A 72,089-nucleotide genomic window follows, 5' to 3' on the forward strand; every position below is an offset into this window, starting at 1 on the left:
AGGGGCGGGGCTTCTATCAATTATGACGTCATTAATTTCTTAGTGGTTGTTTTTCTGATCAATCAAGAATCTTATCAGGGGGTCGGTGTGGACCTGGCAGGCTAAGAGAGGAAATTAGGAGGATGCTCTTGGCGACAAAACTCACAGCTATCTAATTAGAGTAACTGACTGTTTTCTTTAACATAGATACGTATATTGAAAGGTATTCACCTTTACACATAGATGCATACACTCACCTTGCATAACTGCTTATCCATTACAGTTTCCTAGGTGAGCCCGTCAAAGGAGGATATTAATTCTTGGTAATTTTAGTCTGACGGAGTTAGCGGCAGTTTTAATTCACGAAGTTCCTGTATGAAGAGTTTAGCGAGCGGGACACTTTGACGGCTAGGGGGTGTAACTTTGCTGTCATCGCTGTCACAGATGAGGGTCCCGGCCGCGTTTCGGGGCTGTCCATGAATAATGTATGTTTTTTTTAAAGCGTTCCTCTAATTAGCTGGCGAAAATAAATAGTGCCTTCGTGCAAACAAAGTGCCGGCGAGACGCGTCTCTCCGCATTGTTATCGTGCGAAATTGAGTCCTTCGGGCTGCAGCTTTTCATTTCCCGATAAGATTAACCGCGGAGTTGCAAACAGTGACGATTTGCATTAATAAAAGAGAAGGATCCCCAAAAACAGATTGTATCAATGTTACAGAGTGTTGCAGGTGTATTCACGGCTGCTTTTCATGCCTTTTCATATCGATTTAACGCTCCTTAAAATGAATTGCAGATCAATTGGATCACCTGGAGGCGGACATAATGAGTTCCGCAGCTTCGTTTATATGCGCTTTTCTCCGACTTATTTCAATGGCGAATCTGCTCGCTTTCTGCCGTCTGCAAAATGATCTTTATCGCAAGCAGTTTTGCTGGACGGCTCTGCACCCCAATGTGTTATTACGCGTAACGGCGAGCTAGTTTCATATGGCTTTCCCTGCTTGTGTCTTTGTAAAGTTTGCTTGCCTTGATTCAACGCCGAAGGTGGAGGATTTTGCTGATCGCACATGTACAGTATCTACAGCGCGATGTAAACTAGCCGTCTGTGAAATTATCACAGCTTGTATTGTTCTTAGCAGACATCAATATTGATTATGAAATACTTATTCGTGATTGCCACAGGTCCTTGTCCAAGAAGGGCTTGATTTTAAACGTTGTAATGATTGGTAGTTCATTGTTTTTATGTAGTTCATTGTTCTTAGGGTACAGAAAACGTCGCAAAATATATATAATAAACGATATTTTCAAATGCATGGATCTTAAATGCAATTTAATGCATTGTCTCCTGCTATTTGAACAATCTCCCAATGGCTCCATATTTCCCTGTGCCCCCAGCTTGACAGACGCTGTTAATGTCATCGGCTCCCTGCATACACACCGGCCCTTTGCGGACAAGATTGGCCACCCCTGCAGATATATATAGTAAAGATGATCCCTCGCAGTCCGAAGCCCCCTGTCACTGCTGGCCGGCTGACACGCGCAGTGTCCCCCAGCCCAGTACAGAGATGCAAGCTGCTGGAACGCAGGGCCCGTTTATTAGGAGGTGGGTCGCATCTTTTCCGCATTATTGCCTGCATTTCGGCAGGCGTTGCACGGAACTCTCTCACAGTAACTGCGCGGGATAGCTGTACACCCACTCTGCCGCTGTGGCCGTGATATAGTTTTGTCTTTAATGAGCACATTTATGATATAGTAACTTGAAAAAGTTATTTCCACCAAGGGCTAAAAGTCCCCTTGTGATGTCATTGATTTCATATGCGCCTTGCAGTCCAGAGTCTGACTATTATTATACTGAAGGACTTTCATTAAGCAGGTCTGCTTTAAAGGTGAGGATACGGCCTCGCTCGGATTTTTTTTTTTTTTTTTGCCGTACCCTGCTATTAAAGTCTTCCGTACTGTACTTATCCCGCTGTTCTTCTCTTTAAAAACGCATCGGAAGGCTTGTAATTTATTCAGTCTCATTGAATCCACTAATGTACACTATCAAGTGCCAGCGTATAGAAACAGACCTTTGATTAAATGTATTTGAATCACAAAGAAACAGCAAGCTTTCCCCCTTTCCCTTTTGTTAGCGGGCCTCTTAGTGTAATGCCTGGGCTGGCTGACTTTGCTGCCTCTTGTCTGAAGAGGCTTTGGCACTGGCCCGGACGGAGGGGCTCTCACTGCGAGCGGCAGGATTAAATCAAGTCAGCCGCTCCGAATGCGTGTGTGTGTGTGTGTGTGTGTGTGTGCGCGCATGTGCGAGTGCGCGGTCTGCGAGTTAGTTAGCGTAATTTAACGATGTTTACTCAATCTGTTTGTGAAATGAGCCGTCTGATAGCGCTTGCTGTGGGTGACAGATTATACCTATAAAGCAAAACGTCTTCTGCTGCCCCGAGAATTTCCCTCCCCCTTCTTTATTAACGCTGCCGTTTGCGGTGTCTCTTGTTAGGCGCAATTTACACGGAGACTTACGCGACCGCAGATTGTATTCGCTCGGTTGAGATTGTGTGACACGTGACCAAATGCAAAAATCAGACCAGTGTGCGGTTTTTTTTTACAGCATATTTATCATGAGCTTGTTCAGATGTTGCATTTCCCGACGGTACGTTGCAGTTATTGCACCAGTGTTGTTAGGAGTTGCCACTGCGCAGCTGCATGTCAGTTTGTGTATCTGTACATACAGTATATTCCACATTATTCCATCTGCATGCATTGAAGGTCAGAATAACCCCAGAATAATTCTTTCTGAATATGAAACCGCATCGTTGCTTTGAATATAAATCTTTTAAGTAACATTATGTAATATGCGTAATGCATTATGTAATATGCATAATTTTAAATATTTGAATTCTGTAATGAGTCTATTTTTGAAAGCATCTATTTTTGGAGCTTGATAGCCAAGATCCTAATTGCGATAAACATATGAAAGTAAATGTGAATTAGCATATTTCTTTTATCAGCATAAATGATTTGACCCAACATAAGCCTTAATTGCAGGCAAATTAGTTGCAACAACAGTGATTTCGGTTTTCCCTTTAAAGTATGCGCCTTTAGAACACGCAGATGAAGAGAACAGCCAGATGTTTTCCCTAATCTTCTCCTGGAATATTGCTTCTGGCACCCTGAAATTCTGATTAGCACGAGCTTAATCGCACTAATTAAACTACCGTACGGGGAGGTGCAGGCAGTGTAGCCAAAAGGTAACGCTAACTATGGTACAGCACAGTGAGAAGCATGTGCCAGCTCAGGCTAAGAGTGACTCTTACTCCGTAAAGTACAGCATCACAGGCGGCACAGGCTAAGAGTGACTCTTACACCATAGAGTACAGCATCACAGGCTAAGAGTGACTCTTACATTGTAGAGTACAGCATCACAGGCTAAGAGTGACTCTTACACTGTAGAGTACAGCATCACAGGCTAAGAGTGACTCTTACGCTGTAGAGTACAGTATCACAGGCCAAGAGTGACTCTTACTCCATAGAGTACAGCATCAGAGGCTGAGTGACTCTTACTCCATAAAGTACAGCATCAGAGGCTGAGAGTGACTCTTACTCCATAGAGTACTGCATCACAGGCGGTGCAGGCTGAGTGACTCTTGCTCCATAAAGTACAGCATCACAGGCTAAGAGTGACTCTTACTCCATAAAGTACAGCATCACAGGCTAAGAGTGACTCTTACTCCATAGAGAACAGCATCACAGGCGGTGCAGGCCGAGTGACTCTTACTCCATAAAGTACAGCATCACAAGCTAAGAGTGACTCTTACTCCATAGAGAACAGCATCACAGGCGGTGCAGGCTGAGTGACTCTTACTCCATAAAGTACAGCATCACAGGTTAAGAGTGACTCTTACTCCATAGAGTACTGCATCACAGGCGGCACAAGCTGAGTGACTCTTACTCCGTAGAGTACAGCATCACAGGCGGCACAGGCTAATAGTGACTCTTACTCCGTAGAGTACTGCATCACAGGCTAATAGTGACTCTTACTCCGTAGAGTACTGCATTACAGGCGGCGCAGGCTGTGTGATTCTTACTCCGTAGAGTACAGCATCACAGGCAGCACAAGCTAAGAGTGACTTTTACTCCATAGAGTACAAAATCACAAAGGCTAAAAATCACTCTTACTTTATCAAGTACAGCAGCACAGGCTGAGTGACTCTTACTCCATACAGTATAGCAGCACAGGCTAAAAGTGACTCTTATCAAAAGTACAAAATTGCGAAGGCTAAAGGTAACCCTTGTTCCATACACTACAGAATTTCACAGGCTAAAAGTGACTTACTCCATGAAGTACAGAATCCAAAGACTATATTGTTGTCCGGTAAACGTTTGTCGTACAGGATTTATCCAAGACCTGCATTATTGTACTGTGGTTTGAGAACATTGGGTTTGGATTGGATAGTGAACAGAAGAGTGAATGACAGGTGTATTGAGGTTGGTCGTACTTGAGGGCCAGGGTCCACACAACACGAAAAATAAACAAGAACAATAAAGACACCCCTCCTGTTTTTTTTTTGGGGAGGGGGGTGGGATCAGAAGTTCAGGCGAAGACAATAGAATTGCTAACAGGAAGTTTGGTGCTGTGGGTGTTGGGCTGTACCAGAACAGCAAGTTTTATATGATGTTGGGATTTGGAGAGGGTGAACTGAATTATTGCCCATAAATGTGGTCACCTGACTCTCTTTCCTGAGACGGACTATCCCCGTGATCCCCCCCCCCCCCCCCCGGCCCACATCCTGACACTTATACTTTGGTACGGATATTATTATTTGAGTGCAAACACTCTTGTCAATTTTAGTGCAAATTGTTATTTTAAAATGATGATACATTCCAGGTGTGGAACCACTGGAACAGACAAAGGGAATTATGGGAGACTTGTGCCATCGTTTGCAGTTTACACTTCACTCCCTTTAGCTCCCAGTATTGCTTAGAATGGGGGGGGGGGAGACAAGCCCAATCAAGACATACATGATGGGTCCAACGGGGGGGGGGCTGCCGAATTGAGAATGTCGGACATCCCCCGGCACCCTGCCGGTGAAACGCAGAGCTGCTAAGATGCTGGCCTTTGGGGACGCGAGGAAAAGGCATCGGTGGAAAGGAGGAGAGGAAAGAGAACACAAAGGTTGCTTTAAAATTCACCCATCAAACACATTAAAGCCCCGTGTTTAGCTATGCCAGAAAAAGCATGTATATCTATGTAAGTATCTCACTGTTTGCATAATAGATTAGAAATTAGCATTTTTGTTCATTTCCATGTGTGCACAGTGCCCAGAAGAATTACACTCCATGCATATCAGATCAGCCTGCCTCCTATTCCGCTCAATATATTATTTGACAATCTAAAATTTGTAATTTGCATGAAATTGCTTAATTAAAATACAGTCACTTGGGGTATTAATTTCTTTGTCTGACAGTTGAATGCGCAAAAGTCAGTGGGGCTGGATGTAAAATCCTGTCAGATAGAACTGTCAAGAAAGCAAAGAGAATTCTTCCTCGTCGCAGAGCCGATGAAAGGATCCCGCTGGCACTGCTAATTTCGGCTTCGGGGGGGGGGGGGGGGGGGGAGCGTGGGGGCCATGGCACCGGCAGGGGTGTGGGGGCTGGACTTCAGGACGGCGCCGGGCCCTAGCCAGTGGGGTTTCAGTGTTTATGCATCTCACACTTTGTTTCTCCTTAATGTTGTTTGTTTGTTTTTTAGAGGAATGTCACATGTCATTTTCAGGGTCATACTAAGAGTCATTTTAGTGGCTAATTTCCTGATTTATTTCAGGGGGGGGGATGTTTAATACCTGAATAAAAATGAATGCTCTCAGCATTAATGCTCTTTTTAAAAAATATATATATATATATGGGACGATCCTAAGGCATGCATGCTGAAGCAGTGTAGGAGAGGGCGGGCCGCGACTCTGTGCTGGCTCTGCGTCCTGGCAGACCCAGGGAGGGGGGCAGAAGATTAGGATTTTTCCATTTGCTGCCATCGCGGTTTTTCCACCACACACACCCCCCCCCACCACCCCCCACCCCTTTGTCTTAAATACCAAAGACTCCACCGTCATGTTAACATTTTAATAATTCGCCGACGACAAAGGGAGAGGACACAAAGAGGAGGCAGGACGCGGCCAAGTGCCACGCGCAGGAATAAAAGCGCCTTGTTCACGCCGCTCAAACCGTCGCTCTCCCGGGCGGGCGGTGGCGAGGCGGGCGGTGGCGAGGCGGGCAGCGGCGGCGGCAAGCAGCGAGGGCCTAATTAAAACCCTTTAATGGATTGAGAGGAGGGAAAGAATGCCGTATGTGTGTGGGAGCTGCTCTTCACAGGGGGCTGTCACCGGTGGGGGGGGGGGGCGACGGGTGACTGTTGCTGCCCCTGACAACCTTCCAGAGCAGCGGCGCGACCCGGTTTCACAGGGAAGTTAATTGGCCCTTTGATGTGTCTCAGAAAGACGGCGGTGGATGGGGGGCGGGGGGCAGCGTCACCCCCCCCCCCCCCCCCCTCACTGCAGGTCTGCGGTTTACCGGGTGGAAAAAAAAAGGAAATGCATATTTACATTTTTTTTTTAAAAAAAAGTCTGGTTTCTTTTTCGCCATGGTGCGGCCCTCCCTGAGCCACAGGTCCGCCGACTAATTTTCCCTCACTAGTTTTGCAGTTGGCGGGGGGGGGTAAAAAGCCAGATGAGGGGTCGGGGGGCCGGTTTGAGTGCCAGGAACACCGAGCTACCGGCACTGATCAAATGGAAGAACAAGGCCGACGGGTGCGGACGCGGTGGACTGCTCAGGGCGGCGCCGCCCTTTGAAATTCCGATGATAATGGATTCGGTCGCCTCATTAAAGGAGCCTGAGTGCTCATTAGAGCCCCACAAACAAATGCCAAGTGCTTGTATCTGTTTTATCTGAGGAGTCTGGAGGCCGCCATTTTGCCGTTCATCTCCCCCGCTCCGCACTTGACCCACTTGCAGACCCCCCAACATCAAAGCCCTCCCTCCCCCGCGCGCTTATACGCACACCGCACACATCCATCGGCTCGACTCCGCCCTCGCCCTATCGAGGTGGTATATTCCGGGTCTGGGCGCTCGGATCTGACGTCCAGGATACGATGGGGCCCCTTCCTCCAGCTCCGAGGATCCCCACCCATGCATTTACATTTTCGGCCGTTTTCTCACCCCGTCTGCGGGGGTGGGGGGGAGGTCAGGCTTCCCGAGTTCCGCTGCATTAGAGACACATCTCTGGGCCACAACGCTGCCATTGTAATTTCAGATCTGACCTTTGGGTGATTGATAGATGTGACGGTCCTGGTGTCTCGCGTAAAGGTTTCATTAGCCCCTCTCGAGGTGGGGGCCCAGATCTGCCTCCCGTGAGGCGTGGTGACCGCTGGGACAGCGCCGGTGCTGGTGAGTTTGGGTTTGAATGGACACCCCCCCATACTCACCTGTTGGCTTATGCTATAGATCAAAGGTCGAAGTCTTGTCTCAGCCTGAGCAGCTTCACTGTGAATTTCTCAGTTTACACTCTGTACTGACAACCACATGTTTGTGCCCCATCACCTATTTATTTTTTCACATAATTTTCTGTCGCTTTTTGAAACTAGTGTCCTGCAGGTGAAGTGGGGGAAATGAGGATGTTTTATTTGTATGAGTACAGGGGAAGTGGACTGCGTCTTTTCACATATCCCATCATGCTCTGCCTTGAGACGCAGCTTCAGGTGAAGCTGGGGGTCCGAGCGCACGGCCAAGCCATCCATCTGGTGCCCCTTGAACGATGACCGTCGGATCGCAGGCAGAGGTGCCGACCCACGCCTTAAGGTTCCTGCTTACCCAGTTTGTTACGCGGCTGTCTCAGACAGGTGCCACCCGCCCTCTCAGTGGGCGCCCAAGGAGCCCAGCGTGTAACACGCTTACCATGTGATTTTAAACATGCCTCCCAAACCTTCCATTCAGCAGTCCCAGTCCCAGTCCCAGTCCCAGTCCCAGCATCTGTCTTACCACTTCAAACACAAGTCTCCCGAATTGAATCCCGGCATCGTCCTGGCAGAGTTCCCCCCCCCCCCCCCCCACCAGCCCCGGTGGTGTAATTGATTGCATTCATAACCGCGTGTGATGAGGCTCCCACCCGCTCGACGTCGATGCGCCTCCGTTCCATTTCAGACTTGGCTTGCCGCAGTCACTGTGCTCTAATTGATACATTTGTCTTTTTAATTATGAGCGTCGGACGGAGCGGCGCGTGGCGGCGTCGTGATTTATCCGCACGGCCCCTGCGTCCGCGCCCAGCGGTTGGCATATTATCTCCTATAAATCTGTTTGCCACTCCGGCACAGAACCTCCTCCCTGTTCCCGCTCGCCCCCCAACCCCAACACCATGGCAGGTTCATCTCCTGAGTGATGCTGCTCTCTTCTCAGAGTTGTGTGCCCCCCCCCCCCCAAACCATGTCTTAAATGTTGTAAAGAGGGGCACATCTTTCAGCTCTGCCACAGAAAGAAGACAAATTCTTCAAACCCGCCCCCCCACTGCCGTTCTTTAATGAAATGTTCGGCAGATGTACATAGTGTTCGCTGGTTCTGAACACTCTACTCTGCTCCGCGCCCTTGCCCCCCCCCTGCCCCCCACACCATTTCTGCACTTTTAAAATGGAGCGATCACCGCTGTCACAGAACCGTGAGATCAGAGCAGAGCGTCGGAATTCCTTCAGAAGTGCCTTTTCTCAGCCTTCTGAGAAGCAGACAGGACACCACCCAGTAGCGTAATTCTCCCCGAAACCATGTTGCTTATTTGTGTTTTTGTTTTCTTTTCATTTCTTTTCTTTTCTTTTCTTCTTCTTTAGAATTCACTTAAGATTAATTCTTCCACTGCACAGCTGCTAAATTGCCATAGCGGAAAGTTCCGAAAGATTTAGCCAGCTAACAGCACATCGGTCACTTTTCGTCATATCTAATGGGGCCCGGACAGCTGCACCGGATCGGGGCCCAGGTTAACCGGCACTCTGGAGGAGAGGGAACAGGCTCCCAGTATCCGATTCACTGCTTTTTTCAAAGTTTTCTCGAAAAGCCAAATGATGTTGCGGAGAAAGATGGCAGGACGGATGAGAAGTTACTACCCGTTAAGTATACTTCAGGAGTCGGGTTTTAACCCAAAACAGAGGGGATCCATTAAATGCCTTTGAAACAGTGAAATATATCATGCATGTGAATCTGGATAAACATGAGAAGAAAGCTTAAGTAGGAAATGAGTTTTGATGCCTTGACGAAGGAGAAACCCATACCAGGGATGCGTTTAAATTTAAATATTTATGTCATTATAATACTGAGGAATATGTAACTATGATATTTTATTGAGTAGCTTTTAAAAATGCATGCTGTCCCGGCTCCTTAATAAAATTCTGCCTGTACTGCGAGTCGTCGCACTGAAGCTTTCCTTCTTTGGTGTCATTCCCGAGCAGCTTGCCGCCGATCCGGAGACGGCTCTCAACGGCGTCTTCCACCCCCGTCTCTGTGCTCTCACTGTCTCCTGCCAAAGCAGGGTTCCACACTTTAGACGCTGTCTTCCCCTGGAGCTCCATGGTTCCTCTCTCCAGGCAGGGTCCTCCCCTGGAGCTCCAGGGTTCCTCTCTCCAGGCAGGGTCCTCCCCTGGAGCTCCAGGGTTCCTCTCTCCAGGCAGGGTCCTCCCATGGAGCTCCAGGGTTCCTCTCTCCAGGCAGGGTCTTCCCCTGGAGCTCCAGGGTTCCTCTCTCCAGGCAGGGTCCTCCCATGGAGCTCCACGGTTCCTCTCTCCAGGCAGGGTCTTCCCCTGGAGCTCCAGGGTTCCTCTCTCCAGGCAGGGTCCTCCCATGGAGCTCCAGGGTTCCTCTCTCCAGGCAGGGTCCTCCCATGGAGCTCCAGGGTTCCTCTCTCCAGGCAGGGTCCTCCCATGGAGCTCCAGGGTTCCTCTCTCCAGGCAGGGTCCTCCCATGGAGCTCCAGGGTTCCTCTCTCCAGGCAGGGTCCTCCCCTGGAGCTCAAGGGTTCCTCTCTCCAGGCAGGGTCCTCCCCTGGAGCTCCAGGGTTCCTCTCTCCAGGCAGGGTCCTCCCATGGAGCTCCAGGGTTCCTCTCTCCAGGCAGGGTCCTCCCCTGGAGCTCCAGGCTTCACTTTCCAGGTGCCAGAGCCTCAATCTCCTGGCACTGGGGGTCCTCGTTCTGGGTCTCGTCTTTCTGAGGCTGTCTGGCAGCTTTGTCTCCTCTTTCAGGCTCCCCCATCTGCTCCCGTGTTGGTTCCCTACTTTCTGAGAGATACTTAGTGTATTATTCTCCAAAGCGGTTCAGTCGCTATCCCAGGCCTATATATCCCACCTGCGCACGTCTGCACACGCACACATGTTGGAGTATGCGTCACACATGCAGATACAGTTTGCACATGTTAATTGACAAAAGAATGCAGTATTACCCGAGTACAGCTGGCGCCGAACGCTTTCGTCATTAGCTTCTTACTTTGTTAAAAATTGTTGTGTACTTGGAAGCCTAACTACACTTATGCCTGGCTGCCTTCTCAGCAGCATGCATTTTTAATGTGCTGTTTGCCTCACTTGTATGCTGCTTTGGACAAAAATGTCTGCTAAATATGTAAAGAAAAATGTTAACCTGGATAGACAGACGTGGAAGGAAACAGAAATCAGGAATTTAGGTTTTTTTATATCAGTTTGCCACTGATCTCAGCAAGGGAAATATTCACCCCCAAAATAAAAAAAATCTCTTAAATGTTTATTATATATTTTTGTTTTTTCAGGATTTCTCCTTTTAAATAAAGCAACCTGAAAAGAGATCAAAATATGAATCGTATTCATATTCATATAATGGAGTTCTTAAACTTAAACCCATTAAAGACCAAAGCCTTCTGATTGGTGCGTGTGGTGGAAGCCCCGCCCACTGCTGGCTCCACCGTGTCTCATGTTAATGTTTGCTCTACATGGTCCGGGCAGCGCATATTCTGATGACAATACCCCCTGAATCACCAGCAAGTGTAAAAACAATGACATTGTCATCTCCCCGCCTCCAGTCGCATTATAAATAATGAATGAAATGCGCGCGAGGCAGAGGGCCGGACTTTATGAGACAACTCGCTTTGAATAGACCAAATTACAACTATTATCACCTCCTCTTTGATGTGGCGCGATGGGGTAATTATGGAATTGCTAAGAGATTCTTTTCTTCGAGATGTTACAAAATCAAATTTATGTTCGGGAGGGGAAAATTGTGTCCCAAGATTATGGTGCTTAATGTATTATTTTAAATAACATTTTCCAAAACATTCTTCCTGCTCTGTAAAGAGCATCATTAGGTTCTGAATAAAGCCTTCATTTTCTACTTGGCAGAGGAGAAGGACACAGGGCCTTTGTGCGCGCGTCTCCATGCCGCGCCGAGTGTAATCATTCGTGAAGTTAGCTGTCGCCAGGCGTTTTTGTAGTTTGCCTTTTTTTTTGACGTCGTTCTTAAATTACCACGGATGTAGATGCAGAATCCGCATCCGCAATGCTCATGGATGCTCTCTGAATTACAGAGGCAGTAAATATTAGACATGATCCTCTTTTCAGGACATGTTTTGCATATCCAAAGGGCTGCACCTTTCTTAGAAATCGGATTCGGCAGCTGCGGATTGAGGGCCTCACTAATGCTAAAATCGTTCAGCTGAGGCTGGGATTTGAACCAGCAACCTTCCGATCGTGGGCACAGTATCTTCGGCCGCTGAGCCACCCCGCGTCCCAAGTGATCGTTACTGTACCTGTATCTTCACAGGGCTGGTGTGTCTGGACTTTCTCTCATACAGGTGTTGCTTCTCAGGAACCTCTTAGATGTTTAAAATGCCTTTCGACGTTCCTTCATCCCGGGAAGTTTTTTATTTTATAAACGGCGTGGTCAACGCTGGGCCGTGATGGCATAGGTGCCGACCGTCCGCGCCAAGGCCCGGCTTTCCGCATACGGAAATTAGGGGGGGGGAAATTGCCACTAACTATTCCATTACGGCGCTTGATGGTGACGGTGACCTCAATCGGCAGAGATGGCAACACTGAGCCAATCATTCATCACGGGCGACATTAAATTAGAGTCACACACAGAGACAAAGGCGCACATTCATTTGAGTTAAAGGTTTGAATTACCCCCAATGCATTGATTTGGTATTGAACAATTAACGGCAGTAATGTGTTTTCATGAGGGGTTTTGAGACAAGGAGACCCCCCCCTCCCCCTGGATGGGCCTTCTTTAAATTTAAAGCCTGGGCCTTAAGTGAGGGATCATAATTCAGAGGAGGACGGTGCGGGGGCGTAAAAATCCCATCTAATAACGCGATAAATTTGACCGCCGTGCGCCAGATCTGCGTAAGTATGGCGGGGCGTTCGTGTCACATGGCGGGACTCGGGTCTGAGCCTCGTGACAGTTAATCATGCGCCCTGCCCCGTCTCTTCCCAAACTCCGCTGCACATACGTACCATAGAAGTTTCCAGGCCCCTGAGAGGGAAGTCGTTTCTCTGTTTTTGAGTCATTTGCTTTGAAATTCTCTCCCCATCCGGATAGACTCGCTCTCTTTTGGAAGGCTGTTTAAAGATTTACTTCTTCATCTTGGTCAGCAGGTGAGGTGTGCAGCCTCGTGTGTTTCTGGAATAAACCATCTCAGTGCTGGTCCTCAACCAATCTTTCCCCCTACCCCCGTTATCACCCACCTCCCACTTTTGATCCCTGTCTCCACACCTACCATTCCCTAACTTGTCTTCTATATCCTAATTGTACTCGTATTTACTCTCACTATTACTTTGCTTTGGCTTTGGCGCTGAACGAAAGGGTCAGACACCAGTAGCCCTTGTTGGATGTCCATCTTCCCCTGTCTCCGACTGGAGCACGGTGACCCAGGCCCTCATTTCCGCCATTTTCCTGTTTTTTTTTTTTCTCCCTTCTTTCGCGATCAAGTGAAACACGCTGTTTGCCCGTTAACGCAGGGTTCCGCGCCATCAGGTGAACAAAGCAGCCGGGCCCGGCCTGCCAGAACCGCGCACCTGCGAAATGTCACGCCTGGCCGAGCGCCGACACGCGTGTTTGTTATTCTTACCCTTGCAACATGTCGCGAAACGGTCAAAACACTCGCTCATTAAAATCGTTCTGGGAGCTGGGGGTCTCTTTTTTTTCCATCTGAAACACGGCAGGAAATTACGGAAATGAGTTAGATGTGCTTTAAGGGGGTGCGGTTAAATCGCAGCGTTATCGCTCACGTCGAGCATGCGCTTGTATGGAATGCGACACTTTCACTCGGAGTAGCATGATCTTCACAGCCATTCCTTGGCCTTATTTTCAGCAGGCAAAACCAAGCAGGACAGTGACCACGCTGGGGAGGACCCTGCGTCTGATCACCGGGGAGACAAGCTAGCACAGGATTTCAGTGAGCACCCCCTTCCCCCCCCTACCATGTCCGTTCCGTGTCTTCACACCCTGCCCTCTCGGATGGTATTCAGGCGAACATCCCACAGGCTGCAGAAAGAAAGCCCCAAGATCGATGTCCATAAATCTCTTGTTTATCGCAAAATCGATCGCCGCTCTCGGAAGAGGAAACAGCAGACTAATTGTTTTAGGGATAATCTTTTTTTGTTGTTTCTTTTTGTTTTGTTTTGTTTCCCCTGAAGATTCCGCAGCGATTAACAGAAACTGAATGCGCTCGTCCTGCCATAGTCAGGAAGGGGGGGTGGGGTCCTGCTTCACCTTCAGAGGACAGCGTACCAAAGGCCTGCGCTGTATTTGTGGGGGGTGGGGGGTGTTTGTCAGGGTGAGAAACAATACTTCTGAGGGCCCCAGTATAACAAAATTTACGGTAAAAAATTTGAGACTTTTAACACGAGACGGCTTTGCTTACTTTTATTTTTATAAAAGGTCCTGCCTGCCAGGTTTATCACTGGCTGCTCTGACCCGTATCTCAGAGAGGGAAGGGGCAGGTGTGCAGCCCTCCCACCGCCCCGCCGGAGTGACGGACGCTGCTTTTCATTGATCTTTTATTATTATTGTTCATTTTTATCCTGGTTATAAATCAGATAATGGTCTTAAGTGTACCACTTAAAATCCACTGGAGTTGTTTGTCCCAGGTCACTTACCTGCTGGAAGGTCTTGCCTTCCAGCAAGAGCTCTGGACACTCGACCGCACGTTGCTCCCCCCAGCCCCACGCTCTCGGGGGCCGTCTACAGAAACCGACGTGCTCCTTTATAACACTCGCATCCCGCACCTGCTTTATAGGTGAGACCTTCCTTTTGGGAGCAATTACGAGGCCGAAACTTGTTCTGTACGGAGCCCCCAGCTGATTAGAACCCGAGTCCCTCGTCCACATTGTACGGTGGGGCCTGCCTCAGCACTGCTAGTTATTAGCATAATGTACTTTAAAGGTCAGCGGCAGTTTTACACCGCCACCCTACCAGGATAAGGTCAGCCATTGTTCTGCACCGCGGCCTTCTAACAACTTCGTAGAAATGGCAAAATAACTTATGAGTTTAATTCTCGTACCTAGAATTCAAGTGAGATATAGAATAAAACCCAGGCGAATGTTTCCGCGTCTGCGGGTTGGTTTTCAGTCGTCCCCCAGATTTAATGAATAGTGCTAGTCTTGGAGATGGTGTTTTAGGGTGAGAGTGGTGGTTTATGGGTAGGTGTGTCGTTTCCGAACTCGGGGGGGGGGGGGGGGGCGAAAGTTCGATTCCCGCCTCTTTGCTCTGTTTGAGTTTAGTTTACACGCTCCAGGGTTGATCTGACCCTGCTTACTTTAAAAGAATGATAAAAAAGGATAAAACTGTCTGCTAAATTAAAAACAAATTTAATGCTAAAATTTGTGCTCTGTGTTGTACTGGATGGGCTCCAGACCTCCCTGCACGCCTGACCTGCATAAACAGCTGGAAGACAGACCAGTTAAAAAATGTATGATATTTTTGCAGTGATTATAAGTCAGTTGAGTTTAATTTAGACCTTTAGGTGCTCCAGCGTGTGGATACTGAGGGGAAGATGCTGCTGTGGTCCCGCTCGGAGCTGTGCTGAGCACCGGGCCCGGGAGGTTGGCTTTTGCAGTTGCGCAAGGAGAGCCACGAGTTTCGTGGGTGTTCCCCACGTCTGCTGGATAAAGGAGCGAGTATGTTAAACATCGGCGGAGATCAAAGCGGCCCAAAGCGGCTGAGAAATCCACCGTGTTCTTCTCGGCACGGATCTGAAGATCCCGTTATGCTCAGGCCCGGTGCCGCTGCGTTCATCCTGGCGGGCTTCTGGGACACCGGAGCCTCACCGGGGTCCAAAAGAGGGAATCTCATGTAGAGGCAGCGAATGCAGGATGGGGTGGGGCATTTGGGGGCGGGAACAGGGCGGAGTCAATTGGAGTGGGCCGGACTGAGCAGGAAGCAAGCCAGATTCTGTCAGGCACTCATTATGCGGGATCAGCTTAGTACCCGCCCACACTCCTCCCACTCCGACAGCATTGGCCAGCCCAAAAACAAGGCCCATTAATCAGAGCTCGCAGACAGGCTCACGCTATCTTGGGCATGGTTATCGGCCTGAGCTCGATTTTTCTGCCTGTCAGGCCTGACGTGTGGAGCACGCTGAAGTGCTGAGATCATATCTCCTGACACGCGTGCCTGTCGCAGCGGTTATCTGACACGCTTAGCGCCACACATGCGCGCCGTAATAGTCTGCTCCCGGTGGGTCCTTGTGCTCCTGCCCATCTTGCATTGCACCTGAGATCCTTGCCGCGCCCGTGACCAATACGCATCAGTAAGCCCGTGAGACCGACTCATCACGCATGTTTTTAAAGATGAATTTAAAGATAAAGTAACACCTGTACTACATGTTTATCAGGTCAGTGTTTCTCAATCCAGGCATGTGGGTTCCCCCCAGAACATACCACATTTTTGCTGCCCCACAGCTCCCAGTACATTTCTGCCAGGTATCCAGCGTTGATTTTTTTTGCTTCAGGTGCGTTGGGAGAAACAGAAAAAAAGTGGACTGTCTGGGGGTCGCCGACAACTGGCTGCGGAATCAGTGTGCCAAGACTAAGTCCCATATGACGCACTGCGAAGCTTACTCTCATTCCATGAATCCTGTTCACTGGTATTTTCGCTTTAGCTAGAACGCAAAAGAGCAAATCAAAACTGCCACGCTCAGATCCTCATCTCACTGGAACTGCACAAAACCGGTTAGATTGTGTAAGTCAGTACTGAATATTTCACTGAAAATGCCCCTTTATGCTTGCCGCTTTAATCAGGGGTGATGGCAAGCGTGGTCTCGCTTCCTCACTACTAATGGTGCCTTTGCTAGCACTGGGTGGCGGTCATTTGGGCCACTAAGCGTTCTGCCGGCTGCCGCATTCAGGTACAAGCAGATGTCCTGAGCGGCGCCTCAGACACCGCAGAGGTAATTAGCTCCGTTTTCCGTTTTCCACACGCGTAACGTTACAGGAAGTGCGTGAGATCTGAGTTCACCGAGGAAGAAGAAGGGGGGTGCAGCAGATAATGGCTGGCTCACCCCCCCCCCTCAAAAAAAAAAAAAATGCTTTTCTGGTTCTTCTGACTTTTGAAGTCGGACGTCGCGTTCGTCAGAGTTGAGAGAGTGAAAAATTGCCGCCTTAAATCATTTGCACTGAGACGCAGTTTTTTTTCTCCTGCTGAGATAATTTCACATTGACTTACCATGCAAGCCCTTCAGGCGCCCCCCCCCCCCCCCCCCCCCCCCCCCAACACACACACACACACACACAGACAGGAAGAACATGAGAGAGCCTGGGACAAGGATCAACAGCGACTCTGTGCGCCCAGGCAGATCTGACGGTGATTAATTGGCGGGGGGGGTGTGTGTTGTCTCCTGCTTGCACCCCAACACCTGACAGTAAGGGGGGCGGGCCAGGCTGTGCGGGAGCGTGTGGCCGGGCTTGCGGGATGCGATTACTGGAGCATGCTTCTGGTTTCGATGAGTGCTGTGGTGTTTTCCCCGAGATTAGCGGTGCCTTACCAGCTAGCAGTGAAAATAAACACTCATCCCATAGAGTTCATCGATATATTACTGCCTCTCTACCCCCTCGCTGCCCCCTCTAGTCCCTTATATGTGTTTATACCTGGTCCATTTCTCGTTTACCTATATTTCTCTCAGTTATATCAACCACAACAGGACAACCGGAGGACGATAAACAGACATGCCGAGCCTCGCACTGTTTACCAGCGCTGATATTTCCCTTAATAATAGCCAACTTTGTCATATTGATTTCCTGCTTCAAGAAGTTTTCCTGTGGATGAGATGTAACAGAGACACATCTCTGGCTTTTTGTGCGTTCGCGACAGATGGCTTCCCACCGCCAGGATGAAATATTACTGACCCAGTTTGGGGGAACCTCTTACGCCAGTTTGACTTGGATGTTTTGGCAATTTTTTTTTTGTGCTCTGTAGTTTCCCAGAGCCAGGTCACAGCCAGCCAATGGCTGAACACTTTCAGGGTCACATGGGGCGCAGCTGACAATGGAATCACTGATGGCTAGGTCAGGTCAACCAAACTCTTGCCCTGGAGGGCTGCATGTACTGCAGAGGGTCTTGGGGGGGGGGGGTTATAGGGGCTCTGATGGGTACAGGGGAGAGACTTCATGACATCTAATGCTAGTGTCCCCTTTACGGGAGCTGGACTGTCACTCTCTGAGAACAGTTAGCACCTTAGAACTTTTCCTCCTGAAATCGAAGCATCACCATGCGTGCGTTTGGTAATATGCTACAAAGGGGTCAAAAATGCCGTGGGAAAGTTCAGTGTGAATGTTTTATAGTCAATGAGGTTTAAAAACGTAGCTGCCAAAATGCTTTGGGTCTCTGAGTCATGTGTATTGGTATCTTGGGCAGAGGTGGAAATTTCAGGTGGAGAAAGTACGAATCCAGACCAAGATTTTGTTTCAACCAACCAGTTGAAACTAAATCGTGGTCTGGATTATTACTTTCTGGACTTAAGATTTCCACCTCCTGCTTTTTATAGGGTGGCAATAATGAACATTTTTGTTTATGCAGTTAATAATCTGCATACCTGCTCTTAGTCTTTCTGATTTGTCACTTGTATTAGGAAGAAGTTCCTAAACCATGTTTCAGGATTCAAAAGCTTCACTGTCATTTGTACAAGTACAGACACAGATACAGTGCAGTGAAGTACTGGTTAAGTACCTCACTGCAAACTTGAAAGAGATACATTATATGGACAAAATTATTGGGACACCTGGCCTTTTATGATGTCCCATTCTGAATCCATAGGCACCAATATGGAGTTATTCCCCCCTTTGCAGTTATACTGACTGCCACTCTTCTGGGAAGGCTTTCCACCAATTTTTGGGGTATGGATGCATACCAAAACTTTTTGGATAATTCTACGCTTCCACCTTTGTGGGGAAGGTCCTTTTCTGTTCCAGCATGACTGGGCCCTAGTGCACAAAGCAAGGTCCATAAAGACATGGTTGAGTGAGTTTGTCATGGAAGAACTTGACTGGCCCACACAGAGCCCTGACCTCAACCTCATCGGACACCTTTAGGGTGATCTGGAACGGAGGTTAATGTTGGACGTGAAGGGTTGGCTCGCAGTGACTGACCTCAGAAATGTTTTTCTGGGTGAATGGGTAAAAATTCACACAAACACACTCCAAAATCTTGTGGAAAGCCTCCCCAGGAGAGTGGTAGATGTTATAGCGGCCACGGGGGGGAGGTGGGGGGCAAACTCTATATTGACGCCTATGGATTTAGAATGTGATGTCATAAAAGTTCCTGTGGGGTCTAATGGCCAGGTGTCCCAGTACTTTTGTCCATATAGTGTAGGTACATATGTTTAATTGTACATTGTTTTTACACCATAATCTTTGCATTTTTCTCAGTCACATGATCAGCATGACTTAAGAAGCGGCAAAGCAGTACCCAGAATGCCCTGCAGCGACTGGCACTCGTTCCTAATCCCCCCTCTGGCTGACAGATGCCCCCACTTGGCTTAGGATGGGAAGGATCCCGTTTTGTGGCATTCCTGATGAGTGCTACAAGCCCCCTTGGCAGAGGAGCTTAATGGGACGGGGGCTTGGAAAGCATCCCAGTTTGTGCTGCACTAATTGTTTTATTGATGCATTGTTTTGGTGGCTATGCGGAATTCCGTCCGCCTTCTCGCTGCTCACCGATTGCGCGGATTAAAACAATCGCTTGTCGATACGCCCAACATTCCACGTACACAATAAATCTTCCCACTTCCCCAGGCTACGTGGAATAAATCGGGCCTTTCTCTGAGGGGAAGTGGGGGATGGGGGCGGGGGGGGGTTGGTCGGCCCATTTTTTCTGACGTGGCCATACAGAAAATCTACAAATTAACCCCCAATGACAGTCCGGCATGTCACCCGTAAAAACCACCGCCACATATAGCCTGGATTTTCACAGCTCCTCCCTGTTCTGCCGGAGACGGGGGGGTGTCTGCGCCATTTAGTTCTTAGCTGAAGCACTTTAATTAGCGGGCAAAGGGTTCATAAATTCCTTCTTGTTAGAGAGAGGGGCAGGGGAACCTCAGCAGGACTGACAGTTTTAATATATTCCCTTTCCGCTGCTCTTGTCACTTCTCCTCAGCTACCCGTGTGAGCCGCGGCTCCACATTCGCCCTGATGTCTGGGATCAAGAAGCGTTTCCCCCCTAACTGCCTGTTTGTCCCTGGGCTCCGCGTGCGGTGTGGGCGGCCGGCGTGTCTCGTCGTGCGGCCCGGCCCCGTCCCACATTGGGCGGGGGGGGGAGGCGGCATGGCCACACAGGCACTTTGTTCTAAATGTTTAAAAAAAGGAGAGACAACGCTTTATTTACGCAAAGGTATAATTGGTGTGTTTCTGTTCACGTATCCCATCATGCTCTGCTTTGAGACGAACACATGCACATATATACAATGAAGCTTGGGGGTCGAGTGCAGGGTCAGCCTGACGTCCCTGGGGGGAGGGAGTTAAGGGCCCTTGTTCAAGGGCTCAGTGAGCTTGTGACTATTCCACTGAGGATGGAATCTGAACCAGCAACCTTCTGGTTGCAGGCACAGAGGACTAACCCGCCGAGCGACACAATGACTCCCCAGGGAAACACAACTTGATCTGTAAGTAAGCGATATGTGACTCCATGAGGTGTACTAGGTTTGCACACTCTTGCAAGCCCCCTCAACCCCCCTGGCTCCCAGGACAAAGCTCTGTATCCATGGGGATTGGGCAGGCTTTCCGATCTCTCCTTTAAAGAAGATGCATCCGCTGCGATGATTCGATTTCGGTCGTCCCGGTCTCGTCGCACGCCGGGAGTTGTGATTATAGTTTATCTCTGCGGGGGTGGGTCCCTTTGCTGCCCCCATGCACACACTGGCACGCTGCCTGGGTTTGGCTGCATTATCATATTATTGCCTGTACACCCCCTGCGCGGGACGGCGACTCGCCGCATGCAGAGGACGTCCCGTTGGCGGCGGGGGCTGCACCCTATGAAAAATCTCCACAAGTTTACCGTATTTCCTGTAACTGTCATTGTACGTGTCATCAAACGGTTCCCTTTGGTACCAGGACATTTATCAAAGACACAACATATTAGCTAATGGCGACGGCTGACGTCCAGCCATTTGCCGGGCAGTAAAGTGCATTCTGATTGGCTATGCCGAAAGGCAAACATCCATCATCTATCCATCCATCTTCCGTAATGGTTCATCTAGTTGCAGTTGTCCTGGAGCTTACGAGTGAGGGGCCCAAGGCGGGGGAATGCCCAGGATGAGGAGCCGGCGTGCTGCGGGGGCAGGCGAGCAGCACACATCAGGCCCAGGGAGAGCGATTAGCGTCGGCGGGCTACGCTCTCATTCCGGGGGCCTGGTCGGCGCTCCCACTCAATTAGCTAACGAGATGCTGCGTAGCGTTTAAGCGTTGGCACCCACAAACATCAGAAGGGAGAGATTATTTATGATGAAAAATTCATGCTGTTTGTTTTAAAATGCAGCCGACGCGGCCTTAAACGGTTTACTGATTTGTGGGGTGGGCGGGGGTGTTTAGCGTGGTTGGGCACGGCAGCGCCTCTGCATAAGCACCGGCCCCCTCCGCGGGCTCATCTGAAGTGCTAATGAGAGCCTCTGCTGGCCAATAATGCTCAGCAAGGAGTTTGGGGCTGCGATCAGGCGGGATCGGAGGGGATCAGACGGATCGGAGAGGATCAGGCGGGATCGGAGGGGATCAGGCGGGATCGGAGGGGATCAGGTGGGATCGGATGGGATCAGGCGGGATCGGAGGGGATCTGGGGGCCCAGCTGGGTGATCTCAGACACAAGCAGTATGCGTGATGGTTTTTAATACCTCCCCATGTCTTTTTATCGACAGGCGTGTGTATCAGGTTACATTCAGGCCTTCGCCCGCTGATCTCAGTCTGTCCATTCTCGTCTTCATGGGTATTCATGGGTCTTCTTTTAGTTTGTATTTTGTTCGGTGTGTTTATTTTTAACCAGTTGGAGGTTATTTTCAGCCTTTCCCTAGCATGTAATTATTTGTGTCATGGACGGGGGCCTGCAGTATATCAGGAGGTTGCATTACAGGGTAGGACGTCTGCTGGTGTGTCTGTGGGTGGGGTGTGTCTGATTGGACTGGAACTGCAACCAGCCAAAACACTGAATATTATCTCTCCCTGTCTCTAAAAAATTCTATGTGGTAGAAAAACAAGCATGTGTGACAAAAACACATGAAATACTGTTCATTAACATTCAAGTTCTGTGTGCAAAACCCTGAAACCAGACCCTGTCCGCCATATAAAGTGTCTCAAAGCCCTCCGATGGGCGCCATCAATAAACACCCGCGAAAAAAATCCTTAGGAATTCTGGGTAAGAGAGTGAGATGGATGGATGCTTGTAGTGCAGTGCCCCCCCCTACCCACCCAATCCGGCTGCCAGTGTTGGGAAAATATTTAGCATATTGTGACGGAGGAAGTGGCATGTCCTGACAATGGCTGAGGTGCCAGTGTCGCATTCAGGGAGCTAGTTAAAATGCCCGTTATTTGTTGCGCTGCTCCGTGCCGAGTGGTTTCCACGCATGACATTTGAGACGGACGCCCTGAGGGCAGGAGAAGCAATCCGGCAGGGTAATTGTGGCTCGCTTCCCCCTTATAAATTAACCTCTGCTCAGATATTTATTGGCTTGCTGTTTTTAAATAATTTAAGTGCGGCGTTATTTCCGAGCCGAGGTCCCAGAAAAGCAGGCCCCTGACATGTGCGGATGCTGCCAGGACAGGTGCGGATCGGCGTAATTAGTCCCGGCCAAGAATTTTAAAGGGACCCTGGCAGAATCAGATGCCGGGCGCGGTGATGGGGCGGGGAGCTCGGCGCATTTCGTGTCGCATGTCCTGCGCAGTTGTCTTCTGTCCGGGAAAATCGAGGTGGCCGAAATGGGAGGCTTAATCTCTCCCCCCACTGGCCTGGACTACACGTTTCTGACTGCCCTACACTGTTCTCTAACACACCATATCCCAGAGGTGCCGAGCCCTGATGCCTCGTTATGCCCGAATGCTGATTAATGGGGGGGGGGGGAGTTAATCAGCACAGGCTGCTGCAGGCAATGCGCCGCTATGCTTGCTTGCTAACGTCCACCCTGGCTGATTCTTTTTAAAATTTAAATAACCTGGACTATGTTTCTGGGTGATAAATAAAGTGGGGGGAGGGAATGTGAAGTGGTGTGCTCTGAATAAACATTGGGGGGGTCTCACCCTCCCCCTGTCCACCGCCGTCACACACCAGAGATGAGATGTCCAAGCTGGACCTCCGACAAGAGGAGATGGTCAGCTTGGAGAAGAGGAGAAGGGTCTGGAACATTGTTCTGGCAGCCTGCGGCGGAAAGAACAAGTGCATCAGTCAGCTTTATCTGAGGTGCCCCTGACAGCCCTCCCGGTGTACGTTAAGGAGGGGGGAGCTCGGGACTGCCCCCTGTGGGGCATGGCAGGGATCGACATGGATACCGCCGCTGTTTTGCTGACGCGGAGATTTTCCAGCACGCGGTAATTAGCCACGCTGATAGCTTCCAGGCTATCACATGCCAGCCGGAAGCATCTCCTCGAGTCAGTATACTCACCAGGATGCTAGAGCGGGTGGACAAGGACCCCACCCCCCCCAGTCAGAGTGCTCCGATGGGGGGGCTTTAGACATTGAAGGGCTTCGACACAAACGGAGGAAAACCTGCCGGCTGCCTGTAGTGCTGCGGGCAGCTTTAGCTCTTCCTCGTCAGCAGTTTTGGAGTCTTCTTCAGGTTCCCCTCTATTTGCTCCGCTGACGGTCCACCACACATATATGTGCCTAAAATACCACAACGTCGCAGTTAGTGTCAGGCTGTAAACACGAGCCCTCATGAGCACCATGAAGAGGAAGCCAGGGAGGGGAGAAGAAAAGCTGATAAAGAGAGGAGAGGAGAAGCTGTCAGGAAGCGAAGGCTGGAGGGGGGCATGTTTTATATTCAGGCAGGCCTTAAGTGATCGCACTCCCAACATATTAAGTGCCATGATATCAGCCCCCTGACCCCCCCCCCCTTCGTGTGTTGGGTTTTATCGCTGTGACCAGCCTGCAGTGGATCCCCACTGCGCCTCCTTGCTGCTCCTCTCTGCTCCTCCTCCCCGTGGCCCTCGGGTTTCCCCCAGCGCCGGTATAGAGTTGGTTCCGTGCTTCTCTCCTCTTCATATCATTACAGCTTCTGGCTGTTGTCCGAGACCCTGTGCTCCTGACTTACTGCAGCCGTTTCCCGGTAGCTGGATATGGGAGGAGCGAGTCTCCTTAGCCGTGAAAAGCAAGTCCGTGATGTGTTTGTTTTTCGGCAAATCTTGTGAATGATTTAGAAGCTGCTGCGCGGTACGACGAGCCACCGCGTAACTTTTCTTCTTGACAGATCTGACTCACTCGGGGAATGCGAGTTCTCCTGGAACGTGCTGAAGGCGGCGAGGCGCGCTGGTACTCTGTTGGCGGTAAATAAGGCCCACCGGGGACATCAAACACCCATTATGATAGCTGTTAAATTATGAACAGCGAGAAAACCGGGGCTTTTGCTCTTTATATCATTCTTATGTTTGTTGCTGTTCTGTTTGTTGTAACATCTCTTGTGCTTCAAACTCCCACAAGAAACGAGATGCAAATAAACAGAGCAGGGTTTTGTGACTACCCACAATTCCCTGTCCTGTCAGGTGGACTCTTGTAATCGTCTAGCCTTTCTGGAACTGATAATACTTTGTAACTGGGTAGACCAAGGAAACTTAGTATTAGTGCCAGTGTGGGCATACTGCTACTACTTTAAAACATGAGTGGGGGGGACCTGCATGTTTTTTTTTGGGAGGGGGGATCAGGCGGAAAGCCCCTCTATTCATCTGTGATCAATTTGTAATTGAATAGAAGAGATTTGCTCTCTATGTGAGAGAGAGGGGCCAGGAACATTGGTCTGGTTTGCTCTCTGTGAAATCTGGTTCATCCATTTGCGTTTCAGAGCAAAACAGTTATTTTATATGTTGTTCAGTTTGCCTGCCCGTTGTATCGCGGGGGACCGATAAATTGCCTCAAAAATTCCCGTGGACCTGTTCAGCATCTGGAAGATCCGAGTTTTTTTACGGTTACATGTGTGTATGTGTGAATATCTGAGGAGACAGAACAATCGAAGGTGAGTCTGAAATTTTGAGTCATATTCCAGCTCAGTGATGGTCAATTTGGGAATGGTATCCACCCCACCCCCCCAAAAATGTGGGTACCAGTTGTGTGTGAGACTGAAACTCTCAACACTCCCTCCTTTGTTTTGTCTGTCTTTTTTTTCGTTTTGTATGTGAGCTTGTAAACTGAGTATGACGAGCGAGTGAAAGGGCTACGTTTCATCCTGGAGAGGTGGAGGAACTTTGGAGCTAGGAGGCCCCTGGATTTACAATTTTTTTTTCCGTGAGTGTACTTAAGTGCGCATTTGGATTGTCTCCGTGCGACATGCACGCTGGAGTAATTCTCCACGATGAAGCGTGATTGCAGTACATTTGCCTGATTGCTCGGCGCGCTACCGTCGAGGTCAATGAAGAACACAGGATTATTGTCATTATTCTGCCACCGCTGGTAAATCTGCGCGTCCTGGTGCGAGTGGGCCCTCGCGCTCAAAAACACACTCATCTGCATCTGCGCACACAGACGCACACACACCCTCGCGCTCTTGCCTACCCCATACACACATACACAAACGTGCTCTCACGCACCTGTGTAGCCACACTCTCATACAGACTATTACACACGCACACACTCATGTTTAAACACACACACACGCTGCAGTGCAATGCATCCAGACTGCCTTTAAATATAACATAATGACCAACAAGGGAATTCTAATAATCAGAACTAAACTAACATTGCAAATCTCTCCCCTGTAAAAGGACTCTTGAGATTCTTTCTCTGTAACAACCCAATTAAGGGGATAAATATTCATTATGCTGTCTCCGGTCCTGGAACCCGGAGTGACCCTTCCCTAGAAGTCCAGAATCAACAGCCTTAGAGGCAGGAGTGTTTACGGGGAAATAAACGGCACGCGTCAAACCGGAGCGACCGCCTGCTTTTAAATTCCCGGCATCTCCTGCATTGCTCTGCCTTGCCCCTGTCGTAGTTATGCACTAGGCATGGTGGCAGACTTTCTCTGCGTGTAAACAGTAGAACTGTACTTGCACATGTAGTCTGGCCTGTCAGTCGCTCTCCAGTGGGAAGCTGATCCTGAGAGGTTGGAGATGCTGGGCCAGCACGGGCGCGGAAGGCTGCCGTACCCTTTAGCCAATCGTGGGCAAAGCTTGCCTCTGAGAATTAGTGTCGCTGCTGTGTTTCATTAAATAAATGCTATGCATCACACTGGGTCCGTGAGCTGGCGCCGCCCATTCGCCAGCATCGGGGGTGCGTTGTCCGACATGTGTGAATGGCAATATGCTCAGTAGGGACGTAACGATACACTCAACTCACGGTTCGATACGATTCGTGATTCTGAGCTCACGATACGATTTTCTCACGAGTTTTTAACAGAATGAGTTGCAAATTTATTTAAAAATATTCCTTTATCTTTCTAAACTGTGTAAAACGTGTCCTCTTCTTAACAGTGAAACTAAAATTGAATAAAATCCTGTTTAAAAAAAAAATCTAAATAAATTTTAAAAATCTTCAAATAAATAAACGGTAACGCTTTACATTGACTGCAGCTTCGTAATGCTTTTATATTGCACTCATAAAACGTTCAGTAAACCTTAATAATGTATTCATTAAGTATTCAGAAATCATTCATAAACATCATGCATGTATACCTTGCTAACATCCCTTAACAGGTGTAATACACATTAATAACAAACATTATATAATAATGACAAACATTATAATTGTATAATCATGTAATGTTTGTTATTAAAGAATATTTAAGCTGTTAAGGATGTTAGGATGTTAAGGTGTACTTACATGCTGCTTATGAATGTTCTATGACATTATGAAGGTGCACTTAATATAAAGCGTTACCAAATAAACTAAGGCTTGCATGTGCAGCTTTTTAGTGCGGTTTGCCCTTTTAATAATCTTCACTCTGGCGGTGGTGAATTGAGCTCACTGTGGTGCCGGTGGACATGCTGAAGCATGTTCGTTGTACTATTTGTGTTTGTTATCAGTCTTTTACAATGTTTGCATGCAGTTTTTGTCTTGTCTGTGCTTTTCTCGCTGTTTTCGTTTGTCATTACCGGAAAGCTAAAATGCTGCCCACACTGCCGATTTAAGATCGGGGGCGTGTCCTCGCCATCTCGCGTTCGGTCAAAACTAAAAACTAACGTATCTGACGTCGTGAAATCAAATGTAGTATTACATCAGTTTCTCTGTTAAGTACCGCGAAGTACTCCTGAAGTAGCGATTCATTTTCCACATCAGCCGATCTAAATCGTCATCCATTTACATCGATTTTGAACTAATTCGCGATTCATTGTTAAATGCCTAATGCTCAGGATGGGGTGGGGGACTCAAAAAGGAGCCATAGCACAGTTAGCCTCCCCCTGACACACACACATACCAGATTGATTGGGATGGGGCCTGCTATTTGTCTAACACCGTTTTGGAAGGAAATGGCATTTTTTGCGCTGATTGGCAAAATTCCAACGCCCATTTGGGCCACGTCAGAAGCCCAGTGATTCTGTACTGCTTCTCGGGAATCACTGGCACTCCCAGCCCTCGGTCCAGTCTCATGTACTGTATGCTTTCTCTCTCTTACTCTCACCCATCATGTCCACGCCACTACCCCTGCTGCATGGGGGGCGTTAAGGGTTATTCGCCCTCTCAACAACCCCACTCCACAACACCCCCCCCCCCCCCCCCCGGCCTTTGTATCACCCATGAGGTGCCGCGGGAACCTAATTAGCCGGCTAGCGGGCTAATCGGCACGTTAGCCGCGCGTGATGAGAGTGAGCACTGCTTTGATCTGGCTGCTGGGGCCCCCCTCCGTGGCCACTGTAAGGCCGAGCCGCACGGCTCTTATCCAGCCCGGGTTTGTGGGGCTGGATGCCGCTGCCGCCATGTAAATTATTCACCGTCGTGAGCGGCTTCGCTGGCCCCCTGGCCGCTTTGATAGGAAACTGCAGCGATTTGTATGCTGTAGCCTGAGGCTCTCGGCCCACGGCTGCCTTGCGGGGGCATCGACCTTATGCCCCCCTCCCCAACCTGGTAGGCCGATGGGGAGCGATTGTCCAGCAGCCAGAGTGAGGGGGGGCAGGTCTGAGGAATGAAAAAGCCATGTTAGGGCCCCCCCTGGCTCCCCATCCCACCCTCTAAACCCTCGTCACCTCCCAAGGGAGCGAGTATCAAGTGTGTGTGTGTGTGTGTGTGTGTGGAGCCGAGGACCCTCCTCTTCTTCTGCCGGCCAATTTGCTGGTCCGACTCCCAGGAGCTACATGGGAATCTTCACTGGGGGAAATGAGCGCTGCCTGCAGCTGCTTGGTACCACACGGCCCAATGTCTCCCTCGCTTTATGCACAAGGAGAACCTGGGGGCGAGAAAGAAGGAGCGCGGGAGGAAGCGGGACAGAGGGAGAGGGCATGACGGTGTAGCTGTCCGCTGTGTGCGCATGCGAGTGTCGGTGTGAGGCGGCGTGTGTTTGAGCGCGTGGCGGTTTTCCTGCCGTTGTGGGCCACTGTCCCAAAAACACCCCAGCAAGGACAGTAAACTACAAAGAAGACTTCAGAAGGTGCCCCTTTACATTTAAGGGAGGCCTGCTTTTTCTGTAGACCAACAGCAATGAAGCTTATTTGCTATCAGCTTTCGTGTTTGTGTTTTGCTAGGATAAGGTTAGAAATCATATAGATTGATAATGTGTGTGTGTGGTGTGTGTGTGTGTGTACAGTATGTGTGTGTGAATGAGTGCACCATGATGTCTCCGATAATCGTCCTGCTCATTGTCCCCTGTTCCCCATTGGCTGTGTTCAGGCTAGAATCTCCCTCCATTAGCTGTGTTCCGGCTAGGCTCTCCCCCATTGGCCAATCACCCAAAGGCTCAACAAAGGCCATACCAGTCTTCATTTTAAGGCAGCTGACAAATACTTGCAGGCTATGAGGGGACCAAGACTGTGTCAGGTTCAGTCATTACTGCATCGCCGTCATTTCCTTGTCGTCCAAATTCAACTGTGTAACATCCACCCATTAACAGTGATTAGCACTGAAGTTCTCTACGCCTTATATCCATTTTCAGATCTAAATTAATCATTAGTCTTTGTTCTTAGCTTGGTTCCTGGACCCTCTTACCTTCTCTCCTGAATGAGAGCCAAGGAACGTATCACCCCGAAGGAGCGGAGAGGTGGAGGCGTTAATTAGGAACTGTAATCAATTAGCGCTTAACTGTACGAGCTAACGCAGGCCTTAGCTGCCCGTTTGAAATGGGCCCCAGTTTTACGGTCAGATCAGTTTATTCCTTCTGAGTGTAATTTTCCCGAAGAGTTCAGTTTTCGGTGCCATATTTTGAATCTGGCCTAGAATTAGCCTCTGTTCTTGAGGAGGCTGTGATGTTTCATCGTGTCTGACGAAAGGTAAAGCTCATAAATTAAAAGTCCTGTTAGATGAAGGATAGATCCTGCCACAATACTCTTTGGTAACAGTTCTTTTCCGGCATGGGGGGGGCGTCATTTGTGACGTGAGGAGTAATGACATTCTTGACGTTTTGATGCCGTTGCATCTCTGTCTCTCTCCCCCCCCCCCCCCCCCCCCCCAAGCAGTGTAAATGAGCCGGAAAACCACACCGTACCATGATACTGATGAAGTATTGACAGGTACTTCCCCGTAGGCAGATAGCTAGAAATTTTGAGCCCCCCTGACAAAATGTCACTTTGGGCTCCCCAGTTAGAGTTTGCCAAGCGGGTGGGGGAGAGGGACTCGATTTTTCCCTCCTCCCCCCCCCCAAATCTGCTAGGATATCCATGCCTTTCTCGCTCCAATGCAGCATACCCCTAAACGCTGCACACTGCCGGAGCCTGCGCCCATGTAAGGGACCGTCACACACACAACAGCGCGAAGGACGGCTTCTCACAGGAGCCTTTGTTTCTGCCAAGGTGTCTTCGGAGCTTGTTTAATTAGCATAAGCACATTTTACCTTCATCTTACCTCCCTGAGCCGCGTATAACAACCCACTCCTCAGGGTTCCATGTTTTCAGAGTGTGAAGATTGAAACTTAGGGATTAAACGCAATCAACAATTTCATTCCCGTCCCGAGGCGGTGCCGTGTTCTCTTTTAAAATGTTTTCTTGATTTAAAGTGTTCTCGATGTGCGACGCGGCTGATTTCGTGCAAGCACTCTCCATTGATAAGCGGGGCTGGAAGCTCATGGATTTCATCCTGAGCTGCATGGAAATTATCATCTTTCTCAGTTATTCTTTATAATTTAGTTTTCAGAATGTCCTCACGCCGAGCCGTATTTTGGGCTTGTCCACGCGTGATGCATTTAAAGTAGCATTTCTGTCTAAATTGCAGTATTCTTAATGAATTGTTTTAAACCCTGACTCAGAATTCAGGGCTGGGGAACCCCCCCCCCCCTTCTGTAGATCAGCATCTGAACTCTGCATTTTGTCATCTCATGGAAAAAAAATCGAAATACTAAGAAACAGGAAATAGTTTTTTGTTTTATTGGGTGCTAGCTATTGCATATAGCTTATGGAATGTTGTTCCATGCCTGCTGAATGTTTTTGTAATATATATACTGTCATACTGTATAGGGTGGTGGGTGTGTGTTTTTTTATAAAAGCATATATTTTGTTATTTTGCAACTGCATACAGAGTCTTAGAAATAGACACGACCCGCCTTATGTCCATTGAGTGACTAGTGATGTTTTTGCCGTTAGATTATATTAGATTACTTTATGTTGCATTGCAATCAACTCGACTGTCTTTGAACCACGTACTCAGAGAAAGTAACACGGTTTGGCATCTAATATGAAAGCGCAAAATAGTGTAAAACTGAAACGTCGGTGCAATATATGCATGTGTGATCGGGGCTGGACTGGCATTCTGACATACTGGCGTTTGCTTGCAGACAGGGCGTTGCTTGCAGAATTTATCCTGGCGCCCCCTCCCACCCAGCAAATTTTATTGTAGGTTAGTATATGTTATGTGTCTGTATGGGCAAAAGTCCAGAACCAATTTTTAATCTCAGTCCAGCCCTGTGTGTTATAAATAAATAGCTAGGCAGTGTACATTTATATAGTGATGTATATGGTAACACATTGTATATACAGCATCTGTGACTGCAGCAAAATGTACCAGGAAGTATTTTACATCACTAGCAATATAATATAAGCCATATGAAGATACATGGGATTAAAATAAACGATTCATTAAAAAACAAAGCAGTTTTCTGTGATTAGTTTAGTATATCTGCCATGACTGCTGTTGTTTGGCTTTTACCATGAAATTTTAACGGTCTCTCACTTGGTGCCCAAATTCGGCTGTTCCTCTTGTCAGCCAGGACGGATGGCGCCCCCCCCGTGTCCCACTGTGAACAGTGTGTTGCACGGTGCATTTTAACTGCCGCTGCTATTAAATTTGACAGTCACGAGACCCACAAGAGGCATTAGGTCCTGCTGGTCGCGAGGCTCCCTAACATGTCCCCCTGCTCACATCCTGGTGATTTTCATAAACGAGACCCTTATTGCCTGTCTGCTCTGGGCTGTCTGGGCGATTGATCATAAACTTTCATTACTCCCAGAGATTTCAGGGAAAGTAAGTTAACGAAGCCACTGGTTTCTTAAATGCTACCTGTATTCAAATAAAGATTACTACTCTACTTTAAAAAAAAATCACACTTCACAGGGTGCGCTGCTTTTTGAAAATTCTCCCAAACTTTTGGTAAGCAGATTTATACAGTCTTAAGAAATGCTTATCTATTGTACAAGCCAGTGTCAAAATTGGACTGAATCATATGTAATAGAAACAGACTGAAGTTGTAAACACACGCCAGAAATTGCTGGTCATACTGTACCATATTTGATGTAGCCATCCATCCATCCATCCATTTTCCAAACCACTTATCCTACTGGGTCGCGGGGGGTCCGGAAACAATGGGCACGAGGCAGGGAACACTCACACATGCACACCTATTGGCAATGTAGCAACTCCAATTAGCCTCAGCATGTTTTTGGACGGTGGTGGACGGGAGTACCTGGAGGAAACCCCACGACAACATGGGGAGAACATGGGTCCCAGAGGTGTGAGGTAACAGTGCTAACCACTGTACCACCATGCCGCGCCGTATTTGATGTAGCGTTAGATATAATACTAGATCAATAATTGAGTGTAAATGCGAACATTTAAAAATGCCTGCGACATAACAGCTGTATAGAGGAGTTTGTTATCAAGCACATTTTTATGAATAAAAATGATTGTCACGCCTGCATCTGAGCGATCCTACCCGCTCCCAAACTCAGCTGGATGGCCACGCCTCCAGAGGTCATCGTCCTCACCGGAATACTGAACATCTGCCACACACACATCCCCCGTAATTAGTCACCTGATTTAAGGCCAGTGCTTACCTCCTTCAGTGCAAAATATCGAGTGTCTGCACCCATCCTGAGCTGTTCCAATGTTTCATCGATCGCTGTGCTTGGCCTGTGTCTCTGACTTGCTGGACTTCCGATTCCCGCCTGTGTGTTTCCTGGGTTCAGTCGCCTCGCCAATCGCCTCCTCGTTATCAACCCTCTGTCTGTACCTGCGTTTCATCTTTCGGATTCCGCCTTTGGCCTGTTTCATGTTTCTCTCTCTCCGGTTTTGACCATATCTTGTCGACCTCCATACGAGCCTCCGAATTGACCATCGATTCACCCTGCATTTGGGTCCTCTCAGTCTGTTCATTACAGTAACAACCACCAGGATTTAATATCCAGAAAAAGGAGCAAAGTGTAAAATATTTAAAAGGAAATGCATTTTCGATAATGTCATTTATAAGTGTGTATTTTTATTTATCTGTCTGCCTCAGCACCCTGCGATCACTCATGAAAGTGGAAGGTTCATTTTAAATAATTAAAGGCATCTACCTGTTGGAGCAGTTTTAGGAACCAAGGAAACATCCTCGTTTTTGCTGGTGAGTCTTCAAAGGAAGGGAAAATAAGAGGGACACTCACAGCCTCTCTAGATCTCTTCCCCACACACACACACACACACACACACACACAGCGAGAGCATGTTCCCATCAAATAGCATAACATTAGCTACACTGCATTTTCAACAGGATGAATATTTTATAATGAAGAAAAGCAAATTAAAGCAGGGAAGCAAACCCAGGTCAGTGGTTCCCGTTTAAAACATCCGCACTCTGCGTGGTCTTTGCATTTCCTCCTTCCTGGTTGTCTTTTCCTCCTTCCGTCACTTTTTTCTACATATATATATTAATGGCGGGAAAAATGACGAGAACGACTTGGGCAAGTGATGCCAGGGTGAGGGGGGGGGGGTCATCCGCTGCCAACTGAGTGTTAATCCCCCCCCCCACCACTAATGAAATCTATCCCTCTAACTGTCTCCTTCGCTTTCCAAAAAAAGAAAAAAGATGGCATCCCCAGACCAGCCCAGACCCCCCCACACACACACACCAGCTCCCAATGCCGCCATTTTTTAAAAAGAGGCTTTGAAGGCCACGGGAGCAGGCCTCGGTAAGGGGATGACAATCTTCAGGTGATTAGGAGGACTCACAGGCTAGGCGGACCTACAAAATGAATAACTGTGGACCCAGAACCACACCATAAGGCTCAATGGCTGGCGATTTGCAAGTTGATAAGACAAGAAGATTAATAATGCTGCATGATAATGGTCCCCCCCCCCACCCAGCTGGGGACATGGTAATGATGTGATATTGCTGTAGGAGCAGTTTGGCTCTGCCTTGGCGTGCAGGGTGTATGCTCACTCATCCCAATTGGCCTCCAGGATATGGAGAATTTGAAAAATGGGAATGCAGTTATCATTTTAATTAGATATAAAGTTTTTAATAATTTTGCTGAAATGAGGACTTCAAAGAACATATTTTGCAGTATTCAGTCCCATAACTCCTGAGTGACAGTTTTGGTTAATTTGCAAGTTTTCAGATCAAACTTTGCCCTGGGCGTCATGCCGACGGTGAAATAAAATGTCAGTTTCCCTCCTCAATGCACTCAGGTATCTTATTTAGGTGTGATGGCTGATTGGGGGGCACCTCCTTTACCTCCGCTAAGTAACACCTAATCAGCATCTCGCGTGTGCTTCTTTTATAGGAGTCATGATTAACAGCTTAAACTAAATCGGCGTTGTTGGGAATTCTTCGTACAGCAGCTGTGTAATTTCTACCTGACGGTTCGCTGTATGCTGGCATCCCCTGAAAAGAAAAACATTACAAAGTTGTTAATAGACATTTTACTATTCAAATGGGCCGTTGTATATGTGTTTTTTAATATACAAGGATTTTGGCAGGACATGTAGTAAAATTCCCATGCTGGATAATTCTATTATTTATACGTGCTGGTTCTAAGAGGGTAACGTAGTGCCAACGGGGGGAGGGGGGGAGCATTTTTGTATTAAATAATCAGAGTAACGCGCGGCCAGGGGTCCCAGCACCCAGAAAACAGTGCATACAGTTCAACCATTCGAGCTGCCTCCATTCACAAGGTGTGAGGCTTTACTAAATTCGTTTTTCCCTTAAATGACAAAAAATTATGTACGCCTATGCTATTCAGGAAAGCTTTTTCTAGCGCTAACCAGACGGATGGGGAATTTTACACATTTCGGTTATCAACTGCGGCAGTGATTTTGGTTAAGCCGATTACACGTTTTAATAGGGCGACTGCGTTTTGCAAAGGTGTTTGCAAAATGTATGTGTGTTTGTTCCCACATTGGACTGGAAGTAGCACGAAACAATCGTTCAGTTGTGACCCTGGATATAGGAAAAGGGATTAATTTCACCAAACAGAGAAGATTTTGTCAATTTTGCAGGAGAGATTTCAAATGAAGCCAATTAAACCATTTCTACTATTTTTTAAGAGCTGACGTAATATGCTTCCATTTACGTTTTAATGTATTCTTCTCAGCCTTTCTGGTTAATTATTGCAGTCAATTTGTAAAATGGCAGGATACACATTTGCATAGGTCAGTATTAAATAAATGAATCTCTGAAATTACTATAGCATTGAAGTGTCAACTTTGTTCGAAGTCACGGGGGCTCCTAATGTTCTCCTAACGCCCCTTAATGTGTTAATAACTGCTATTAAACTCCAATTAAAAGGCCAACTTAGGGTGAGCGAAACGGTTAATAGAAAAGTAGCTTGGTGATTTTTTTTATGCATAACAAAATAAAGGGTTACATATTTAAACAAAAAAATGGGAGAGTGACTGCATGTGAAATCGGGCTGAATTTGACAGTTTAATTGCACAAAGTGACAGGATGCATTTTTGGAGAGATGAAGCGCGCCAGGATTCGATCTGACAACACGAAAAACATACCCGTGCTCCGGATTAATGCTTATTACGGTCTAACAATAAGTGACCGTTTGAAAACAAAACGAGACGTGAACTAGATATCTTTGCTCAGGGCGGATTTGTGGAAAACTGCACCAAAACTCCACCGGAAAGTCGCATTAATATAAAGCGAAATCACGTCTTTAGTCTCCAGGTAATCGGGGCAACTTTGTTTAGATCTGACAGCAAATGAGCCTTTCCCCTTAATCTCTGGATAGGACTCAGGAAAATTACCTGATGCAAGTGTGCCTCGCGATGTGCTTAACCAAAGAATAAAAATTAACCCCCGATTTGGGGCATGTCACCTCGCAGCGAAGAGGGATGGTGCTTTTGATTGCCGGTGTTTTTTGAAGTGACACCCCGTGTGCATGCAGCGCTATCCGGCTGACACAGCGAATGAGTCAGATTAGTGAGTGACACGCACTGTTTTCAGTTTGCCCGTATAAAGCGCGCCGCCGCTCGCACACGCCATGAGGAATACAGAGAGAATAAGCGCAAGTCCCAATAACCAGCGTGTGCGCGCTGCCAATCAGACACATCATCTAATAAAACCAATTTGAGAAAAAGAGTGCACGCCTTGCAAAAATAAATATAAATTATGCAGTGAAGTGTGCGTGGTCTCCTTGTTCTCGGCCCGTCGTTTGCAGATGCTCTCATTGAAGAGGGGTAATTGTCCCCCCCCATCCTATTTTGGATGTTATGTCACCGCGAGTGACATCAAAAAGCGGAGGCCAGCGCTGTCATTTCTTAATCACTTCTTTTTTCGACGAACTTCATGCATGCCCAGGTTAATGCCGTATATTAAATGTTGCTTTGGTCGCTTTTTCTAAATAGCCGATGATACTTTAGGTAGAGTACTCGGTAGAAATCTATTATCGCAATTTGCATATTCGCTTTATTTGGGGGGGGGGGGGGGGGGGTGAGAGAAACCTACAAAGGCTGAAAGAACAAAGAGCTCATGAGGGGGAAAATAGGACAAAAATGATCTAGCACTAGTTTCAATATGATGTCAGCTCCCTAATGAAATCTTTTGACTGAAACCACAGCAAATGGTGGAATTTAGATCTGCGACTTAATGGTTTGCATAGAAATTAGAAAACCCTTCTTTCTCGATATCGCTGATTAATTCGCCGTACCTTTGTTCTGAAAATAAATCGCGGTCCAGGAATGGCCGAGTTTGAAGTTTGCGAAATGCAATTTAAAAAAAATACATAATTACCGCGAAAGTCACTTAGCACAGCAACGCGCAGGCTGTTCCTGCTCGGAGAGCTAGTGCTTGATTTCCTATGAAAATTAATCGGCTATCAAACAATCTTCAGCGGCGGAGGATGATTATAAAGCAGGGAGAAAATGCCCTTTTGTGTAGGTGAAATGTGACGGGGACTGTCGCCGTAATATACCTCGGCGAAATGAAGGTTAATTCTGATGTACAACCTGCATGACAGTCATTATCAGTGAATCATGAAAATAAATTAAGCCACTGAAATAGATACGTCCTTCTCTCACACACAGCGGCTCCCCTGTGAGGAACGGACGGATGAACTTTACAGATTATTATTGGAAAATAGTGCCGAATTCAATTAATACACCTAAAGACACCTTTATAGAGGGCAGCTATAATTTAAATGACAGCAGGAAGTAATTTTGCCAGTTGTAAGTCAAATTTGCAGAGTTTCATGTTCTATATTATTAATTTTTCAACAGTTTTTCCTCATTCTTTCTTTAAAAATATAGAAAGAAATGATACGAATTCTTTGTTTTAATGGAAACGTACATTATACATTTTTTTTTTCATTTTTAAGTCCGTGTATTTTGTATTTGCGTTTAAACCATGAATGCAAATAGGTAAAAACACTACTGTCTCGGGGATTCCCTGTTCTTTAATAAAGTCATTTTATGGTGACGTATTATATATGGTTTATAGCTCAGTGTGGTATATACTATAAGTCTTTGGAATATCTCCCTTTTTAGCCTATTGCAGAAAAAAAGAAAATGATGTAGCACGGAACTGGATAGGCTAAACGGCAACCTTAAAAAAGTTAGGGTTTAATCCAATCAGGCATCTGATAAGCAAGATTGCACATTAAATCCATTTCCGTTTGACCTTAGTTCACACCTCCTTTATCTATTAATCTGCACCTTTTAAGTATGGAGCTGAATTAACGCGCCGGCAGGGCACCGATTCCCGAAATAAAAGACAGATGCCTGGTTTATAATAGGACAGGCACCCCCCCCCCCCATCACCTGTAATAGTGCTTCTTGTCTTGTCGTTTTTTTTCTTTTTTTACAAAGCAACAAGTTCGAGAGCTGATCTGAGGTCCGTGTTGTCGAGGCTTTATCGTCGCGTTTTATTACCGAATAACGAACAGGCGCGCGCCTACATAAGAAAGGAGACACAGTAACCCACTCGACATTGTAATAACCACTCGTATCTGTGTAATCTTTTCTAAAAATCTTTGATATGCATAATTCGTTTCCACGCAGGTTGCATGTCAGATATACAGAATGGGAATGCACGTTATTTTCACGTGTGGCTATTTGAAATATATTATTCATTTAAAAAAAAAAAAGTTCGTTTGCTGTTAAATAAAAAGAGGTACTAAACGTTATATTACAAAATAAAAAAGAGGATGCATGGCGGAAGATGAGCTAATATAAATTATTAAAGAGATTATTATTCTGGGGAACAAATTACAATAATAAACTGAAGAGACACAACTGGCATTAATTTAAATTATTTTAAGGATATAAAACCGCATGAATATAGACACGTTTTATTCCTCGAAGGGGGCATTCACAATCTGGGTTTATCTCCTCCTCTACTTTGCACAGATACAAATATTTCACATCCCGAAATGATTTGATCATTCCAGCTCAGCACTTGCGCCAAAGCGAGGGCTTCTTCCACTATTATTATCGGAACCGAGCTCATTGTGGGAGTTGAAATTTTTTGAAGGAGGACCATTCATTGCGGAAGATACTAAAATCAATACTCGCTTTGAGAGCCGGATCTCCTGCAGGGTATAATGCAGTGCGCTTGGGATGGAGAGTGAAAACTGAGGCAGTGGAGACACCTCTTGACGATGCAGAAATACAGGCGACCTGCCTGACAGGGCGCCTGAGTGCTGGAGTCTTGCGTTAAGGCGACGATCGCTCGCTAGGGAAGCAAATTAATGGCGTGGCGGCGCGGTGAAATTCTGCATAGCCGTACCCAGCGTACGACCTCCTCTGTTAAGACGCGCAATTCACTTTACTGTGACATTTCTCGAAAGCTCCCGTTCATACGTAAGATAACTCACGATAATACTCATCCCCATTGGTTAAATGCCTATGAAGTTTATAAATTATTATTTAGATTGGCAAACGTAGATGTCACTGCCAAGAAATCTCCGACACATGAATTTTTGTTTATATTAAAACAGGAACACCGTACAAATGCATATATTTATATATACACACACGCATACACATGTAATACGGCTTATTAATTGCTGTAAGCAGAGAAGCCTTACATTCATATGTATATCCCATTGATGCCACAGTGAGGAAAACGGTTTCACTTTAATTAACCGACTGTAATTTTTTTTCTCTGTTTTGCCTCGTGTGCCATGTCACCCTTCAGTGACAGTGCCTATCGTGTTTCTTTCTATTCCTTAAGAGAGCATGTTAAATTCTGGTTAGGATTTGTCTGTTAGTGCGCATGCATGTGTGTGGAGGGGAGGCTGTTGGCCTGCATCTACATCTGTAAATTCTACATTATATCAATTTTAATTACATTTCAAACATCCGGCATTTCGATAAATCAGAATTGAAATGCATATGTTAATTATTAATGGTACATTAGCTATAATTGTTGTTAAAAACAGTAAGGTCATTAAATGGTTGAACAACAACAACAATAATAACAATAATAATAATAATAATAATAATAATAATGTATTTTTATTACTGTCATTTATCTGTTTTTGGCGTTAAATGTTGCCTCTTCTTTTGTGTTCCTTTAGGACTCTGTGAAGGCTAATATATTTCCTCCAACAGCTGAATCACTTAAAAAAAGAGACAATCCCTCCATACTGCTGGAGAGGTGTTACAGCTGGGAGAGAGAGAGAGAGAGAGAGAGAGAGAGAGAGAGGGAGAGGAAGGGAGGGGGGCATTCTCCTTTCCGTTCGCTGCACGGCAAAGACATCTGTCAGCACTCAAGCGCTTCAGATGAGGAGTGTGCTTGTGTGCTCAGGACGGCCTGGAGTTATTGGGACTAGCGAACTTGGCACGGCCGCCTTGTTTATCTGGCCTGACCTTGCTTTCACTGCAGGGTTACATGGTTCTCTCTCTGAAAGGGCCTTTTGTGCTGCAGGAGGAATCTGTTACAAATATTTACCGTCGGGAGAGCGCTGGAGTCTGGCGACGTGCCAGCCAGACGAGCCTCTAAAATCCGCCGCACATTTCGGGATTAGTCTCCAATCAAACTGGGCTAAAGTTGAACTTAAAAAAAAATGAGATCATGCCCGCGTGTATTACTACTCATTTATGCTGTCAATTATGGATTTTATAATTTCCTCCATCTTAGAGGTACTCTGTAATTCAGTTTTTCAAGAGGAGGGTAAGAGTTACCCTCTTTCTAAGGAATATTGTAGGACGACTGGGAATATGCGTAATATTCGTATTTTTGGGACGAAATCGCGCAGCTCGCTACACCTCGATATTTACTAATCATGTATAATGCAGTCGGTTATGAAGTTAATTTGATTGGAATTTTAAATAGAAGAACTTTTCAGGTCACATGGGCAGAAATAATAGACTCTGTGATTGCATTTACCGCTTTTCCATTTTTTTAACGCAAGTAAATTTGCGACTGCTTTTAGCCAGAATAATTCCCCGGTATCCTTCAACTTCCCACTTTTACCCTTGCAGCCGGACCTTTCCAACATCTTCACTAGCACAATGACATGCAACAAAGCTAATGGTGCTCAATACAGGAGGCCCTAATCTTGACTAACTGACAAGATTTAAATTGAGGAGACATCTTCTGCTGATTAGCTTCCACACCCACAATTATCCAACTGGGGTGTCAAGCAAGGTTTAACATCTCCACTGATTCTGCTCTCTGGAGAGATCCAGGAGGAAAGGCAATCGCTTCTAATAAAGGCTTCCGTCTCTACATGCTGCCTCCCTAGCTGCACAATTTCCACCCATTCAAGCTCCCTTCAAAATTAACCTTTCCAGCGAAAATATAATTTCACACAAAATGAAGCACCAAGTGATTTTCAGCATAATTTATTCAAATTGCTCAACTCAGAACAGCAGAGCAATCTTCGGCCCGAACGGACGTATGAATCTGGAAATAAAAAAGTTTATGTACCCAACTGTCTCCTGGCAAATACGGGACTAATTTCAAACATTCCCAGAATTCCTTGTGGATGTTGCCCTTGCGCATGGGCCTCTCATTAAAATTCAATTGATCTGAATTTTGAGCAAATAAGGTTGGACTGCACTCCGTATCATAAAGCAGCATGAGAAATTTTGGTCTCGAGCACCTATTCTGAACCGTTAGTAATATCGTGTTGCTGTGCCAAACAGCATGTTGCGAATATTTTTTTATGGCATTTTAAATGCAAGCTGTCCTGTGCATTATCTGCAATATTTCGTAAAATAGCAAAGTACATTTAATTATCTCTGCGTTTTCTCCCCTTGATGTTTCGATTGTTAATTTTATTTCTATTCTTTAGTCCTGATGCTGAATTGTGCCGAATCCCCCAGAGACTTTTTCTAGATTAATTTTTTTCAGCCTGTGTAACATGTGACTGATGCTTTTTAATGTTCATAAAAGGGGAGCAGCGAGCAATAAAATTCACAAATGGATGTTCTGCGAGTCGCTCTGTTCCAGAGGCGAGGACAGAAGTTGACACAGTCAGATAACACGCAGCCTTTTCCCGAGCGTTTATTTTCACCCCCGACGTTTTACAACGTTCCAGAAAATGAATAATGAAGCAAATGAGATAAAACAATTATTTCCTATGGAGGACACAGGATGTCCATCCTTTATGAAGATCTGAATTTAGGCTCCATCTCGCACATCGAGACCAAGGTTGAAAGCCCTGTATTTATCAGACGTTCTCGGCTCATGCTTGAGAATATCCGCTATTTTTGAGCGTTTCTCAAGAAGATTATGTATTTCCAAGAAAGAGTTTTTGCATTTTTCTAGTTAAATGTATTTATCTACATTCAATATTAAAAATTGTGTTCTATTTGTGTTTTGTTATACTCCAAATCCCCGCAGTGTGAAATGGATCAAAAAAAGGTGAAAAAACCTTCTATTCTGGTAGTAATTTGTGTTGAGATTATAGGGACATTGTGTAAAATATGATTAAAGACTTAAGCTACATACATGCATATAGAATGAGCTTGTTTGAAATTGCAATGTTTGTGCATAAATTAACCAGATTACCTGACTGCTGTAATATCATATATAGGACTCGGGCCTGTTTTTTTTTTTTTAAGTTTAAATCTGGTTAATGCAAAGTGCAGAGTGTAGCATGGAACGGCGGGTGAATTTGCATAGAAATGAAACAATGCGGATGCCTGGGACAGAATTATTCTGCACATTTCTGGGTGCGCTGCTGTTCTGGGCCGGCCCAAAGCTGGCCCTGGGTCACACATTAAATCAGTGACTAATCTGAGCCTTTGTACCAGCACCCTCCGCCTCCTACGTATTAATGCTAAGTGCGCTAATTTCCGTGAAGATGGCGAGTCCTCTGCATGCACTGAGATATCGTGCATTTTCCTGCGATGAAACGCGATATTCTGGGGTGGGGGAGGGGTGAACATGTGTGCGGCAGGTGTACTTTGGCCACGCCCATGTGCGGGACGGAAAGCTCCACAGTGTGTCTGTAAATGCAGGATTAATGGCAGTGCATCCAGCTTTGACCCCCCCCCATGATGCCCTTTTAGTGGACAGGACAGGAAGCGACAAGGGGTGACGAACGCCGCCCCCCCCCCCTTCCATGATCCCCTAAATGCAGCACAAATAAATATAAAACACAGAATCCAAATACTAAAGGTGCATACAATATAGCAGGTATAACCAAATAAATAAATAAAATGCAGTATGAAAATTAAATATGTCAATTTTATTTTTTAAAAAGATGTTAACTATAAGAACTTTTATAATTGTTCGTCTATCCATCCATCCATCCATTTTATATACCTGCTTGTCCTATGCTGGGTTGCTGGGGGTCCAGAGCCTACCTGGGAAATACAGGTGCAAATTATAAATCAGTTTTATGACTGTCAAGATAGATGGATAGATAGATTGATTGATTGATTCATCACTGGGACCTTCCTCTTGACATGGGGAAAATGGGTGATTAAATTCGTGCAGCAGATTACTACAGAGCAAAAACACATTATGAGAAAAACGGCTTGAAAGCGTGGATCTGGGCCTTGCTGTCCTTTTATTCTTTCCCAGGAGTTTTGTCTGTCCAGCTGTTTTTCCCTCCCTTCAGTTCAGCTTCGGTCTTTCTCTCTGTTTCTGCCGTTTTCTGGCTCCCTTCCCGTCGGCTTGTTTCCCATCTCCCTCTGAGATACCCGTGCAGTTGCGCTGTTGCCGATAGAAACAGGGCTCCCCCAAAAGGGCAGCGAGGGCCTCTTTGAGGCCCTGGACCTGCACTGCGCCCCATCAGGGGCAGTATGGAGACGGGACGGAGCGAGAGCGCAGCCCCTTGCTGCCTGTCTGAGAGGCTGCGTTCTCAGCTCTCTTTCTGGACCACGCAGAGTGTTTTAGAACCAAGCCTCGCTCACCTGTGTCAGGTTACCTGTGTCAGGGTTAACAGCCATTAAAACACAGGCTCTCCTGGCCTGATCTCTCTCGAACGACCTTAATCGGGAGCTCGGCTGTGTGAGCCCATGAAACAGACACAGAGGACAGGGAGAGGGATCCGTTTTTAAAGTGTATGTCAGCGCTGGGAAGCTGTGACGATTCAGCACTCGGGGCTGTCAGCGGGCGCCGTTTTATTAATTAACTGGCACCGCCAGCCTGTCAGGGGCGGCGTCTAAGCAGGGCAGCGTCACGGCGAATCTGACCTTGCGTTAGATCTCTGCCCCGGCTGCTGTGCTCACCCCACGGTTTAACAGCAGGTGGCGTAACCTGGCGAAGGACGTCCGGGCCCCGAAAGCCTCATCAGTGATCGTCTTCCACCTGCCCTTGGATGAGGCGGCCGGGGCCGGAGACCCCCACTGCTGATTAATGCAGTCTTGAGCTGACCCGCGGCTCTGCAACCCAGCTCTCAGAAAACCCGGCAAGCCGGAGCGAAACCACGCAGGTGTTCCTCTCCCAAGCGAGACTCTCCCCGTCTAACGGTTCTGTTTACGTGCAGCGGAAGACATCTGCCCAGATCCATCACTCACGCGGGAAACAGGCAGCACGCAGCGATCGCCGCTCGCCTTTCCGCTGGATATTAATAGGAGACACATATTTCTCATTGGAGGTCATCTTTGAAGCCCGAATAATAGAGGCATGATTGGGCCCCTGGTGTCTGACCCCCCTCCAAGTAAAGCTGTGAACTGGAACAGAAAGATCTCTCTCCGCAGCTGTCTTCAAGAAGCCCCCCCCCCCCCCCTACTCGGACGCCACAAAACAGGAGTTGATCCTTCCTGCGGTTCCGTCAGTTCCGCCAGGACCACGTGCTCCTCTCGAGGTCCGGCTCCGCCGTCGATATTATACGAGGCCGGGGTCCGTTGGTGCCCCAGTGACAAAGGGGCTGTTTTCTCAGATATGGGCACATCTTTGCAGTTTTACTGTATTTATATTTATAAAATACACGTCTTTTCATCTACCCAGTGTCCTCCTTGACAGCCGTAATACTTTGTTTGGCTGCTGTTCTCTACATTTCCCTCCTTCCTGCTTGCCGTCTAATTGCTGGTTTATAAGCGCTCTGACTGACAGCTTGGTACCCCCTTTTTAAGGTAGCTTCTGGCCAAATATATGCAGCTTAGCGTGTCATGTTATTCGGGGAGAAAATTCCCATTTTATCTCGAGTGGAATTTATGCACACTTAGGTTGAAGGGCTATTTATATGTATACTCATTTTATACTAAACAAATGGTTGTTTTATGGATAGGAAGAAATTGATTTAACATATGTGCTTATTCGGGAGTATGAGACGGAGAGACCCGGGTAAATATCCATCAGACTGAATCCTAAATGTATCCGCCTGGAGTCTGGGTTCGTAACACGGCAATGAAATTTGGACTTGGAGTTACAGTATTTGGGTTTTTTTCTTTTCAGATCTGCAATCATCTATTTATTTCAGAAGAGCGGTTCCCTCAGTGTCTTGAGTAACACTGATCTCATTCAGTGAATCATTTAATTTGCTTTAGGGGAACCACGTTGGAAGGGTGTTATATAAAATAAAAGTAATTAAATTTAATAAATTAATAAATTGTACAGTTAAAATCCATTTTTTTTAATGTTTTTTTTTTTTTTTAAATATAGCTTTTCTTTATCTCGGCCATCATGTTTATTAAGATGTTTCAATTGGTTGAGCGGAGCCCGATGGGAGCCGTGATTAATACTGGGTACAATTAGGGTATCTTTCATCTCGCATCCCAAAGAGCCGAAATTATCTTTCCAGTGTTATTAATCTTTGGGTAGATTGAAGTGATTACAGCAGAGGGAGACGTTTTGTCAACCAGCAAGAGAGGGAAATTAAAAACCAGGCGTGTTGCACGCGCCTGCGCTCACACACACACACACACACACACACACACACACACGTGTGTTCCGATTAGGGAGCACAGATATGGATCAGGCCTGCCTCTCCTCATCACGATAAATGCCGGCGTTTCCCTCCGTCTGGGGCCACCAAAGACCAGGCCGCAGTGTGGGGGCCCGGGCCCCAGATCCACATGTCGTGCTGTGTGTTTAATTCCAAGTTCCACGCCACCCCGCCCTTGACGGCAAGCTCCTCGACACGACGCCGTTTTTCCCTCTGTCAGTGCATTGGATGATAGTCCCTAAAACATCCTTCATATAGTTTAGCATTGGTTCTCATTCACTTGTCCTTATTTTTTTTTTTAGAAGTATCATCAACATTTAGGAAATTACTCTTAAACTGCCTTTAATGCTCTCCCACAGCAGGCTTGGTGATCTAAAAATTTATCACGGAGACATGTGAAAATGACCGTAATGTGTTTAATGTTTAATGCCTACATTTCGTTGGCTCTGGGCAAATGATCCTGACCATTTCTGTGCACTGCCCAGCGTAATCGGGACTCATAGGGTGGGTCTTTTCCCAGTGGACACATGTCGGAGGCACGCGTGACTCTGATGCTGCCAGACTGTAAATGCAGGCAGCTACAAGGCCAGCGTTCGCACGCTAACGTGCTAACATGCTAACATGCTAACACACACGGAGCCAATGCCGACCCCCCTCTGCCACTCCTCTACATGTGAAGCGGCGAGCAGGAAGCTGAGAAATCGGCATCCTCGGAGCAGGCTGGGGCGTTTCTAATCAACGGGTGGCTTCAGGGAGCCACCAGTAGAGCCCACTGGCTGGCAGCCATTACTGTGTCTCGCACCTATATGGCAGAGGTGCAGGGTCAAAGGTCACACTGTCAAGTACCTGGGACACCTGATATACTGAGAACTGAATCACACTTCGGTGTCTGACCCTATCCTGCATTTTGCCATTAAATATTCTCTTTAAAGTGATGATCCATAGCTCTGCTGACCCTCAAATCCATCCATCACAGGACACACTCAGCCACAGATTCCGGACCCCTTGAAAGCTTCACATTGGGCCCCCAGACCAATCCAATTTTCCAAAAATCCAGTTCCAGATTTTTTAGGGCACCTGCCACTCAAGGGCCCCAGGAATCATCCTGACTTTCCCCCCCTTAACAGTGCCCCTGTATAGACACACACACACACACACACACACACACACACACCTACACACACATATGCACCAAATCACCTGTCCAGATGTTTCTGCACTGCAAGTTGAGACTGGAATATGCAGAGGAAACACAGGAAGCGACAGGTGATGCAGCCCATAAAGACACAGCAGGTGTCCATTCCTGTCTGGGCTCCACTTCCTGTCTGGTCTCCGCTTCCTGTCTGGGCTCCACTTCCTGTCTGAGCTCCGCTTCCTGTTCCGCTCCACTTCCTGTCTGGGCTCCGCTCTGGTGAGTTAAAAACCCAAATCCCTGCAAAGATAATGAAAGGAGCGTTGTGGTGGCATGCTTGGGCCGTTTGTTTGGTAATTAGCCTGCGCTGGCGGAGGCTAAATTATCTGTCAGATATTCCCTGAATAATGGCTTTTTGCTCCTTAAGTTTCACGATTTAATTAAATGGAGATTAAAGGGCAGCAAAAGCCAGGGGACATTTAACTGGAAGTGACTAAGGGATGGTTTCCTCCTGCCACTCGCCTTGTTATTTCCCTGCTCGCTGCCGGTTCACTGAGGGTAAATGTAGGAATAAATGTTGAGGAGAAGGTTAAATCTGCCAAGGAGGGCTTTGGATGGCGATGACAGCGCGCGTACGTGCTTACCGTATAATGCTCATTGTCTGATACACAAAAAGCCTGGGGTGGGAACCGACTTAATCATGCTAATTAGCCATTTTTTTATGTTAGAGGTGACAGCGTGAGGATGATGGGAAAATTCCACGGGCCCGTCGGTGCGATCCTGGATTCTGAAGTCGCTCGTTTGTGCACGGGTTGCGTGCATGTTGATATGCAGAAGGTGCTCGGCTACCAGTACAGCGAGCGTGGGCATACGGGGCCCAGGTAAACGTAAGAACGGTCCGGGAGACCCAGAGGGATTATTTATAGATAAACAAGCGGCCGTAACGTGACAGAGAGCATCGTGTGTCACGTCGCTGCTGCCAGGATCACAAGTTCGCAGAATTAGCAAAACCAAACCCATTCATCTCATGACATGGGACAGCATACCCCTGCTGAGCATTTATCCTGGCCAGCGGGGCAATGCTCGGCTGTTTTAGAGAAGTTTTAGCACCCCCCCCCCCCGGAAAAAAAGTACACTAATTAATTTAAATCGTGTGTTCTCATTCATTTTCCTGGGGCCACAGAAAACTGCTTGTGCCCCGTCCACCATGATCCACTGTGCATTTATCTATCCATCCATCCATCCATCCATCATCCATCCAGCCAGCCTCTAGCTAGTGTCCCGACCACCAGAAATTCACTCCTGTATCTGTTTAAACAGACGTGTTCATGTGCACACTGTCCAAACTCCAAACAAATGTACATGATGTCACTGTCTCTGAAAACACAGCTTTATACACAAATGCTCGTAATTAGTTTATTGACAATGAAAAACAAGGCGATGCATATGCATAAGACGAGGACTGCATGGCAACATTTTTTTGCCCACATTCTGCTCCACTTGCAGTGTGTTGTGACATGTACATTGATTTGTTTAGCGGACGCTTTTGTCCAAAGTGACGCATGAGCACAGCGGTTAGTGTGTCACACGCATACAGCTGTCAGGGAGCCAGCTCAGGTGTAAGTGCTGTTTGACTGCGTGTCTGATGAGTGACCATTAACAAGGGCCGGTTAACATCGGAGCAAGAGCTAAGTACTACATCACAAATCACCGTGAGAGCCTAACAGGAGAGTCATTCAAATCAAACACCATTTCATTGTCCACATATGTATGATCTCAGATTATGGTCATAGATGCTTCATATCAGAAGGATCCTTTAGTGGAGTCAATTCCACGCTTTAGTTAACGCAACCAGCGGATCTGAAACTAGTCACCTCTTTTCCCCAGGAGCTGAAGGAATTGAATCTGCAAAGAGAAAAAGCTTTTACTGTATAGATTCTCCCTATTTAATGGCGTTCATATTTAGGTTTACCACCATTTCTTCCCTTTCCTGTGCCATTCCTTGGCTGTGAAGAACCAAAATGGGGAATGAATTATCAAATTAAAGATTTTACTAATTCTGAAATCAGGTGCAAATAAACAGCTTGCTTTCAAATTCGAAGGGCTATCTGGGAGCAAGTAATAACACCAGTGTGGGATTTTTTGCTGAATGTTCGTAAAACCAGACTGCTGTGGGTTCAAAGCCCAGGAGGAGAAGCACGACTGCCCCTGGTCAAAGTATTTGACCTGAATTGTTTCACTAACAACCTCAAGCTGCACTGTGGGTTAAGCTGTGCTCTACAGAAACTCACACAGCAAATAAACACAATTTTGCTCACATGCAGTTGTTTTATTTGGACTTTTATCCGAAGTGGCTTATAAGTTTAACCATATATTGATGACACATTCCTACAAGGGTACGGCAAACAGATTTGCACCGACAGACTTCAGGTTAGAGTGCTGTGTCTTTAAATATCATGGTACCTACTGGCAGATAATGGCGGTCTCGTTTGCGGAAGGCGTTCCGCCTCCTTAAGGGCCGGCTCGTTCCGCGGGCCCCCGCTGAGAGGAGAGCGCATTGTCTCTTAGCCGCTCTCAGCTCCGCCTCCCCCCTGGCCATGGGGGGCATCATTGCTCACTATCCCAACGGGTGCGCGGTCGTCTCCCGAAGCAGAGAGCAGCCCTGACCGCTAGGCTTAGATGAATAATGTCCCTTGCCTGTTCATTGTCTGCCTGGTGCAAAGTTTGAGTTGCCCCCCCCACCCCGCCCCCCCCCGGCTAGTAGCACAGCGCCACCTGGTGGCAGGAGGTGGACGGCACGAGCTGTTTTCCGTGGCCCAAGGCGCGATAAGGTCACCATGCAGACACGTATGTATATTGTCACCCATACTCCATAGGTTATACATCAAATATCCAGATATAGGTGTACACAGGAGGGGACTCTTCTTAGCTCCTGTGGGGCCTCCTGCTCCCAGGAGGTAATAAATATGCTACGGTGAGGGTGGCAGCTTTTCATGGAACACTGGCTGTTTATCGGAGGCGAGAGAGCTGCAGAGAAATGCTAACAGTGCTCATTAATGGACTGCATCCCGGCTTAATGAGCTGTGTCAGTGTGCAACCTGGGCCACATCAGGGCCGTAATGGCACCGTAAATGGGTGGTAATCGTGTCCAAATTGTACAGCAGGGGCTCTCAGGAACGAGCCCTCGAACCGGCGGGCTGACAGTGACGGAGCAATTATGGCAGGGTAAGCGAGCTGTGTCAAATTAGCCACCCGCTCCGCCGGCCCGGCCCTCAGCCGCGGAGCCGCCGCACCCCGAGTGATAGGTGCTTCATGAGGAGTGATAGGGGGGCGGGCTGCCGGGGAACGCGTGCCGATTTGTCAATAGCTCTGTCTGAATGATCGTGTCACAGATGTACGGTGCTGTTCTGGGGGCGGGGGTCTGGGGGGTACTGAGAGTTGAGAGGGAGCGAGTTCCCTGGTGAAGGTCATCAGTCAGTTAGCTGTCAGGGGCGTCTCTATCCTGGTCCGGGCACACAGCTCCCGTAATTACGTCCAACTGGGGGATGAAGCGGGCTTGTCCCGCTGACCCGCGGGGGGCCCAAGCCCCGCCTCGCCTCCCTCTCACCGTTATTTCCATGGGGGTGTTGTCATTTTTCATTACTGTCTGTTTATTGTTTAAACAAATTATTTTTCAGATCACGTGTTTTGAAGGAAATGCTCGACTGGCCAAATAACAGAATGAGCCGGATGCAGCTCATGACGTCCAGTCACTGCAGTTTTTTTTTTTTTTTTGTCAGTGCATCGTATTTGAGGTTTTCGTGTTTTATTAAAGAGTTGTGGACGATTTCTTGGGTCAGGTGCTCTCTGAAGAGATTACGGTCTATGTTCGTGATTCCTTTTAAAGAGCCAATGCTAACTGGTTTGTTTGATGGGACAGCTGCATGTTTCCTGTACAAGGGAAGACCCTCCCTCCTGCCATGCATTATGGGAAATACGCCACTCAGCTTTTTAAAGATGTAATATCTCTGGTTATATACACTCTGCAGGATATATACAGAGTTGGCACAAGCTGTTAAATCGGCCCACTGGTCTACATCAATTCAATGGTCTCCTCCCCCTCTCAGTGTGGTGCACTCCAGTTTAAAATGACAGGCCTAACATACAGTATATATATGATTGGTGTTGTATAGCTGTAGAAGCAAGTGATTTGCAAAATATGTAGTGGTTTGTTGTGGTGGATGTGGTTCTGTGAAGCCTGCCCCCTGCTGGTGGGTTTTGAAATACATTTGTTTTTGTGTCCCAGTTCAGCTTGTGTCTTCCGGTTCCGAGGAGGCTGGGTGTTTACCTGTGAATCCTTATTTGGCACAGGTGCTCCTATGCATTCTGGGAAGGGAAGGGAAGGGAAGGGAAGGGAAGGGAAGGGAAGGGAAGGGGGGGACAAAACTGAGGTGGGGTTAGTCTCAGATGTAATTTGATTTATTAACACACAGCAGTAAACACAAGGCAGTACTGGAAAATGTGACATTTGGCCCGTTCACAAGCTCAGGGATTTCCTTTTGCCCGTCTTTGCATGTCCAGCAGCAGGCAGGGGGCTTGGAAAGACTTGCAACTGCAAGCTTGATTATCGCTAGCTGGGGGCCCTTGTCCTTAGCAGTGGCACAGCCTGTCAGTGAGGGCGCCGGCAACCCGGCCACAGTGTCATCATAAGAGGCTGACGAACTTGGTTTGTCTGCAAACTATACTCTTTACATAAACAGAATTCTTTTTTTTGGCCATCTAGCTATTGTAAATAATTTGGAAATAATTGTACGGCACTGAATTTGCTGATAAAATTTGTAGACTTGCACACAAAATTATGGTTCAGCGGTCCATATGTTGCGCGTGTGCGCGTGTGTGTGTGCGCGTGTGACTGAGAGTGTCTGCGTATCTGTACATGCACGTGCCATTGCACACCCACTTGTAGGTGAACTCGGTATTCCGACTGTATCAATCTCGTTACTGCCATTAATGTCACTCTGAGCTCATCACACTGAAATTATATTTAATAATGGATGGCTTTCGGGCATAAATGTTAATGTGGAACGACTTCGAATTTCACATCTTGAAAATGACGGTGGGTATTGAGCCTCTCAATATTTATAGCAGCATTTCTGTCTTCTTACCAAATCACTGTCTGTATACAACTTTCCATGCGATCGCTCATAGTCTCTGCTAACTTTTAAAACGAGCCTGACCCTGGCCTCATTTAGTGTGCACCTCATGTCCGATTCAGTCGCCATGTGACAAAAACAGGTAATATGGGTCGTGCTTACAAAATCTGTATTGAAGTGTTTCATTTAGATGATTTATTGCTGGAAAATTCCACAGAAACGTACGCTCGCGGGGCGCTGTACACTTGCGTTATTTATTGTTCTGAGTATTAGAAATTAGCGGTGAGTGGTTTGCATATTTCAAAATATCGAGCTTGGCTCAGCCTGCGATGTCCGCCTCGTCTCTTTGTACAAAAGCATCTGCTAAACAAATAAACATAAATGCAAAATGCGGACGTCTGTCGCTTCCTTCTCATTCAAGGATCCGTGTGCTTAACAGAGTCTAAGTAGTCTGCTGCTGTTCCTGTCGCCATCCCAGCAGAAAATACTATGTCCGTGACCCTTTAGAGTAATCTGACATCTCTGTGAAATTTGTGTATATATGTTTAAGAGATTTTCTCTTAATGGTCGAGATGTTATTCTAAGCCTATTGATTTGTGTGTTGCGTTATTGACTGACGTCTTTATCGTAAACGATTTCAGGCTGTTGCAGCCTACTTAAGCACCGTGTACATGTAACAAAAGAGCAACCTGAGGATAATCTCAATGATTCTCCTCTTCCAGGCAATTACATGGATGTTACTGCGAGGAGAGACGGGTTTTTGCAAATTCACACAGCCCCTGTGATGAGGAGCTTGTTTATTCAAGTTTTCTTGCGTAGCGCCTGTTCTCGTTTTCACAGGAATGCGCACCCTTGCCAAGACACATTGTCCACGGAGAGTCACATGATACAGTCATGTGAGGAGCTCGCTGTGGCCCCGTAGGTCTGCAAGCCAGACTGTGTGCCCACAGGCCCCACTGCGCCAGTCAGCATGAAATGATGGAAACGCATCAGTTGAAACGTTAAATGAACGTCTGCACTAGTTCAAAGAAAGACAGTGAAGCAAAAGGAAGGAGAATAGTCTATAGGTCATTTTCTTTAACGGGGTGATGGCACCATTTTAGTCCGCCATGTTTAAATCTTACTGCAGGTAATGCGACACCAGAGAGGCCGAAGTGGATGGTGGGAAACCGATTGGTGGAGAGGTTGGAGTAGCCATTGCAGTTTAGAAGAGTCCTGCAAAATGCGCAATAGCTACGCATACGAAAGAGAGGGCCTTTTGTATTTTATTTGGTATTGAATTTTTTTTTTACGTTATTTTCCTTGAACTGTTGGAAAGCCTCATGTTCTATACAGAATTGTGCTTTCTTTAATTTTTTTTTCGGTATTTCCCCGTCTTTGGTCGGCTTCCCTCGGATGCCCTGGCACACGGCCACAGTCGCACTCCTCATCGGCGCGTGTCGTAATTAAGCTCTTGAGGACAGTTGCGCTTTATTGGAGTGACATTTGGGGGCTGGACTTGGCAGCAGCAGCGGTACAGCTGATAAAGCGCGTCGGCGGCGCTGCTCCGTGTTTGACTTCGCCTCCGCCCGACCGACGAGACGGTGCTTATTTGTCAGCTGACTTTCGAAATGGCAAACATTCGGCCGGAACCCTCATGAGACTTTGGCAGCCTGACAGGTACATTTTTTGTCCCCTCCTGTGGACCCCAGGTTCCGTCCGTAATGAAAACTAAACACGCACATCTTGTTTTTTCCTTTCCCCACCCTTCCCCCACTCCCCCCCGATCCATGTATCTTGACAGATGCACCTCTGCCAATGGGATTTGATCCTCTGGTTGGAGTTGTCAAAAGAAGCAGCCAATAGACAATCAGAATTGTAAGGATGGGGGGAGGGGGGAACGGTGCATGTATAATTAAACAACAAAAGAAGTGAGACCACTTAATCTTCCCTCTAATGGCAATTCCGGCCTATCACTCGCTTCCTCCTGGGGAGGTTTCGGGGGACGTTAGTGGGGGGGTCATCTGTGTCCCCAGTTGTCATTGCGGAATCTTTTTTATCAGCTTCAGGTGTGTTTGCTCACGCTCCGGCTTTAATCCATTCATCATCGCTTTGTCCCTTTAAGGCCAGCCGCAGGCCTCTGGATGGAGCTATTTATCATCGCAAGAAAAGCAGGAAGATAAGGGCAGGAATATATATTTCACTGGAAACTTTTCTCAGCCTTTCAGGCTTTGTGTTTCTGGAAATATCTATAAATTAAGACATCTTGCTATTCTACACATGGTGGACGTTTCCTGCTAAATGGTTGTATTCACCATTAATTACGTGACTGAACAGGAACGGAAAAAGGTGCTTTATACTAAATCATTGCTGGATTTTTTTTCCTGGGTGTCCTGACGTGTGTCTCTACTGTGAGAGTGTGTCAGATGGCCCCATATTGCCCCCCCACAGCAATCCTCGCACCTGGCCTCCTGGTCTGCCCTCTTTGTCCTCTCCCAAACCTAAAACATTCAGCTTCAAGCAACCGTTCGCCAACAAATTTTTAGGAAAAACAAGCAGTGGCTGTTGGGTTGACTGACTAATCGACGGGTCTCCCCCCCACCGCCGACCTGGGGGGCCCCTAAACCCGTGTCCCCCTCCCCCACAAGCCAGTAGGGCCATGCCAGCGAAGTGATTTACCTCAATCGGGCCGCGGAGGTGAAGTCAGTAATAGAGAGCATTAGGCAGAGCCACCATCGCCACTAATGGGACGTTACAGTGATTTAGGGTGATTTAATGGCTCCCAGGTCGGGCTCTGACGGAGCGCCTTACTTATCTAGTATCCGCGCCGCGCTGCTCCGGAGGAGTCCTTCCTCCGTGTGACACAGACGGGCCTTGGAAAACTCCGGTAACTGCGACTTCCCTCCTCAGTACCGCGGTGCTTACTTCCTGTTGGGAATTACTCCCCGTGCAAGGCAGCGGGCACGCCTACCTCACAGGGAGATGCTCATTAATAACACGCTCTCCGTCTCCCTCAGTTTTTTTTTTCCTCTTTTTTTGGAGAAAGAGCAGGATGAAAGAAAACAAATCCGTCCTGCGTTTGGCGCCTGTCTGGGCCTCCGGCGGAGGTGTGTAGCAGGAACGCGGTGGTTTGACGCCATGACGCCGTGAGCGATGACTTAGCGATGCTTTGCAGCCTCCAGGAGTGTGTTACACGCCCTCCCTCGCATAAACACTCCCCGCTGGGGGGGGGGGTCCGGATGGGCTCACCTGTCCGCTTGGCTTCCTGCTTTGAAAATCGCTGGATGCTCACTTTATCTCCGAGCTGGTGGGGGGCGGGGGAGTAGGGGGCCCGAAAATGAGTCGTTTCATTGTCATCCACGGCATTAGTCCGACGATCCGCTTCAGCGCGCAGCGACTTCAAAGGTGCATCGAGCTGGCAGCCGCGAGAGCAACCCCCCCCCCCCCCCCTCCAAACTGCCGCCACCACATGAATCCAAGGAAATCACAGAAGATCAGAAAAGACACATAAGGGGCCATTTAAACGCAGTCAACCCTCCCAAAAAAACGACAAATGTCATTTTTGTGGCTAAAAATACTATGTAGCACAGAGAACATCAGAAAAGACACAGAAAACAGGCTTAGGAGAAGCATAACCACACACACACACACACACACACACACACGCACACCGCATGCCGCAAGTCTGACAGTAATATATAATCGGCCTACAGTAAGGGCAGAAAATATGATTACAAATGGATTATTATTATAAGAAACATCGTGTATGGCAAAAACCAAGCCAAGTCCTCCTATCAGGGGCTAACTAGCAGTGCTCCTGTGATCGGAAGGTCGCTGGTTCATATCCCAGGGTCGACAGAATGATTTGAGCTCTTACTCAGCGCTTGAGTAAGGCTTTTAACCCAGGCATAGGTGACTCTCTGCTTTTCTCATAGGGGGTGCAAGGTGAGAGAGCCCAACCCATTCATCCAGATAAATGTGTAAAAAAAAAAAAAAGATTAGTAAATTCATTTACGATAAATTATTATTACGCAATGATGTCAGTAACACAAGCCACATTTTCAAATATACCTTTACAAAATAATCTAATTCTGTTGAACTTGATATGAACTTAATATGTTGAAGTCGCATTTTCATTTGACAGGTTGGGGGTACAGATTCACCCCTGCACCCCTGGTAAAACTGCCTTTGCCTCCAGTAACTGGCTCACCCTGCTTTCTCAGAAAATGTTCGCCACCTTGGCCACAAGCATGCATCTGCTAAATGAATCCTTAATGAAATGAACCAGGATGCCAATGCTGGTTAACAGGGTGTTTTGTCCATCATTGTTGTGCTCAGCTTTTTTTTCTGAGGGGGGCCGATGCAGATTTGGCTGAGCCGCATAGTGGGTCAGCATGTCTGGGGACAGTCGCTGAGTGGCCCACACTCCAGCACTGCTATCCCCGAGCCGTAAGTCAGCCCTATCTGGAGACGTTTCCAGGCAGAACCTGGCAGATTGACAGGCCCTGCAGTCATTACACGCTGGATTGAATGCTAGATTACTCCAAAGTGGCTCAGGGTCAAGAGACACACTGTTCCCTTTTGGCACTCTGTGACTTTAATACCCTTACTGTATTAGCCAATTACATTAAGGCCGCCACCCCCCTCCATGCTGGCCCCGCCCCCTCCAGAGACATACAGACACACTGGGGTCACTTCGTTGGCTGTTGTGGTCCAAAACCGGCTGCTTTATAGCTGTCAAATCGCTCTCAGGCCTTCGATGTCGCTTTCCTGGAGATGCCTGCTCACCACCCGCCATCCCCACACTGGGCACCTCCGCTGCGTTGCCCTTTTTAGTCACATTCTAATTATTACCCTTTGCCTAAATTGGGGGCATTAAATGCGTTTTTTTTCCCTACATTTTCAAAGGCGGGTATGACCTTTAGGCAGAGAAATATCAATTACACCATCCAAGAAATTGAATTATTAACAGTTTCGGCAGTCGGAATTGCACAGAAGCCACTGTAAAATGCACCAATTATTCTGTTGAATTGCAGTATTTTTTTTCTTTGCAGCTTTTGGAGGTGAATGTTAACAAAAAAAAACCTTAATTGTTGTGGTGAAACTGAATGTGAATTAGAGTGAGAGACTGGAACTGGCCGATTCTATGGCCACAGAGGGTGGGGAGGGACAGGCCATGGGGGCCGCCTTGATTTGCTTGGCCTTCTGCACCTCCAGCATCCCTGACAGTTCAGGAATTGTAGAGAGTCTCGCACGTTACCGCAGCACTCGGGCGTGTAAATTTTAATCATGTTGTCACCTTTGTCGGTGTTTACACACAGTCATAGTGAAGGTGTGAAGCTGAATGAGAGTAAAATTTCTGTTTTAACACTCCTGCAAACTTTTACCTAAAGGAAAGACAGGTTTTGTTATATTAGTACAAATAAAGATTTAATTGATCCCAGAGCTGGCTGCGTCCTCATGGTTTCTTGTGGGCGTGCATTGATATATGTATCTGTCTGTACGGTTTTGCCATCTTCATATGTTTAGTTAGTAGATGGTTTTATTATTAACTTGATGCTTTTTATCCAAAGTGACTTACACTAGAGAGAGAATCTATGTGTGCTACCTGGGATTTGACCACACAGCCTTTGTGTTGTTTGCACAGTGTTGTACTGGTTGAGCTACTGGAACACGTTTGCCAGAGCAACATATCTTTTTGCAGCTAGTCTCTAGAGCATGCTAGAAAGGCCCCAATGGTGTAATCACTCTGGCAACACTGGGATTTGAACCAATGACCTTCTGAGCATAGGCACAGCACCTTATCCCATTGAGTCTCACATCACCCCTACGTAAAGCCACAGGAAGAACGTATATCCATATAACCGTGTGTGTGTTGGTTCACAGCCCAAACCCCTTAATTGTTCATGATTGTGTCGCCACGTACGTCCATGGGCCCCTCCGCCGCTTCCCCACCCACCACGGCTGTCGTGCGCCCCGCTGCCCCCATCCCAGTTCGTCAGGCTCCGCTTTACTTGCCACGTGCCGCGATTTAGCAAACCTTTAGCGGTGGGAGCGCTAATTAGGTGCGGTTTGACTGGAATATACGACTCGGGCTTCCTCTCAAGGTCACCGCAGCCTCTTTAAAGCCCGGCAATAAATTTGAAGTTTCATGAAGAGAACAAAGGGTGCAGCGAATATGAAGATTAAAGTCCCTGGGCTCTTCGTTTCCGCGCGGCGCGAGCTCCTCAGGGTTACTGCCTGTCAGCTCTCCTCACGGATCGGAATTAACCTTTTCCTTCAGCACCTTCACAAACACGCATTGTCTTCAGCCGGCGTGCGATGTGGCTCCTAACTAGCCCCGTGCGTGTTCATGAGGACACAGTGAGAGGCGTGTGTGCTTGTGTGTGTTTTTAACTTTGTAATAAATTAAAACAATTAAGAGTGCTTATTACTGTGGCAAGGCAGGGCATGCATGCATGTATGTATGTGTGTGTGTGTGGATTAGATTTATATTATATGATGGGGACCAAATGTCCCTTGCAATGTAATAAAAACATTTTATCTTGACATTGGTGGAACCATTTTTCAGGTCCCCACAAAGATCTGTGAATGCACATAAAAACTAAAAATGCTAAAACCCTCATATTTAGTTTAGTTGCTTACGGTTACGGTTAGGGCTGGGGCAGGGTAGGGGTCATGTTGTGATTAGGGATTTCTTCATAGAAATGAAAAATGTGTGTGTGTGTGTGTGTGTGTGTGTATGGCGAGGTTTCATCACCTGAGAAACCGTCCCATTGTGAAGCACACTGCATGCCCCCCTCCCCCTGGAAGCTGCTGGTGGAGGTTAGAGACTGTTCCCAGGATTTCAGAACAACCGAGCCGACGTGCTGTCGGCCTGCGTCGATAACTGCCCCACCCGAGCAGGTAAAAAAAACGCTCGACTAAACACAACTTCAAAGGCACTGCGTGCCTCGCCCCCATCTCCCCCCCCCACCCATGGAGATCAGCCTGACGCCTTCCTGAGAGCTGTGATTCATGCTGCTAGCAATGCACCGGCATCTTAACTGAGGTGCGTCACAGGCTTTTGTCCCACGATTCCCAGCTTCCTGTTTCAGGGAGCCGCCACTGCGTCAGGGGATCATGGCGCCCCCCTTTGGGGGAGCCGGGGTTTGCCGTGCTGGAGCCGAACCTGTCCCACCCCCAAATCGGACGGTCCTCAGAGATGTTATCTGGTACCTTGGGCGGAGCTTAATTTGGCTCCGCTTCTGATGTCATAAGTGGAGGGCATATCCCTTATTCTGATTGGTCGAGGGGTTATGTCCATATATGGTATCATACATGTTTATGCCACATGTTGCCGATAGGGGGCCATATGGCTTGGGAGATAAGGGTTGTAAAATTTTAAAGAAAAGACATTAATAGCTTTTGTTAATGTTTAAAGGTACAAAATAACTTTAGCTGCCTTTCTTAAATGGCCAGAAAAAAAAATTGGCTCAACACTATTAATAGTTTATATGAGAATGGGGTGTTTGCAACAGTCACAATCCTATCAGTCAAGCATAACATGCCAAAGAAACATCTGTTTCATTATTACAAAGCAGACACTTTATGCAAAAGTTGTTTCCTCATTTCCCAAACGGCCACCAGAATTGGATGGTCCTTAAAGACCTTTCATAAGACTTGGAGGCCCTGTCCTGAGGTTTATCAAAGACCAGGTTCTTAAACATAGAGGAGATCAATGCTGCTTAAGTACTAGAAGGGTTCACCCCTACAATGAAATACGTAGCATTTCAAGATGCATAGATCGTAAAACTTCTTGAATACACCCATCATGTGTTGGAGGGTCTGGCGTGTATCCATTTTAAAAGGATGCGGTGACTAGCCAGTAAGGGGGGGGGGGCATGGTATCGGATGGTGGAATGTCGAACAGGAGCTCAGTGAATTCAAGCATGGTACCGTGATAGGATACTACCAGTGCAATAAGTCCATTTGTGAAATTTTGCTACTAAATATTCCATGGTGAACTGTTAGTGGCATTATAACAAGGTGGAAGAATAACAGCAACTCAGCCACAAAGTGGTATGCAACTACCAGAAGTCGCCAACTGTCTGCAGAGTCAGTAGCTGCAGACCTCCAAACTTCATGCGGCCTTCAGATTAGCTCAAGAACAGTGCGTAGAGAACTTCATGGAATGGATGTCCATGGCCAAGCAGCTGCATCCAAGCCTTACATCACCAAGTGCAATGCAAAGCGTCGGATGCTGTGATGGAAAACACGCTGCTACGTGGTTGTTTCTCAGAGGTTGGGCTTGGCCCCTTAGTTCCAGTGATAGGAACTCTTTATGCTGCAGCATTCAAAGCCATTCTGGACAATTTCATGCTCCCAACATTGTGAGAGCAGTTTGGGGACGGCCCCTTCCAAATCCAACATTGACTGCGCACCAGTGCACAAAGCAAGGTCCATAAGGACATGGATGAGCGAGTCTGGTGTGGAGGAACTTGACTGACCTGCACAGAGCCCTGACCTCAATCCGATAGAGCACCTTTGGGATGAATCAGTGCGGAGACTGCGAGCCAGGCCTTCTCGTCCAACATCAGTGCCTGACGTCACAAATGCTCTCCTGGAAGAATGGTCAAAAATTCCCATAAACACAGTCCTAAACCTTGTGAACAGCCTTCCCAGAAGAGTTGAAGCTGTTATATCTGCAAAGGGTGGGCCAACTCCCTATTAAAGCCTATGTATTAAGAATGGGATGTCATTAAAGTTCATGTGTGTGTAAAAGCAGGTGTCCCAATTCTGAGGGGCCACATAGCAAGTTGAGTCTGAACCGGATTCGGGTAAAAAGTTGTTCAGAAATCGCTACAGATCCGTAACTGCAGGATCAGCTAGTGTGCTCGAGGGCCTGCCCTGTAACTATTCTGCTGAGGGCAGGCTCGAGCACACTGACCTGATCACAAGCACAGAGGATTAGCCACTCACCACCCCTTTTTTTGATCCAAAAATGGCAAATAAAAGATTTACACATATGTAGCACCTGTCTCTGTGCGTTAGAGTTAAGGCCCTTGCTCTAGGGTCTGCGCTGTGACAACTCTACCAAGGCTGGGCTTGAACCAGCAACCTTCTGATCACAGATACAGAGGCTTAGCCTGCAGCGTCACTTGCCACCCCTGCTTGCATGCTTTGTAATTCGTATATATATGTTTTTTTCCCCCTATCTTGCCAAATAAAGGATTCGCGCACATGTAGCACCTGCCTCTGTGAGGCTCGAACCAGAGACCTCCTTGACCGCAGGCACGTTCGCTCAGTGTGTTGCGCCATCCTCCATCCTCCGACCAGCCACCTTTAAGGGTTCAAGATAATGATCTGCCGGGTGACGTGACGCAATAAAAGATATTACTCTGCCGAGGCTCGAACCAGAGACCTCTTCGAACACAGGCACAGTCGCTCAGTGTATCGCACCACCCTCCATCCTCTGACCAACCACCTTTACTTAAATCTTATTGATTTTAAATTTTATACTAATTTGTCATACAACCGCTTAAGTTACGGCAGTTTATCCCGCTGATTAAACAATTGTAGTTAGATACTTCATCCAACCCCCAGGCCCGCAGCGGGGCGTCCGGGCCTATGCCAGAGCCCCAGAGCTGTGGTGTTAGAGATCGACTTTTATTTAAATTAGAAATATATAATTTTATACTATTTACAAATAAGACAGATTAACAAATAGAGGTAATGTGCTTACTGCCAGGATGGGGCTGCTGGCTGTCTGCTTCTCACACTCGGGACCAGCGGTTAAAGGAGATGTTACAGTCACTCTGCAGGCCCCCTGCAACAATTTGTCAGCCGGCGGCCATTTTGTTTCATTGACGCATCCGCGTCCGGTGACCCCGTTAAAATCGTTAAAAGTTTTATTATGCCCTAGAACATACTTTAAAAATCACATTAATAAATTCATGTAATGTATTTTCTTCTTTTAAAGACTACTGATTCCAATTTAGTGCCATATGCTTTTATCTTGTAGGCCGCAGGATAGCGCCATTTCTACCAGCTATAGGCTGGGGTGCGTGTGGGATATTATGTTTAAATTCTTTATTAATTATCGTTGGCTATATGCTTTATAACACATTTTATACTTATTTTACACACATTTACTTATTTTATGCACACTTTAAAATTCAGAAAACTACTTGCCTCAATCAAAAGATAGTGTTGTGTGGGGATCATGGTTCTACGCACAAATGCGACATGGAGAGAGAGCGAGAGTCATTTTAACAAGGATTGCCCGCATTATTCCTTGATTCTTGTTGTCGAAATGCTTAGGATGTTTTATATTAAGTAACACATTGGCCAAAAAAAGAGTTTCCTTACTTAAAAAACGTTATGGTTAAAGGGTCTTATTTGAAATAAAAGGGCAGCATGTGTCCCCGTTGGTGTTGCCATTTTGAAATGTGTGTCTGCGTGAGTGCGCATGCGCAAGATCAGGGCAGTCTCGGCCAATCATTTCAGCCGCGTTGTTCAAACAGGTCAGTCACACGAACCAGAGCTGCGGGACTCGCTCATTTCGCCTTTTAGCTAAAGGTTATTCCTCCTAAAAGCTTGCTGGTTAAATGCTTTCTTCAACCTAACAGCGAAATAAAACACTGGTAAAATACGCCGTGGTGCTTGTGCTTACTCCTAACAACCCGTGGCTACGGCCAGACGGACCCCCTCTGGACGTTTATGCGCTAGCTCGCATTCATCCCGCAATATGTTTCATTATTCCTTAACGCAATTAAAAGTAACACATAAATAAATACATGTAATGTGTTTTTATTCTATTAAAGTTTAACAGCAACCCTTATCTCCCAAGCCCTATCGGCAACACATGGCATAAGCATGTTTTGGTACCATATATGGACATAACCCCTCGACCAATCAGAATAAGGGATACGCCCCCCACTTATGACATCAGAAGCGGAGCCAAATTAAGCTCCGCCCAAAGTACCAGGTAACATCTCTGTCCTCTGAGGGCTGGCAGTGTCTCATCCTCACAAACTCGAGACTCCCTGTTGTCTTTTCCGCATCATCCGGGAGTTATTGATGGCCTGCATGTTTTAATGAATGTCAAGGCAGCAGCATTTCCTGTGCTGTTGGACAGATTGGGCGGGGGGGTCCAAAGGCTGATAATTGATTCCCTGTGAAGGATGGCAGGCACTTCTGACCCATAGGTCTGTGATTCACTTGGTTTCTGCAAAACCCACATTTATCCTGATGGTGTGGGGGTCCAGCATACACATACAAGCACTTCCTCTTGTGGTATTCGAACCACAGAACTTTAGTCGCTACGCCACCTGCTGTCCAATTGCTTACCGAATGCTTGTTTATGTGCAACCTATTGACCCATCTGGGTCGCATGTTCTAATTCTGGGTTACTTGCTCTGCTTAAACGACTTCATGTAGCCCCCTGCTGGGCCCATTTCCGGTTCCGGTCCGGTTAGAACAGACGGACAGCGAGAGCCAACATGGCCGGCTGCTCCCGCAGCCCATATGGCCTCCAGAGGGTCTCACAGGACTCAGAGTTTTGTGAAACGGGCTAATTTTACCTGTGAGGGTCACTCAGGAAAGTTACATCGCCCTCCCGCCAAGACGAACCCCAAACCCGCCGGCCGCGCGGCCCCCGGATCCCTGGGAAATGGAATAATGAGTGCGCACACCATTCCGCTCTCATGTTTTTATTATACGCATACGGGAGGCATTCATAAATTCGGAATAAGGAGGTCATTAAAGTGGTAGCCGCATGCCGTCTCCAAGGTCACAAGCAGAGTGGCTGTTAGCCCCCCACCATATGTGTCCGCATCAAACCCTCGCCGTATCCCGTGTCGGGCGGTGGGGGCGCTGGCCTTTCCCATCTCATTTTCCTTAAATATGCAACAAGAGCGAGAGACCTTTCTGCCCAAAGTATGTAACCTCTTTTATGCAATCGGGATATGATCTGCATTCTGTGTTGTATTAAGAGAAGTTAAATGACCATCTGGGACAGATTCCCCCCTCACCCCTGACCCCGGGGGTAATGAGCTCGGCGACTCCTGCCTTTATTAAGATTTCACGATGGCGGGGGCTCGCCACCCACGCGGCCCTGATACCGCCGCGTATTAAGGGTCCCTGTGGCGATGAGGTTGCCGTTTCGGGATTACCGTGGAGACGAGCTCCGCCTCCAACCGCGCAATTAGAGAGCCGACCCCTGTGCGCTTTTTACACCTTAATAGGGCACTGTCTGTTTGTCCGGAATGACAGACAGAGAACGAGCAACAGGAAGTGAAACGCCGGCTGAATGGGTCGTCCATCCCTTCTCGTTTTTTCGTGGACGTGGCTGGGTCTACGCAGGCCCGTTCGCAGCCTGCTGGTCCAGCAGCGAGGGGTCCTCGAATCGTCTGTGAGTCTCAGATCCAAATGGCGCAACTGAGACGCGCTTTGTGTTAGCCAGCCCCGTAGCTGGTGTGTAATTAACAGACACTGGTGATTTCCCCCTCCCCCACCATTTTGTGTTTCATAATTCATTCCCTCTCCACTCAGAAGACACGCGAGCGACGTTAACAAAAAAGTGACAAATCTATAAATGGATTCCGGCTTTTAGCCGCTTGGTGCCTGCGGTGCCCCCTCACAGATATGGAGCCGCTCCTTAAATAAGCACGGCACCTCGATTCCGTTCATCTTCACGCGGTTTTGTCCGGGATGTGACGCGGTAGCGGTTGGAGAGAGCTCCTTCTGTGCAGGAGGACGCAGCGAACGGCACGATGAAAACGTCTGTGTACCGGGCGGGTCTGCTTTGTTTGTTTTGGCAGGAAGCACATCCCCCCACGTTCCAGTGCCACCCGCATCCTGCCAGGTGATCGAAATACCCCCCCTTACTGTCTGTCCCGAGTGTTTGTGCAGTGAGCAGCCCATTGAGAGGCCGCTGTTGCCTGGTGTTTTTAATACACGCAAATACCCGGAGTACGTGTTAATTTTAAGATTTGCGCATATTTTTGATTTTTGAACCGAAAAAATAACATTTTGGCCCGGCACCTGACAGGATGTGTTTTTGGCAGAATGTGTCAAGGAAAGGATTTGGGAACTAATGGGGCGTGCGGGTCATGGGGCATCGCTGGGGGGGCCTGCGGCTGTTTATTCAGATTCCTGTGCGTAAACATCGCGGTGGGCCCGGCCCTCTGCTATCAGGGCTTATTATTGGCCCTTTGAAGTGACACATCCGCGGAATAAACCAAAGCCTGCAGACTGACATATTTTTGTCTCATGACAAATGGTAACCTGACACTATTGAATTACTGAACTGTGTCTGAGAAGTAATGAGAAAAATCTCCCAAGGGAATCTTTATCCAAAGCTCTTCTGAGAGGACCCTGGGGACGAGCTCGGCGTCTGTCACCTTCCCGTCTCATTGACACCCCGCTTCAGCGGCAATATCGCCTGCTACAGCAATCCCACTTCACACCTCGCAATTAAAAATTTTTTTGGATGGAGTGGGGTGGGCCAGGGGGTTGGGGGCAGGGGGAGAAAGTGAGAGGGAGAGAGAAAGGGTGAGAGAGAGCGAGAGAGGGAGACAATTACTTTGGTACTGGTAGTAAACGTGGCGTTGCCCTGTGAGTGCAGGTCCGCCGCGTACACGATACCGTGTCACTGTGATAGGCGAAGGCGATAGGAGTGACAGGTAAGAAATTAATTAGCGAAGGGAATCTCATAATGCTTTTTAATTGGGGCAGATAATGGCACCTTCTCCTGTCAAGGTCTTGTGATATGGAGAGGTGAAATCTATCAGGACGCATCTCGGGTCTCATCTGAGGGGATGGGTCCTACACATTTTGTGTGCGTGTGTGTGTGTGTGTGTGTGTGTGTGTGTGTGTGTGTGTGTGTGTGTGTGTGTGCGGTCCAGTATACATTACATTGTGGGGACCAAATGTCCCCACAATGTAATGAAAAACCTGTTATTTTGATGTATGGACTATTTTTTTTTGTCTCCACAAGGGGAAATATTAATTTTACAAAAATTTGTGACTGCAATCAAAAAACTAAAAATGACAGAAAATTTGAAATTTGTTTGGTTACTTATGGTTAAGGTTACGGTTGGGTGGGGGTTAAGGTCGTCACTGTTGGGATTACAGTTTTGGACATAGAAATGAATGGATGATCCCCACAAAGATATGAGTACAGGTCTGTGTGTGTGTGGGGGGGGATCCTTAAAACTCTGCTTTATTACTTTATTACTATTTAGTACTTTTCATGAACTCTCACTGAACCCCAAAGTCATACTCTTGTCACACCGTTTTTCTCCCCATCATGCACTGGGAAGAGTGTTTATGGTGCAATTTGGATGACAGCTGGTCAGGGCCTGTCGGCCATTATTGGGTAGTATGGCCGTGGGGAGCCGTGACATTGCCATAGCGACCCCCACAGGCCTCTCTTCCTGTTCTGCAGCCAGTCCTGGTATGTGTGCATGTGTGTGGCTGTGTGACTCCACAGAGACCACCCCCCCCCCCACATAAACACTGTCACACAGGCAGTTTGCTTTTGTCGGAAATTCACTGGTTTTACAGTAGATTTTTGATTCCTTCAAATCTACAGATGATTTCTAAACTGTGAAACAGGACATGTAAGTATATTATATATATATATATATATATATATATATATATATATATATATATATATATAAAATATTAAACAAAACAATCACAAGAAAGTTCTGACACCCTAAAAACAGCCTTTCCTGAAACAGCTAATTTTTTTAAGAAATATCCTCCTATATTTTTTATGTTTACTTTTTCAAAAGACTTTGTTTTATTTTAAGTCTTAAATGTATTTTTTTGGGGACCCTTTGCTTAGAGAAGCCTCACACACTGACACACGCACCCCCACACTGTGCCCTCAGCCCACACAAGCCTTCATACAGAACTGCTACGCAGCGTATGATGTGAATGAAATTGACAGACTTGTACTTAAACGAGACTTTTCGTACCCCCACCAGCTGGGGTCAGCACTGTGCCTGTCCTCCCCCCCACACCTGTGTGAGATCATGTCTGGAGGCTGAATATGGTTTTAAGGAGGGGGGGGGGGACTTGATTACTACCAGCTGGCTTGATTGGCATTTTATTACTGCTAATTTCTCCGTTTTTATTGGGCTCAGATCAGAAGCAGTTCTCCCTCCTCTTCCCACAAAATTAACCGCAGATCGGAGGGGCTGTAAGCCCCTGTCCACCCGGCGCTAACGCAACGTAGGCCCAGGAAACACTCTGCTCATAGGCCATCGATCTGTAAGCTACTTACCAGCGGTTTGTATGTGCAGACACACTGCCGCATAAGCCCGGTAAATGTGAAGTGCGTTATCCGTCACTGCAGCATGCTCGGTGTCCCCGGGTTTATGCTTATGCGGGCTTTGGTGGGCAGCTGCGGCGGGCATGGCGCCGGTGCAGCGGCTCTGTGATTGGGGCGTTAAACACCTTTGATGAGGTTCCACTCACCGTGACGCACTGACGAAAGGGCAAACGAATTCCTGGATGATGTCTTCCTCTCCTGGTCAGCGATACACAGGTGACCCATTAGAGTGTTTTAAAAAAAAAAGACAATTGTTGTTTGATTAGTTGGTCATTTAAATGGGGACGTGTCCGCTATCACAGCTAACTCTGCTTTGTTGTGGTAACACAATAAATGCACTAAAGAGGAGGAACATCTTAGAAAGGGCTGAGACTTGGACACACCTTCTTCACAATGTCATTACGCAGCAGAACTGCCACAGTCTTAACGAGTTTAGTATGTTTAGGTTTAAGTGAAGAAGCCATGAGGGTTGGGAATAAACCTGTACGATCCTGTAGAGACAGAAGATAGCAGGAGGTGAAGGAGGAAGGAGGAGAATGAATGATAGAGAGAGGTGCGTAAGAAGGAGAGAACAGTTATGGAGTTACTTCTGTGAGGAGGAGTCCCTGTTGTGGTGTGTTATCAGGCACTTTCACATTACCGGAACTTTTTCTGGAATCAGAACCTTTTTCCGGAACCTGGAACCTTTGTCGTTTTCAGACCGCGAGAATTCAACCCTATTGTAGTTCCTCAAGGACAGTTCTGGAACCCTTTTTTAGTACCTGCTCCAGACTAGGTACTTTTCGTTTGAACGCAAATTACTGGGGAGGCTCTTACAGCCATAGCTTGCTGATTGGTTGACCACAAGCACTGGCGCTAACTTGGAAGTTATGTGGAATCGCAGACAATTATGTAGCAGAGCAAAAATTGAGCAGATGGAATTATTTTTGTTACACTAATTGCACCAATAAATGTAATTTTTGCTTGCATCTTTATATTTCTGCATCAGAAAGTTCGATCGCTAACCAACGTGCTTTTGTCTGATATCGCCAGTGTCGGTGGTGAAACTTGCCAGAAAATGAAAGATCGATCTGGCCAATCTGCTAGCCAGATTTAATAAGAATTATAAACATGTCACAGGTGGGTATAAATAAAATATAACTAAAAGTCTGTGTCCCATTTTGATTACAATCGAACCCCCAATAACTAACACAATGACTTCATCCTCCGTTGTTTTGGGGGTGGTGTAGTTTCGTATGAAATTATGTGTGAAGTTTAACCTATGAGCTTTTGTGTCTCCCATGCTGATATACATAAAGGTCCTGGTTCCTGTTGTATGGTGCAAAAGTGACACACAAAACTGACCAGGACCTACAAACGACACAGGGACTTGTAATCCGGCATCGGGATCCGGAACTTCAGTGTGAAAGCATCTATGGACCCCCACCCTTATGAGGTATCTGGGTATGAGTACACATCCCCCACCCCCCGCACCCATGGCCTGGGCACTCTGAGCGGGTGTGCTCCCTCCATCCTTTTCCGTTGGCCAATTGTGTCATAAATAATTAGCAGTACAGCCGCTAACTTCTTGGGCTGTGGATATTCTTATTTATCTTTAAACACATGCAGTCAATATTTTGTCATCTAAAATTTATAAAGAACGCCTGCTCTTATTTATTTATTACACCACCACCCCCCCAAAGTAATCTTCACCATAAGTGGAATGAAAGGAGTCTCTGGGGGCAAAGGAGGGGGTGATATTATAGATTGAGGACAGCAGATGTGGAGTGATAGGCAGGCGTTGCCACGGAGGCCAGTGACGGACAGGAAGTGGGGGGGGTGGAGGATCCAGAGGCTGATCCAGTGGGTTTGGGGGGGGGGGGGGGGGTGATGAGCATGTAGGACGACAGAAGCCATTCTCAGGCAATCCCACACCCTGCATGATGGTAATCTGATGCAATCTGGAGTTAGGACCTGGCCAATTACAGTGACCCGTTTGTCACACGTGAATCTCCTGATGGGGTTTTTCTGGGGGAGGTTTTGACTGCTGGGCTGTTGTTTAGCTGGAGGGCTTGATTATGCCTTAAAAAATCCAAACAGAAGTGATATAAGTAGAGAAATTGTACGTATTGTCTGTCAAGGTATAGAAACCGAGGAATTTTGAATAATTAATGGATCTAGTTGATCCTGTACTAGTGGCTGGAAGATGGATGGGTTCACAGGTTCTGCAGAATTACTACTATCTTCTGACATATTTATCTCTCAGAAGAACAGATCCCAAATTTTTCCCCTATCATCAGTATTTTGTTTTCTGTTTACAAATTACTCCCTCAGCAAAAATCTTAAAGTTCCCCTTCCATCCTGTCCTTCTCCGGACATGGGTCGAGTCCCGATGGATGTTAGCTTTTACCATAATCTTTAGAACTGGGGAACTTGCACCCTGAATGTTATCAATACCATGTCCGATCAGCAGGTGGGAGGTGGGCTTTTAGGTTTATGTGTGAAATGTCTGCCAGGCCCGGGGTGATGTAAAAGGTGGCAGATTTTTCTTATTCAGTGCCTTCTTGAAAGCACCATCGCAGCCAGCCATGCATGGACGCATTTAACATATAGAGATCTGCATGGCTGGGGCCGGCTGGCCTTGCAGCGACCACAAGCCTGTCCACGAATCTGCTCTCCGCACCGCCCGGCTGCTCACCCACAGCCCCCTCTGTTTGGCCAGGCTCTGCTCGCGCAGCCGCACTGACATTTACATCAGCAGATGCCCGTGGAATGGACGCGTGAATGAGCCTCGTCCCCCAGGGGGCCGCGGCCAGGCGAGGGCCGTGTTCTCACATTTACAAATGCTCTGCCAGCGTCCTCAGAATGAGGAAGACAGGAAGTGCCCCCCGATCACATGACACTTGTGCGTTTGCATGTGTGTGTGTCTGCGTATGTGCTTGAGCGTGAGAATTGCAAGGACAGTATGACAGTTTATACATGACTTCAATCTGCATTTGAATTCCGAGCACAAGTGAAATAACATTTTTTTTTTTATTCCGAACGGGGGAGGTAACTGTTAAATTTTAATTACATGCCTTGTGTAGCCTTTCGCTTAACATCGCGATGTTTCTGTTTGTTAAAGAGAAGAGGGAGGGGCGGGCAGTGAGGTGTCAGGGCTTGAATTAACACCCCATATTTAACGCCACGCATCCAGGGCCCCAGTGCGACGTAATCAGGCACCCCTTCACTCCCGGCGCTTTTAGCGCATCTTTCTTCCCGCCGAAAGGTTGACTTGCGAACAAACCCCCATCTCTGATTTTATATCTCACCGGTTTTAAATTAGAGGTGCCGTTAATGGCGTCCATCGCGAAAGCCCTTCTGCTTTCCCAGGACATCCTGACAGGCTGGCTGGACCCCGCCTTTGTCGCCGGGGGCGAAGCACCCACGCATCATGGCGACGGGATTAATGCCGTGATCATGCCGCCGAAAATCCAGACCCCCTTTTGTTCATTGTCCGGAAAGGTGCAGTAAGCATCTGCGCGCCAGACATGTGTAACCCACTCCAGGTTAATGCACAAAACAACAAGTCTAAAGAGGTTTTCTTTTGGGGGCGGGGGGGGATGGTACAAAAAGTCAGCTTGAGTAGTTTTCATGAGCAGATGGGAGGAGGCCCAACATACCTGAACAAAACGTTTCCAGGTCTGGGGCTGCTCGCTGCTCGAGGCGGATAGAGCCATCTTTGTGCTCGCGGGCTTCCTCCACTCTAGCTAAAATCGCGCCTACGGTTGCATAGCTATTTAAATTGATTCTCGTACAAAACGTCGGATAAGGCAATACTTTAAGAAGTCTCATAAAAAATGTAGGCAAGGTCGTCAGGACACAATCACACGCGATACCCGTGTTATGTCGGATGGCCCACCCACACGCCCACGGGGCAAACACACGGACTGGGTGCTTGTTTTGTTTTCTTAGAGCGGTTCGCGTTGCTGGGGCCGCTGTTTAACTGAAAGCGGGCAAGCCGGACAGCTGGTTCCTCGTTACCCTCTGGCCACAACATCTTGAGAATGCATTACCAAAGAAACGCCATGTGTTTATTTAAACAAAACCGTTATAATGCCAGTGGCTCAGAGCAGATTTATTTTAAGTGGGAATCAAAGGGAAGCAGTTGTGCTGATATTTGCATTATTTGTTGAATCTAATCCAGAGTGTATTAATCTGGGCACTTTTCAGACTAAACAGAGAATGAAAGTTAGATCTGTAATGCGTTTTTTTTGGGGGGGATGGGGAATCGAGAACTGCGCATCAGCAAGTTTAGAGAGACGAGAGTGGCGAAGTAGCCAATGTGAATGGAGTTCAGGGGCAGCCTATTATCATATTGTGACCTGGCTGATTAATGGTAGTGTGGCTCGAAACCTAATTATTTTATTGAGGGTTCCTATGCAAAGGACTTATCTCGCACTTTAAGAGAGGATGGCCAGTGATGTTAAAACAGGGCCCGTATGGGGGGGGGGGGAGGCGTTGGTGTTAGACTTGAGGGGTGGGCAATGGTCTCATCTCCTGTGTATCAATAAGAGGCTTACCTACAGGGCAAGCAGTGGGGGGCAGCTCAAAGCCAGTGCCTCTCCAGTTGGACTTAAGCCCTGCAGGTCAATCCTGGGGACCACTGTTAAAGCAGCAGTATTATCATTCTTTTCCAGGTCTGTACACACTGGCCATGGGGAGGGAGAAAGTCAGGGGGGGGGCAAAACTTTCAATATTGCTTTGGGTCTGGAACATTCTTTTAAACTTTAAAACTATTAACTTATTGACTGGTTGGCTGCCTTCATTCCTAAAGAGACAAAGCTCTAGGTTCCGGTCTGGTGGGGGGGGGGGGGGGGGGGGGGGGGGGGTGGTGTGTCTACGATCAGGTGGCATTGAGGAATCTGGCATGATGCTCTGGTTTTTCAATAAAAGTCTCTCCCCTGGCAATTCTGTCCTCCCCCAAGCACCCCTTAAAACACACACACAGACAGCCACAGACACGCGCACACGCACACGCACACGCGCACATCATCTCAGCCCAATTCTCTAAAAAGGTGAATCGTACCAGAAAACAAAGTGGAGCATGCAGGTCACTGTCTTCAAAGGCTGCCCCTGTTATTTAATTTTAACATCAGGGAAAGGCGCCGAATATAGACAAAATAACAATGTATATGTCATCGTCCGTGTTGTGAATAGTTCACTTAATACCAGCGTATACACAGCGGACAGAGACCCTGGACCTCTGCTCCTCTTTCCGGAAATTTCTGAATAAAAATCTGACATAAATTCTACACATATAAAATTAGTAAATGCCACTGTAGCTGTAGTTAAATGATCACAGCGGGTCCCAAAGGAGAAGCACCGGGAGATACCATGGCCTGTTTTACAAAAAAAGGGGGGGGGTGGAGAGTGGGGGGTGGGGGGTGGGGGGAAGCTCGGAGGGCAGGGGGCAGCGTGAGAGAGCGGGCCGAGCGTGACGGCAAGCCGCTTGGACACACGGAGCCTGTCCAGTCTCCCTCCCAGACGACTCTGGGTTTTAAGGGTCGCTGTCCCGCTGCACGGGACATGGCTCTGGGCCCAACAGTGTGCTGGGGTGCAGTATGGGGGTGAACCTGGTGTGTGTTGCCCATTTCGAGAGACAGTCCTCTCCAAACGCCATGCCCGCCACCAGGGGGCGCCGCACAACACTGTACAGAAGCATGCACTGGTTAAGAAGTCGTCTGAAAGCCCCCTCCACCACACACACACACACACACACACACACAGGCGCCAGTGACAGCCCCCC

The sequence above is a fragment of the Brienomyrus brachyistius genome, chromosome 3 (genome assembly GCF_023856365.1).
Source record: "Brienomyrus brachyistius isolate T26 chromosome 3, BBRACH_0.4, whole genome shotgun sequence".
Lineage (NCBI taxonomy): Eukaryota > Metazoa > Chordata > Actinopteri > Osteoglossiformes > Mormyridae > Brienomyrus > Brienomyrus brachyistius.